At 53.5% G+C, this 69,862-nt stretch overlaps 2 protein-coding genes across 2 annotated transcripts; both read left to right on the forward strand.

Moving 5' to 3' along the window:
- Positions 1-4,508: 4,508 nt before the first annotated feature.
- On the forward strand, positions 4,509-41,771 carry MAN2B2 (mannosidase alpha class 2B member 2). The gene is made up of 19 exons (XM_058301235.1): positions 4,509-4,824; positions 7,901-8,047; positions 10,090-10,195; positions 15,695-15,867; positions 17,051-17,166; positions 19,260-19,437; positions 20,675-20,873; positions 22,914-23,104; positions 24,133-24,298; positions 25,658-25,785; positions 27,628-27,890; positions 29,725-29,916; positions 30,314-30,566; positions 32,070-32,180; positions 32,260-32,452; positions 34,132-34,269; positions 37,084-37,196; positions 39,683-39,800; positions 41,481-41,771. The coding sequence occupies exons 1-19, from the start codon at positions 4,687-4,689 to the stop codon at positions 41,576-41,578; spliced, it is 3,021 nt and encodes a 1,006-aa protein (XP_058157218.1). The 5' UTR covers positions 4,509-4,686; the 3' UTR covers positions 41,579-41,771.
- A 13,827-nt stretch (positions 41,772-55,598) lies between these two features.
- On the forward strand, positions 55,599-56,921 carry MRFAP1 (Morf4 family associated protein 1). Its single transcript, XM_004469676.5, has 2 exons — positions 55,599-56,224; positions 56,744-56,921. The coding sequence occupies exon 1, from the start codon at positions 55,829-55,831 to the stop codon at positions 56,210-56,212; it is 384 nt and encodes a 127-aa protein (XP_004469733.1). The 5' UTR covers positions 55,599-55,828; the 3' UTR covers positions 56,213-56,224; positions 56,744-56,921.
- The last annotated feature ends 12,941 nt before the right edge of the window (positions 56,922-69,862 follow it).

Raw genomic sequence — 69,862 nt, forward strand, 5'->3', positions numbered from 1 at the left:
TTGAGAATATCCAGGGTTTGTCCATGATCCTGGATGAAATTCCGTTCTAAATGGAGGATTTTCCCGAGTTCTTCCAGCAGCTTCTGGGGGCTGGGGGGTCTTTCCCTCAGAGGATTTTCAGGTGATTCCATGGTGTTTCACAGCCATGGTTTTCTGCCAGGTCCCAGATTCCTCTTTCCACTCCCTAACTAGCCGGCTTGGTGGCCGGGTGGCTGGAGAACACAGACCAGCCGATAGCCAACACGGCCTGAGGAAGAGACGCCAGGATTGCCCTGGTTGTGTAGATGAGAGGATCCAAAGGCCTAGAGAATTTGGAAAGTCAGAGTGGATTTTTCATCTAAGACCCATTTACCCACCCCCACAATGTTCAGAGGACACATCTTTCACCAGGACTGTGAGGAATAAACTTGTGAGACTAACTCCATCTTCCCTGAAGAGCTCTGCGGTTGCTCTTCTCTGTAGGTTGGATATCACTGTGGGGACCGGTGCCCCTGAACCGGGACCCGTAAGCACCGCGGGGATGACCGCGTGCGGGCCAGCAGAAGCGGCAGCGCTTAATCGCCAAAGACAAGGTGGGCCCGGCTGCCACAACAGACGGCAGAATCAAGAGTGAGTCGCGTAGACCTACGGCGCTGGCTAATAGATCATGAGGTACCTAGAAGTAAAGTAGATGGGCAGTCTACTGAATTCCTACTTGATCTGTATACGCAGAAGGTTCTAGGTCACATGAACAGAAGTCTAATTTAAATTACAAAAATAGAGCATTATGGCCCTTTAATCAATCCCCAGACTTGGGAGAGTTTGCAGACCCAGAGCCTGTTGAGTGAGGGGATGGCCAGGTCCCCATGGGGAAGGACCCTCTTACACTGCCAAAAATTTATGCTGTTAATCTTCCTCCCAGCCTTTCCCAAAGAGACCTAGAGCCTTTTATCAGGGTAACTGTGCATTAGGGAAAAGGAAACGATCAGACATTTCAGGATTGTTAGACACTGGCTCAGAAGTGACATTAATTCCAGGAGACCCAAAACGTCACTGTGGTCCACCGGTCAGAGTACAGGCTAATGGAGATCAGGTGATTGATGGAGTTAGGTCAGGTCCATCTCAAAGTGGGTCCAGTGGGTCCCCTGGCCCATTCTGTGGTTATTTCCCCAGTTGCAGAATGCATAATTGGAATAGACATACTCAGAACTGGCAGAATCCCGACATTGGATCCCTGACCTGTGGAGTGAGGGCTATAACGGTAGGAAAGGCCAAGTGGAAGCCACTAGACCTGCCCCTACCTAGCAAAATAGCAAATCAAAAGCAATACCGGATTCCTGGAGGGACTGCAGAGATTGCTGCCACCATCAAGGATGTGAAGGATGCAGGGTGGTGATTCCCACGTCCCCATTCAACTCTCCTACTTGGTCAGTGCAGAAAACAGATGGATCTTGGAGGATGAAGTAGACTGTTGTAAACTTAACCAGGTGGTGGGTGACTCCAATTGCAGCTGCTGTCCCAGATGTGGTATCAGTGCTTGAGCAAATCAACATGTCCCCTGGTACCTGGTTTGCAGCTACTGATCTGGCAAATGCTTTTTTCTCGATTGCCATTAGTAAGGACCACCAGAAACAGTTTGCTTTCAACTGGGAAGGCCAGCATTACACCTTCACTGTCCTGCCTCAGGGGTATATCAACTCTCTAACTCGATGTCATCATATTGTCCACAGGGACCTTGATCATCTCTCCCTCCCACAAGACATCACACTGGTCCATTATATTGATGATATCATGCTGATTGGACCTAGCAAGCTAGAAGCAGCAACTACTCTAGACTTATTGGTAAGGTATTTGCATATCAGAGGATGGGAGATAAATTCAACCAAAATACAGGGGCTTTCCACCTTGGTAAAATTTCTAGGTGTCGCTGCTCCCTGGTGACAGGTTGATTACATTGGACCACTTCCATCATGGAAGGGGCAGCGCTTTGTTCTAATTGGAACGACACACACTGCAGATATGGGTTTGTCTTCCCTGCGTGCAATGCTTCTGGCAAAGCTACCGTCCATGGACTTACTGAAAGCCTTGTTCACTGCCACAGCATTCCACACAGCATTGCTCCTGATCAAGGAACCCATTTCCTAGCAAATGTGTGGAAATGGACACAGGCCCATGGCATTCACTGGTCTTACCAGGTTCTCCTCACCTTGAAGCAGCTGGATTGATAGAACAGTGAACTGGCATTTTGGATGCTCATTTATGGCACCAACTAGGTGGCAATACCTGGCAGGGCTGGGGCAGTGTTCTCCAGGAGGCTGTGTAAGCTCTAAATCAGCGTCCACTCTATGGTGCTGTTTCTTCCATAGCCAGGATTCTCAGGCCCGGGAATCAAGGGGTGGAAATGGGAGTGGCCCCACTCACTATCACCCCTCGTAACCCACCTTTTGCTTCCGGTCCCTGCAACCTTAAGCTCTGCTGGCCTATAGGCCTTAGTTCCAAATGAAGGCACGCTGCCACCAGAAAACACAATTCCATTGAACTGGAAGTCAAACCTGCCCCCTGGCCATTTGGGGCTCCTCGTGCCTCTAAATCAACGAAGAATGGAATTACTGTACTGGCTGGGATGTTTGATCCTAACTCTCAAGAGGAAATAGGGCTGTATCTACATAATGGGGGTAAAGAAGAGTTTGCCTGGAATACAGGAGATCCTCTAGGGCATCTCCTAGTACCGCCATACCCTGTGATTAAAGTCAATGGAAAATTGCAAAAACCCAATCCAAGCAGGACTAACAATGACCCAGAAACTTCAGGAATGAAGGTTTGGATCACCCACCAGGCAAAGAACCACAGCCAGCTGAGGGGCTCGCTGAGGGTAACAGGAACATGAGCGGGTAGTGGAAAATGGTAGTGATAAACACAAACCATGCGACCAGTTGCAGAGATGAGGTCATGACTATGTTTTCCTGTTTTAAGTAGGTTTGTGTACGTACATAAAACGAATATCTTTGCTTTCTTCCTTATTCCTTTATCATATGACTAAGTTGTGTTAGTTTCATGTTGTAGTATGTATGGAATAGGCTATCAAGTTTAAGAGTGCATTTTACCCAAGGACTTGTACCCCATTCTGAAGAGATTTAGTGCATTTCTGGTTGTAGGCAGGACAGTTGAGTATCGTTAGGTGAAAAATCTGTTGTTGTTTTTTATTTAGAGATTAAGTGCAGTTTAAGGTGATGCGTACGGTTATCCGGTTGGCTGCTGTGGTTAGGTTCATGCGTCAAGGGGGCCAGTGGACGGTGTCCAGTTGTTTGGTCAGTCAAGCCCTGGCCTGATTGTTACTGTGGGGACATTTCATGGACTTAAATCATCAGTCAGATGATTGCATCTATGACAGATGACATCTATAATCGACTGAGGAGATTTCCTCAACAATGAGCGATGTCTCATCCAATCAACTGAAGGCTGTAAAAGGAGAAGCGATGATCTCAGCAGTCAGATGAGAGAACTTCCGTCTGCTTCAGCCAGCCGCTTCTCCCAGGGAATTCATCAGAATCCTTCATGTAGGAAAAAAAATAAAATCCTTCATTGGAGTTCCCAACTTGTGGCCCGCTCTACGGAATCTGGACTTGGGCATCCCCACAGTCGCGTGAGACCATTTTATAAAATCACCCTGCGCATTTTGCTTCCCTACCTGACTAATCCCGTGGCTTAGTAGAAGTGTCGTGCGGTTTGGAGGCCAGAAGCTGACATCGTGTCGGCAGAGCAGTGCTCCCTCTGAAACTTGCAGGCGAGGGTCCTTCCTGGCCCTCCAGCTCTGGGGTTTGCCGGTCCCCCTCCGTGCCCCCTGGTTTGCGGCCACAGGACCTCGCCGGCACTTGGACTTCTCCCTCCTGGGTGTGTCCAAGTTTCCCTCCAGAACCACGGTTCGGGCGCTGCTGGAGAGTGCCAGAGACCCAGCCAAGTGGCTCTCAGCAGTGAACCCCAAGCCCCAGATGGAGGGGGCTCCAGGCAAACGCGTGCCCTGAGAGGCTGCGCCCGAGACCGCACCCCCCACGGGTGAGCAGGAGTGCATCAAAGTGCATTTTCTCTCTTAAGTCCCAGCTCCTTATTATCAGGCCCATTTAATGGAGCTGGAGCTGCGACATACTGCCCCAGCTTCCCACCCTGCCACCCCCACCTAATTCTAGAATTTCCAGTCTTGGCTCTTCCACCAGCCGTGAAACCACGGGCAAGTCAAGTACTGTCTCCCAAAGCCGGGTTTCCCCCTAGAAAGGAGATAACTCCCATGAGGAGCCGGGTTGGGGAGCAACCAGAGGGACAGGGCACACCTGAGGATACTCCTGGAGGCCGAGCTCCTGAGCTAAGCGGTCAGTGCCGGCTTTGGAGGCCAGGAGCTGCGGAAAAGGAAACGATGTGTAGGTAAGCGGAGTGGAAAAGGCTGAGAGAGGCACAGCCATTGGCTTAGGCGGGATCTGGCAGGCTTCCAGGAGGAGGTGGCCTTTCTAATTCAGCATATAGGATGGACAGGGCAGAGGGCAAAGTGGCAACGAGCAAGGCCACCAGCCGCCGCCTCGGCACTGGCGACGGCAGCCCTGCGCGTCCCGCACCGCCCCCTGGCACCGCGGCCTCTGGGCCCGCCCCTCGGACCCGGAAGTCCGCCCGCGCCCGTCGCCGCGGAGCCGCCGGGAGCGCGTCCTCGCCGCCGCGGGGATGGGGCCGCTGCGCCCGCTGCCGCTGCTCGCGCTGCTCGCGTGGCTGCTGCCGCGGGGGGCTCGGCCCGCGGGCCCCATCCGGGCCTTCGTGGTGCCCCACAGCCACATGGACGTGGGCTGGGTCTACACGGTCCAGGTGGGTGGCCGCGCGCCCCTTCCCGAAGCTTCCCTCCCTGGCCTCTGCGCTGGCGGCCCAGCGGGGTCCCCGGTGGGGGGCTCTGCGTCCCTCCCGCCTCCCGGGGCTGGCGGCGGAGGTGGGCCTGGGTTCAAGCTCTGCCCATGGACCGGTTGAGTGGCTTGTCCTCCTGGGACTGGGCTCTTCCTGTCCCTGAGCCTCAGTTTCCCCCTCTGTGCTAGGGACAGTTGTCGGCAGCTGAGGTCAGACGGAGGGAGCCTTGGCCTTAGAGTGCTCGGCTGTCACAGTCCTGGTCTGGGGGGCCCGGGGCAAGTCCACCCCCTTTCTGGGCCTCAGTTTCCCCTTATTTGGGGTGGTACTTTGGATGGGTCCTTGTGTTCCCAACTGGGGAGGGGAGTGGAAACCCAGGAGTAGGGGTCCCCAGTGTGGGGTTGGAGAGGGGTGATCTGTTTCCCAGGAAAGCCTGGGCAGGAGGGGTGGGACTGGGGGTCACGGGGCTGCAGGGGACCCCGGGAAGTGGGCCAGGCAAGTTCATTCCACAAGCATTCCCCAAGGTTGGACCTGTGCCCCTCCAGCTTCTGCTCCGACCTTGGGCAGGGGGCGTTGCTTCCCGAGCCTCAGTTTCCCCATCTGCGAAGTGAGAACAGCAAACCCTGGGGATGCCTGGTGGCTGCAGGAGAGGTGGGATTCCAGGCCCGGCACCCGGGGGCTGCTGGGGCCCCTAGGCCTGGTCTGACCTGGCGCGGCAGGGGTTCCCAGGGTGGCCGGGAGCTGGTCTCCAAGTTCTGCAAAGCACACCCGGGCTGCGTTCTCCACCTCTCCTCTGCCCCTTCAGCATGGGGGGAAGGAGGAACCTGCATCGTCGTCATCTCTGTAAACCCCCGGAGGTGTGAGCCGAGGCCTGTAGCAACGCAGTCCCCGAAACTGAAGGAAGGAAGCAGAATTCCCTCCCCCCGCCACCTTCCCCTGCCTCGCTCCTCCCCTGGCTGCACTCCACCCTGCCAGTCTGGCCTCCCTGCTGTTCCTCCTGTGGCCTAGCCTTTGCACTGGCTGTTCCCCCGGCCGAACTGCTTTCCTCCTGGCCATTGGCGAGCCTCTGCCCTCCCTTTGGAGGCCAAAAGCCACTGTCTGGGCAAGGCCTTCCCCAGCAACCATCTCCTTCCCTCCTCTATGTTTTTCTCCTTAGCACTTGTCACCCACTTTGTACCAAGCGTAGATTTTACCTCCTAGGGTTTCCCCACTAGAACTGAAGCTCCACAGGGCACTGCCTTCGTCTGTCTTTTTCACTGCACCTGACACAGAGCAGGTGTCCCAGGAGCATGTGGCAAACAGCTGAACGACAAGATGCAAAAGCAAAAGAGAGGAAAGCCTGATTCTCTTAGGCTTCTGGGGCAGGGAAGGGGCTTTTCTTACCCCAGGCCTCCTCGAGCTCTTCTGGAACGAGGAAGGAAACTGTGGCTGGAACAACTGCGCAGAGGACCCTCGTGAGCCAGTAGCTGCATTTTATTTTATTTTTTATTTTTTTAAAGATTTATTTTTTATTTATTTCTCTCCCTTCCCCCCCCCCCCCCAGTTGTCTGCTCTCCGTGTCCATTCACTGTGTGTTCTTCTGTGTGTCTGCTTGTATTCTTGTCAGCAGCACTGGGAAACTGTGTCTCTTATTGTTGCGTCATCTTGCTGCATCAGCTCTCCATGTGTGCAGGGCCGCTCCTGGGCAGGCTGCACTTTTTTCACATGGGGCGGCTCTCCTTGCAGGGCACTCTCCTTGTGCATGGGGCTCCCTTATGCAGGGGACACCCCTGTGTAACACGGCACTCCTTATGCGCATCAGCACTGCACATGGGCCAGCTCACTACACTGGCCAAGAGGCCCTGGGTTTGAACCCTGGACCCTCCATATGGTAGATGGATGCTCTGTCAGTTGAGCTGCATTTTAAAGAGAGAGGCAGGGAAGCAGACGTGGCTCAACTGATAGAGCGTCAATCCATCATATGGAGGGTCCAGGGTTTGATTCCCAGAGCCTCCTGACCCGTGTGGTGAGCTGGCCGACGTGCAGTGCTGCCACGCACAAGGAGTGCCGTGCTATGCACGGGTGCCCCTGAATAGAAGTTCCCCACGCACAAGGAGTGCGCCACACACACGGAGACCTGATGCAGCAAGATGACGCAGCAAAAAGAGACGCAGTTTCCCAGTGCTGCCTGACAATGCAAGTGGACGCAGAAGCACACACAGCGAATGGACACAGAGCAGACAACGGCGGGGAAGGGGAGAGAAATAAATAAAATAAATCTTAAAAAAAAAAAAGGGAGAGAGAGGCAGGAAGAGGATTGGATGCTGAGTGTGAAATCCGGTCCTGGGGTGCGTTTGGTGGCTTTGGGGGTGGCGATCCCCACGGAGAGAGACAGTTTAAGGGCTGGGAAGTGAGCCTTTCCCCCAGTTTACAGAGGAGGAAGCTCAGGCCCGCAAGGGCCGGCGCCTTACCCAGGGTCGCTCTGGAAGAGCCCTCGTGCCTGCTGGCTGCCAGGACCCTTTCCATTCACTAGTGAGCATCTCCGGGCCCCCTCCGTGTGCGGGACACTGGACGTCTGGAACAGCAGCAGCAGTGGCTCAGAAGCAGCCGTGGCTCCAGCCCTGGGACTCCCGTCCGGTGGGGGAAGCGGGCAGTAAGACCCACAGGGCCTCTCACGCACCTCCCATTTCCCGCTTCATGTTTGGGCCAGTGCAGGCCTGTTTGGGATCCCCGGCTGGGCCATGCCCCCGGCTCACCCCTCGGGCCTTATGGTGCCATCCCCCGTTGTCACCTCCTCTGGAAGCCGTCCCTGGACTGCGCTGGGCCGCTGCGTCCCTCTGCTGGCGTCGTGCGCCCCTGTCCGTTTCCACCTCTCTTCTCTGTAGGGCGCGTTGGCATCAGGTGGGAGAGCCGTGCCGGCCTCTCTGTCCACAGCCCTTGCTCGTCCATGGGTGCGGGAAGTGGGAACCGCCTCCTGGGCCAGGCAGGCCCCCTGGATTTTACTCTCCGGCCCTCGGGGTGCTCCGAAGCCCTCGCTGAGGCTGGTGTGCGGTGTCCCCGTCCCCAGGAGAGCATGCGGGCGTACGCGGCCAACGTCTACAGCTCCGTGGTGGAAGAGCTGGCCCGCGGGCCGCGGCGCCGCTTCATCGCCGTCGAGCAGGAGTTCTTCCGGCTCTGGTGGGGGCGCGTCGCCTCGGACGAGCAGAAATGCCAGGTGACATGGTGGCCCGCTGGGGTGGCCTTGCCTGGGGGTGGGGGAGACGGAGGAGGGGCCGTGTGTCCCGGTGAGGACCGGGCAGGACCGACAGCGGCAGCTCTGGCTGCCACCAGGGCTGGGGCGGGAACAACGGGGCTGCGGTCAGCTGCGTGCACGAGGGGTTTGTTTTTTTTTAAATCCCGGCTTTCTGGCTCTTTCTTGGAAATGACGGCAGCTCTGGCAACACAGCCTTCCATTCCCGGGGGCCTCCTGAGATGGCACCCCAAGTGTCCCTGAGCCCCAGCGCTTTTCCCTCATTAGCCCTCATTAGCACAGGACTTGGCGACCTTCGACGAGGGGCAGCCGTCCCTGGGGTGGGGTGCAGCCTGGTTTTTGAAGGGGGCAGCAGATTCGCTTCAGACCCTGCGGAGAGGACTGGTCCCAGCTCTGCCACCGCCCAGGGGGATTGCCGTGGCAACTGGCCTCTGTGAGCTGAAGATCCACATCTACAAAATGGGGTGCCCTCCCCCTTCCCAGAGAGGTCAGGCTGAGAATGAAAGCACGCTCAGGGGCGCTTAGTTCCTCCCCCACCTTTCGTCCCGCATCAGTGACAACTCAAGGTTCAGAGAGGCCGAGCAACCTGCTCAAGGCGGCAAAGCTAAGACGGTGGAGCAGAGGACTTGACATGGGGAGAAGTCCAACATTTGATGGGTGCCGGCCACCAGTCAGGCCTGGGCGGGTGCATTTGACGCATCACCTGGTCGGATCCTCCCAGCAGCCCAGTGCAGGGGGCACTGAGGCCGGGCCACTGGCCCGTGGTCACATAGCTTATAAGCGGCAGGTGGGACTCCAAGGCAGGTGTGTCTGGCAGGGGTGTCCAGGGGCCGGTGTGTCCTGATGAGAGGTGAGCAGGAAACTCCAGGGGGCCGCTCCTGGAAGGCAGGGAATTTTCTCTGCTTTGATCCCTGCTGAATGCCCAGTACCTGGACCGGCTCATTCAATAGGGGACACAGTTGGTGCCCATTCAATATTCGTTGAGGAAATGAAATGTAAACATTGCACCTTCCAAAAGCAAGGAAATAGTGGTCTCTCAACCGCCCGGTGGTCCAGCACGCCCATTGCTTTGGCCATAATTTATCCTTCCTTCCTTCGCTGATACCAAAAGATATTTATCATCTAATCATGAGACAAACCCAAAGTGCAGGACGTTCTACAGAATAACTGGCCTGCTATCTTCAAACCTGTCGAAGCCATGAAAGAAAGAGGAGAGCTGGGTTGAAGGAGCCTAAAGAACTAAAGAGAAGGACAGTTAAATGCCATATGTGAGCCTAGATCGAAGCCCGTGCCAGGAAAAGGATATGAGTGGGGCAACTGAATAAAGGCTGTGGATTGGGTAGTAGTCTTGTATTAATGTGAATTTCCTGATTTTGATCATTATACTGTGATTATAAATATCCTCATTTTTAGGTAGTACTAACGTATGTAGGCGCAAGGGGCACAATATTGTGAAATTACTCAAGTGACAGAAAAAAATAATTTTTTTCATGGAAAAACAGTTATATATATTAAGAGAAGGAGTGTTAAGGCAAAGAGAACAAAACATTAATGAATCTGGGTACAAGATATATGGGAGCTTTGTACTGTTCTTGCAACTTTTCTATACGTTTGAAATTATTTCAAAAGTAACCATTTTAGGGGAGCAGATGTGGCTCCAGCAGTTGAGTGCCTGCCTCCCACATGGGAGTTTCCGGATTCGGTTCCCAGTGCCTCCCAAAGAAAAGTAAACATTTTGAGTATTTACAGGCACACATACGTAGACACATGTATTATTTAGTTATTTACTCATTCATTTCTGAAGAGCAGCCGTGGGCCACGTGTCCTCCTGGGTGGGAGACACAGGACAGTGTCCCGCTTTTGCAGAATTCAGGGACACTCAATGGCAGGGACTGAGCTGGGACGAGGGGCTTTGCGGGGGGCACTGTGAGGTGCCATAGGCGTGTGCCCCCGCAGACCCACCCGCGCCGGGGCCGTGACCTGGCTTTTCTCCTCGCTGTGCCCAGGTCCGCCGGCTCGTGGGTGAGGGACGCCTGGAGTTCGTCATCGGCGGTCAGGTCATGCACGACGAGGCTGTGACCCACTTGGACGACCAGATCCTGCAGCTGACAGGTGTGCCCCCTGCCCTCCACCCCGCCCTCCACCTGTGGCCCCTCGGGGCCTCCTTCTGGGCTTGGCCTGGGTGTCTGGACACGGGTTCTGGTTTCCATCTGCCTCGCTCAGTGGGGACCTCGACCAGTGAAAACAGTGACTCACTAGTGTCCCATCTGGGCCAGGGCAGGGCCAGGGGACTACGGGGTTAAGCGCGCGGGTCCTAGAGCCAGATGACCTGGTTGTCCCTGGCTCGGCCAGTCCCCAACCCCGTGACTCTGGGCAGGAAATGTGACCAGCCTGGGCCTCAGTTTCCTCTTTGATGAAATGAATGTGATGGTCGTGTCCACTGCAGTAAATTGGGTGAATTCTTCTACAGAACGTTTCGTGGAGTGTGTGGTCCCTGGCAAGTGCTCAGAAAACGTTAGCCGCCATTGCCACCTCCACCGTCCTCATTGTCACCATCCTCGCCCCCTCCACCGTCACCACCATCACTGTTGTCACACCTTTTCCCTGTGCTGACAGCAGGCTGGCGAGGGGCCATCGTGACTTCGGGCTCGTTTGGCAGATGCAGAAACCGAGACCAAAGACATGGGGGGCCTCTCGAGAGCGCATGGTCAGTGGGAGAGCCTGGCCTTGAATCTGGCCCCCGCAACTCGGCTTCTAGGCACGTGGTCACTCCCCTAGGGCTCAGCGCTCAGTGTCCCCTTTGTAAGACGTCAGGGTAGAGCTGGGTGTTGTCGGAGGGCCTTTCAGGACGGTCTCCCCTCCCCACTGTTTAGTCCAGGGCCCTGCTGATTCGGTTTCTCGCCGCCTCACTTCTATTCCTCAACCAGAGACTTGGCCACGTCCATCTGTTATTAGAAGCTGGTGGTGGAGACGCAGCCGTCTCTTCTCAGGCCCCAGTTCCATCTGTCTCTTTTGTCCACGCCGGCCCCCACAGACCACGCCCCTGCCCTGCACAGTGCACCTCGCTGCTCTCCCCCCACGCTGGCAGGTGGAGACCGTGTTCCCTAGGCAGTAGATGACAGAAGCAAGGCCCAGAGCCTGTGCCCTCATCCACCCAGCCGACCCCAACTCCAGAGCCTGTGTTTTTCTCATCCCCCCGCTTAAAATCTTAATTTTGACATCGCAGCAAGGTAACTGGGAACATGAGGTACCGGGGAGTGAACCCAGGACCTCGTCCACTGGAAGCAGGCGCTCAGCCACTGAGCTACATCCGCTCTCCAATGAGAGCTGGTTTTTTCATTGTTTTGTTTTGTTTTTAGGAGGTATCAGGGATCGAACCCGGGACCTCGTCCATGGGAAGCAGGACTCAGCCACTAAGCTACATCCTCTCCCCAATCGTCTTTTCATAGCACTGCCCAGGCTCTTGCACGCAGCCTCGAGGCCTCTCACCCTCCCTCTCCAGTCTTGCGTCTCTGTCTGCTGCCCTTTTCCTGCTCTCGCCACGACAGCCCTTTCTCCCCCTCTGCTTTCGTTGGTGACGTTGCCTCTCGTTCTCCACCTGAATAACTAACTCACGCCTCGAGTCACCTGAGGAGTTGCCTCCTCCAGGAAACATGGGCTCCCTCAGCTCCTCATGCACCTCGTCTGATTCGTCTCTAGAGGACCTAGTGCAGGGTCTGGCCCAGAAAGTGCTGGGCGGCGGACGGGGGTGGGTGCTGCCTCGGGGATGCCATCGCTGGGGCAGCCCTGCCTCTGGGCTGGCAGGACCGGGAAGAAAGGAAGGTGGAGGAGCAGGTGGGGGGAAGGGGGCCCAGCACGGGCTTCGTGTTGGACCGTCGCCTGCCCTGGGTGGTCACCCCAGCCCTGGGTGGTCCCTCCTGCCTGGTATCACCCCTGCCCTGCGTGATCACTCTTGCCTGACTGTCACCCTGCTGGGAGGTCACCTCTGCCCTGGGCCATCACCCCTGCTGGGGAGTCACCCCTGCCCTGGGTGGTCACTCCTGCCTGCTGTCACCCCTGCCCTGGGCAGTCACTCTTGCCTGTCACCCTGCTGGGTGGTCACCCCTGTCCTGGGCTAGTCAAACCCCAGCTCTCGCCCCCACCCCAAGCCCTACCTGTAACCCCTCCCTCCTGTGTCATCACTCTCTTCGCCCTCCCTTCCTGGCTGCTGCCCCTCCAGCAGTGTTTAAGATAGGCTTAGCGTTCTCTTAGAAGGAAAGCGGGCCACCAGCTCAGGTCTGAGCCTCCCTGCCTGTCCCCCTCCACCCCCGTCACTCCTTGGCCCTGCAGTCCAGCCTCTACCCCCACACGCCTGGGGGGCGTCAGGACTGGTCACTGGGCTGGTTCAGCTGCTGCAACAGAGACCAACGTCGGGGGCTCAGAAAGCCAGAAGGTTTATTTGTCTCCTAGACGAGTCAGCAGCGATGGGGTGACTGCCCCGTGGCGTGGTCCAGGGATCCTGGGTGCTTCTGTCTTTTTGCTCTGCCGCCCCTAGGGAGTCCCTCTCCACACATGGTGAAGGCGGGCGCACCCCCCCCCCCCGGAGCTGTCATTCCAGGGGGAGGTAACCGTGGAGGACAGGCAGCTTCCTTTTGATGGCAGATGCAGAGCTTGCCCACATCGCCCTGTCTGCTTAGTCACATTGGTCAGAACTTAAGTCACATGACCTCCACTGGCTGCAGGGAAGGCTGGGAAATGTAGGCCATTATTCTGCTCACATCCCATTGGCCAGAATGGAGCCATGTGATCCTTTCTAGCTGCAAAGGAGGCTGGGGAATGTCGTCTCTAGCTGGGAGGCCATGCCCCCTGCTGAAAGGGGAAGTGTGTGGATCAGTTACTGAAAGGAAAGAAGAAAGAATGTATTTTGGGAGACAGCAATTTCAGTCACTACTTACGTCCTCAGTTAGGTGTCAGTCAGTCATGCTTTATGCTGGAGGGCCAAAAAACTTGAGTAACTGTGGCTTTAGCCCTACAGACACTGCTTACTTAACAAGATGGGCACCTCCTTGCTGTGTGTGATTCTCATGTCCTTTCCCTCAAGGCCACAGAATGGCTGCCACAGCTCCAGGCATCATGCTACCACACAACCATGTTCAAGGCAGGAAAAAGGGGAAAGGGGCTTTCTTCTCGACTCTCTCTTTTTAAAAGAGATAGGAAATCTCTCCCTGAAACCTCCAAGCAGGCTTAACCCACACATCTTATCAGCCTGTCTAGCTGCAAGACAGGCTGAGAAAACAAATGAGCTTGCCATGTGCTGCTTAGATCAATCATAATCCACCCCTGGGGGCAGGGCATGCTACTCCTCAAAGTGCAAAGCAAGGGCTCTCTGAGTGAGGGTTGGCAGGCAGGGGGCCTCCCCTCCTGGGGTCACCCTCCTGAGCCTACCTGCCCCCTCCCAGCCTGGCATTGTTGCCCTCCTCTGAGCCCGCCTGCCTTGGGCACCCCACTCCCTCAGTTCTCCCCCTCTCCGTGTCCATCTCCTCTGCTTGCCGCACATCCTCCACCTGCCCCGGTGGGGTCCCTGCTCCCAGGCTGGTCCTCACGTGTCGTCTGTGCGTCTGATCCGGAATCTTCCTTAGCCCCTCCCGCCGTCGCCTTTTCCCTGTCTCAGCCTCGCTCACGGGTCTGATTGTTGCCCTGTCCCCGGAGCCCCGGGCACCATCTGGGCCTCGGGCAGTGCGGTCACCCCTCGGGCTGAAGTGTGGTTTGCTGGCCTGGCAGGGGAGCGGCCACGGTAGGCCTAATTCCGCTGCCCCCATAATAGGGTGGCTGGTCGGACTCACCGCCACCCCTGAAGGAAGCTCGGCATGGGCGCAGAGTGCCCTCGGGTCTCCCCTTCTCGGCAGCCATGCTTCCGCGGCCGCCCCTCCTCCCAGATGGCGCCACCCGATGCCTTGTGGGGCGGCACCCTTCTTCTTCCTTCTCCCTGCGCAGGCGCAGGGTGGAAAATTCCAGTCTGCCCTTTTCCCCTCCCCGGACAGCAGCAACAGCCAGGTGTGGGCGGAAAAATCCAGCCCGCCCTTTTCCCTTCCCGCGACAGCAGCAACAGCTAGGCGTGGGCGGGAAACTCAAGTCTGCCCTCCACCCCAGCAACAGCAGCCACCAATCCCTAAACCCTGCCCCTTCCCCCAGCAACAGCGACAGCCAATCCCTAACCACCACCCCTCCCCCATCCGGTACCGCCCACTGACCTTTCGCCGGCAACCAATCAGAACAGGGCGTGGCTTCGACCAGTCAGCCTTCCCCAGCCCCTATAAAACTGTTGCCTCTCCCTCAATAAAGTGGACTTGCGTGTTTACCTTGTCTCCGCGGTAGTTCTTCTGCCGTGCGCCCTCCAGTCCTGAGAGCCCCCGACAAGGGCCTGGCCTCCCTTGTCCCCAGTTCGTCGCCTGCTTCGCCGGGCGACCCCTTCGTCGCCGGCTTCACCGGGCGACCCCGTCAGCCGAACCGCGCAACCCCTTGTGAGACCGATCCCTCGTCTGCTGCCGGACCGACCCCTCGTCCCAAGTGGGACCGACCCCTCGTCCCAAGCGGGACCGACCCCTCGTCCAGAGCTGGACCGACCCCTCGTCCGCAGCCAGACCCCACCTCTACCGAACGAGCAAGCCACCGCAGGGCAGCATTTCCAGGACTGAGTTCATCAATGAAAAGCGTTTAGACTCAGGGGCAGTTATTTGAGCTCTCCACGTCTTAGGTCTACATCCTTAAAGTGCAGATTACAACACCCCTGTCCCAGGGAGTTAAGAAGATAATATGAGGGGAAAGGGCTGAGGGACGCTAACCAACAGGCTTCTTCAAGTCTGGATTCCATTCCTCCCAGCGGCCCTCGGCCTGCGCCTCTCTTTGGGACAGCCCTTAAATCACGAGGGAATAAAGGAATGGTTGGAGCATTCGGGATAGAGCCACCTGTATTCATTATCTCCTGCTGCGTAACAACTTGCCCCCAAACTTGGCTTCAAGTAACAGACATGTATTATCTGACCATCTCTGTGGGCGAGGAATTAGGGACGGGCTTGGCGGGTCGGTTCCGGCTCAGGGTTACGGTCTGGATACCGGCCAGGGCTGTGGTGACCCACGGCCCGGCTGGAGCCGCGGGAGCTGCTTCCGAGCTCATGTTGGTGTGGTGGGAGGAGGGCTTGGGGCCTCGCTGGGGGTCTCGGGTCCTCACGGCCTCTCCCTAGGACCGTTCGGGGCGGGACCACTGGCTTCTGCAGAGCCAGGGGCGCGAGAGAGGCTGAGTGGGCTCGAGAAGGAAACTGCGGACCCCCGTCCTGGTCCCAGGCGCACGCCGTCACTTCCGCCTCACTCTGTTAGAAGTGGGCCCTAAGCCCCCTTCCCGAGGGAAGACGTCCCAAAGAATTGGTGGCCATAGTTTTGGACCACCACACCTTGGCTTTGGGGCTCCCCTTCAGCCGTTTCTTGCTGGTGATGTCCACAGGGTCACTCAGAAGTCCTTCCTTCTGCCCTCCCGGGTGACCTGGGCGGGGGGGCTGGCGAGCAGGGCCACCTGGTAACGAGGGCGAGCGGGAGGCCGCGCCGCCGGCCGTCAGCCAGGGGGTGCTCTCTCTGCAGAAGGACACGGGTTTCTCTACGAGACGTTCGGGATCCGGCCGCGCTTCTCCTGGCACGTGGACCCCTTCGGCGCGTCCGCCACCACCCCCACCCTGTTTGCCCTGGCGGGCTTCGACGCCCACCTCGTCTCCCGGATCGACTACGACCTGAAGCAGGCCCTGCAGGAGGCCCAGGTGAGGGGTTCTGTCCCGCCGCTGCGGCCGCGCCCTCGCGCCTGCCTCCTCCCGCCCGTGCGCCCCGGGCACGCGGGGCCCCGCGCCACGCCGCTCCGTCCGCGCGCTTGCTTCCCGCGGGGCTTCAGGGCCTGCTGGCGCCTCCTGCTTCGAGACCCCTGCCCCGGAGCAGGGCCTGGGGCCGAGGCCTTCCTTGTGCTCGGTAAACAGAGCTTGGTGGACCAGAGGCCACGCAAGGGGGCTCCGCTGGGAGGAGGTTAGCGGGGACACTGGAACTCTTCAGGGGGCGGGCTGCGTTCTGGGAATGAAATGACAGTGACGGCAGACGGAGTGCCAGGGTTCCTCCTTCGTCGGGTTCATTCCTCACGGCAGCTCTTACAGTTATCCCCGTTCTACAGATGGGGAAACTGAGGGCCCAAGAGGTCAGGAACCTATCCAGGAGCACTCCTGGTAAGGGTGTGCTGGGATGGGAGCCTAGCAGTCTGGCCCCTGAGCTGCTTCTCTTAATCCCTCGCCCCACCCCCACGCCACCCCCCACCTCCGCTGACATCCTCAAGATCCGGAGAACAGGGGTGCCCCTGGCCGGAGGAAGTTACACAAAAGTGGATTTGGGCTCTGGGCCGGTGAGGGAAGTAACATTTTTATTATGCCGCGTTTCCTGTGTCAGCTCATTTCACCTGCAGGTGACAGCGTGAGCTCGGGGGGGGCTCTCCTTATTTATTCTGTGCAGAAATCACGTCACGGGGGCTAGGGACTCATGTGTGGTCCCAGAACTAGGGGTCAGCAGAACCAGGATCTTACCCCTGCTTTGTCATTCTGGGCTCTTTCTAACCACCAGAGCTATTGATAAATAGATTGCATACCTGGTGAAAGGGGATGAGCTCCCCATCCCTAGGGCATGCAAGCAGGTAGACCAAGCTTCCCTTGAAGACCTTGCAGAGAGTCCTGCCTTGAGGAGGGGTTGCCCCAGCCGGGCGCACAGGCCCCTGCCAGGGGGCAAATCCCAGGGCTGGCTGTATCTTTGGGGGCTCAGAGAAGAATCTTACTGAGGAATGAGCCAAGGGGGATCTGGTCTGGGCGGGTGAGGGAAAGAGTCAGAGGTGACGGCAGGCCCGACCGGCCCAGGTGGGGCTGGAGGAGACAGAGCCCCTCGGCCCTCAGCCTGTTCCCTCCGGGTTTGCAGGGGCTGCAGTTCGTGTGGCAAGGGTCTCCGTCCCTGTCGGAGCAGCAGGAAATCTTCACGCACGTCATGGACCAGTACAGCTACTGCACCCCCTCCCACATCCCTTTCTCCAACAGGTGCGTACCTTGCTCCAGGTGTGTCTGCCTGCCCGGAGCCTCTGCAGCCTGCTGGGTGTCTGAGGGTGGGGGCTTTAGCCAGCCCCCGTTTTTCTCGGCTTTGGTGACGTTTTGGGCCATAACTTGGGATGCCTTTCCAAAAAAGGTTCCTGGTCAGTTTCTCAGCAGAACAGAGGGAGCGCTCCCGTTAACCCACTTTACAGCTGAGAACACAGGGGTTCAGGATTTCACTCCAGTTCTGTGTGACTCCACACTGCCTCTTGTTAAGAGGCTCTGTCCCCAGTGCAGGATTATTTCAAGGACCGGGGGCCTTCGCGTTCGCGTTCCCAGGAACTGCGCACCCTGGCCCTGCTAGGTCCCTTCCCACTCGGCCTTCCCCCTCTGCAAGGGGAGGAACTTGAGCCAGCTGACCCCCAGGGGCCCCTCCAGCCAGCCCTCCTCCCTCACCCTTTCCACACTCTAGGTGCCCCGGGTCCCACGGCTGGCCAAAGTGGCAGAGCCAGCGCTGGACTCGGGCAGCCGGCTCCAAAGCCTCCCCGGGGGCAGCTGCCAGCCTGTGCCCCTTTGGAGTCAGACTGCCCAGGTTCCAATCCCAGTTCTGCCGCTCGGTGCCTGGGAGGGCTCAGGCAAGGCCCTCTGTGGATGGGGAAGATCAGTAAGCAAGGTGAAGGGGGAGCTGGGAGGGAGAATGCCGAGCGGGATTCGTTCAGTTATTGCCTTGCCAAGCCCCCTTGTGTGCCGGGCGTTGTCTCCAGCCATTTTCTACCAATCATTGTCATTTAATCTTCCTAACAACTCGTGAGCATTTTGCTGATGAGGAGTCTAAAGCTCAGAGCTGTTAGAAGATGGCTGAGCTGGGACGCCACCTGGAATCACGGGCCCCAGACAGTAAGTAGTCCATGGATGTCGTCCCTTTGGCCTTGGGGCATGAGACAGGGAAGACGCTTACCTGGGGGTCGTCCAGACACCTGGGGCTCACTGTTGGGGTGAGTGCCGAGCTGAGCCATATCGGAGGCTGATCCTGTCTGTATTATCAGCCAAAGGGGCGCTGATGCAAAATACCAGAAGCCTGCTGATGTTTATAAAGGGTATTCATTTGGGGTAGGAGCTTACAGAGACCAGGCCATAAAGCATAAGTTACTTCCCTCACCAAAGTCTATTTTCACGTATTGGAGCAAGATAGCTGCCAAGGGCTGTGAGAGTTCAGGCTTCCTGGGTTCCTCCCTTCTAGGGTCTTGCTTCTGTCTGGGTTCAGGGTCCTCTCTTCCTGGGGCTGGCTTCTCTTTCCTCTGTGAGCTTACTTCCTGGGGCTCCTGCTTAAGGCTTCAGCATCAAACTCCAATATCAAAACTCCAACATCAAAAACCCCCAATTCTGTCCTTTGCCATGACTTTTATCTGTGAGTCCCCACCCACCAAGGGGCAGGGACTCCACACCCTACTGGCACAAGAGTAAACCTCTGAATTCAATATAATCTAATATGCCCAGAGGAAAAGATCAGTTTACAAACATGATCCAATATTTCTTTTTGGAATTCATCAATAATATCAAACGGCTACACTATCTTTATTTAAAATGTTGTTATTTCATTCACCATGGATTTTTGCATTAAGTTTGACATCTTAACATATTGGATTAAAATATCATTAATCTTGATTGCCGAGATTTTTGGCACCCCCTTAAATTTCGCACCCAAGGCAAGTGCCTCGCTCGCCTCACCCTGTCCCAGCCCCACTTTGGGGGTCCTGACGGGCCAGGAGGTGGCCTGAACAAGCAGGTGAGCAAACGAATCTTGTTCAGTCCCAGTCCTGCCTTCCCGTGGTCATGGCGAGGCAGGGGTTCTAGAATTTGGGTTGGGGTGCAGTGGCATGGCCGAGGGTGGACCTAGGGTTGGAGCCGTCTGCCCACAGAGCTCTGGTCTTGCCACCACGAAGAGGACTGCTGCCTGCCCACCGCTGAGAGCAGGAGACGAGGCCCCGAGCGGGGTTTGGGGGACTGAGCCCTGTCGGTCCTCTGCCCCCACCTGCTCTCCTGGCCCCCACGCTGCTCCCCTTCTCGGAGTGGGGTCTCTGCTAACCCTCCGCTCTCCGCAGGTCAGGGTTTTACTGGAATGGTGTGGCCATCTTCCCGGAGCCTCCCCGGGACGGGGTGTACCCCAACATGAGTGAGCCCGTCACCCCGGCCAACGTCGACCTCTACGCGGAGGCCTGGGCGGCCAACGTGAAGCAGCGCGCCGCCTGGTTCCGCACGCCCCACGTCCTCTGGCCCTGGGTAAGGCGGGGTCCCAGTCCGGGACCGCGCAAAGCTCCCTCCAGCTCCACCTGCCCGGGCCAGGCAGCCATCGCGGCCCAGCGGCTCCGTCCCCCTCCCCTGGCCCCCTCCCCCTGGGCTCAGCCCCGCACATGCCAGCCCCCACGCCCTCCCCACTCCCACCTCACACGTCACAGCCTAGGAGGCCGAGGCCCGCGCCCATGGCCTGGCCCCTCTTCAAGGTTGCCAGTGCTGCTGTCACAAATCCCAGGTTCTCGCAGTTTTGGACACTGGAAGTTCAAAATCCAGGTGTGGGGAAGGTCAGGCTCCTCTGAAGCCTGCAGGGTGCTGGCGGCATCCGTGACTCAACCTCAGTGTCGAGGCCGGCTCTCTCCACCTGCCCCCTCCTGCTTCTGCAGCCTCCTGGAGGAAGGCCCCTTCCTGCCCAGGTTGACCACATCTTAACTAATAGGACCTTTGAAACTGCTACAGGATGACTTCATATCACAAGTCTGGGGTTTAGGACTTGAACGTGCCTTTGTGGGGGGCGTGATTCAATCCATAACCGTCCCCCTCCATCCCTTAGCACCTGTGTAACTTAGAACCCTTTGGAGCCTCAGTTTCCTCTTCTGTAAAACGGGGTAACAAAAGCACCTGCTTCATAGGCTTGATCTGAGGCTAAACAAGGAGCGGCGTCCTCATGACATGTCATCATCATCATAGCTCACCTTTATTGAGCACCTACTGTGTGCCAGGTGCTATCTATGGGCCGTCGCTGCCTCACCTGATTTACCTAGCTGAGCTAGGAGGCAAGCACTGTGGGTAGACCCATTCTGCAGATTGAGGAACTGAGGCCTGGGATGGTGAAGGAACCTTCCAGAGGCTACCCAGCTAGTTAGCTGGGAGTGGGAGGATTCGTGTTCAGACCCCGTCAGGCCGACTCCGCAGTCTGAACCTCTGACGGCAGTTTCAGAGGTTAAGTGAGCTCAGGGTCAGTAACGAGAAGCCTGGCCGTGATTGTTATTTACAATCATCCTGCTGTCATGTGTGATATTGATAAGTAGCAACACTGAAGTCATAAGAGACTTGGGGAGATGCAGCTGTGGGAGGCGAGATGCAGCCGTGCGGGCCAGTCGAGGGACGCGGCTGGCTGCGCGGAGGGCGGGAGGGCGCCAGGCGGGGGCTGGAGGAGCCACCTGCCCCGCCGTGGGCTCTGCTGCCAAAGGAACATGGGTGCCTCCCGTGCCCGCGCCCGCAGGGGTGCGACAAGCAGTTCTTCAACGCCTCGGTGCAGTTTGCCAACATGGACCCCCTGCTGGACCGCATCAACAGCCGCGCGGCCGAGCTCGGCGTCTCGGCGCAGTACGCCACGCTGGGCGACTACTTCCGCGCCCTGCACGCCCTCAGCGCCACCTGGCCCGTCCGCGACCACTGCGACTTCCTGCCCTATTCCACAGGTACGCGCCCTGGCGGCGGATGGGCCCCGGCGGGGTACAGAGCTGCCCGCGCTGCTCGCGAGCGCGGGGGAGGGGTGCCCAGGCGGGACCCCGCACAGCGGAGCCCTGCCTCCCGGCCTTCTCTCCGCCTGCTCTCTTCCTCCTGGCCCTCTGTGGCACCTCCTCCAGGAAGCCGTTCCTGCTGGCAGGGGCCTCCTCGGGGTGCCCTCCTCGGGGTGCCCTCAGCCCTGGGATTCCTTCTGTTGCTGCACAGTCGTTAGCAGGGCACCCAGGCCGCTTCATGCCTGAGTCCTCGGCCGTGGGGTCTGGGTGTGTCTCCGGGCCAGGAGAGTGAGCCTGCGTGGCTCGGGTCCCAGCGCCTCTGCCCGAGGGGGCTCCAGCCCCGGACCCGCCCTGCCTCTGGGAAACGGGGTAGTAATGGCGCACCTCGGGCTATCTGAAGACCCAAAAAACCCGGCCCGAGGTGCGTCGTTAAAAACCACGATGTCGTGCCAGGGCCTGCTCTAGATGTGACCACTTGGCCCTGCCAGGTGTCTGGCCAAACCGGGCTGCGCTGCCGGGCTGAGGCCACCGGGGGCGGCAAGTGGGCCAAACCCAGCGCGCCCTGCCCAGCCCACTCCCGGCAGCCGTTTGAAATGTCTAGTTTCTACGCCGTCCGTCGGGGGCGTGGAAGAGCCCTGGGGTCCTGCTCCAGCTTGGCGCAGCGGGGCAGGGGTGGGGGCCGGGGCCAGCTGGGGTCCCGGGCAGCCCCTGGGCGGCCAGGCGGATGCAAGAGGTCGCCTTGGAAAGAGGCGGGAGCAGAGGGGCGTCCCCAAGTGGGCACTGGGGGTCCCCACTGCACAGGTGAGGGCTGGAGCGGGGCTCGTGGGTGTGGACTCGGCCTTGCACCCCGGGCCCTCCCGCGCAGCCCCATATGGGCCTCAGTGGGGCAGGGTCTCAGAGGACCAGGCGGACGCCACGTGGAGCGCTCCGTGTCGGCCACAGCCCTCCCCAGACCCCGCCGCCCAGAGGCACGCGTGTGGGCGCTCATTGGTGCTTCCCCCCCCCCCACGCCCCACCCGGCTCTTCCCCCCCCCCCACGCGCCAGGCCATGCTCCTCCCCCGCCCCACGCCCCCCTACCGGGCCCCTCCCCCGCCCCACTCAAGCTCCCCCGCTCCTCCCCCGTCCCACGCCGGGGCGGGGCTCCATGGTCCTCGCTGCCCTTTGAGTCTGGCACAGGAGAAGGCGCGGCCATGCCCAGGAGGGCGGGGATGTCTCGGTGTGGGCGTGGCCACACCGAGAGTGGGCGTGGCGACTGGTCAGGCGTCAGGTTTGCAGATTCCCACCGCAGGGCGTGGGAGCCGGGCACGTCCACATGCTCTCGCTCGCCCGTGGGGCTGTACCCCACACTGGGTGTGTCTGGACCCTCGGCCGGTGGCATCTTCCGTGGGCCATGTGGCCGCCACTCCCGGTCTGGCCCAGGGGCCTGATGGGAAAGACCAGGGAACAGCCAAAGGCACCAGGAGACAGAAGCAACAGGGACCCCTGAACCACCATCCAAGTCGGGGACCCTCAGGCCACCGCCTCCCAGCCCTGCCTCGGTTCTCTCATCATCTGCCCTGCCTGGGGACCCTCAGCCCCATCCCTCCCTAGGCTGCCAGAATGCCGGCGTGTCCTAGAGCCCCTCAGTGTCCACACGGTGCCCACCAACGCCTCTGCCGGGCGCTCGGCCCTCTCGGCTGGACCCTGCCCGTTTTGCCGGCACCCCTCCCTCTCACTCCCCCTGGGGCTCCCCAGGCCCTTTGCTTACAAGGCTGCCGTGGTTTCCCACCTCCGCCTGGGTTTTCTGGTCTCCAGCCACCATCAGTCACCCCAGCCCAGCCTGACACACCCACACTGCTGGGTATCCCCCAAGGGCCCCTGCCCCCTGCAGCGCCGGGCCTGGCCCGGGGAGGAGCAGTGCTGGGGAGCCGGCAGCCCCAGGGTCCCCCCCCCGCAGCTCCTCTTTAGCTCTGCCCGGCTGGGGGCCAGTCTCACGCGCTGCCTGCCTTGTCCCGCAGAACCGTTCCAGGCCTGGACTGGCTTCTACACGTCCCGCAGTGCGCTCAAGGGGCTGGCGCGGCGGGCCAGTGCCCTGCTGTACGCTGGGGAGTCCATGTTCACCCGCTTCATGTGGCCGGCCCCCCGCGGCGCCCTGGACCCCTCCTGGGCCCTGCAGCAGCTGCAGCAGCTCCGCTGGGCCGTGTCCGAGGTAAGGCCACACCTCTCAGAGAAGAGAGCAAGGCTGGAAACCCTGGCTGTCCTGGCAAGTCCTCCCAGCCCCGGGGCACTCGAGACCCCCCTCGACAGAGCAGAGAGCTGAGGTCCCTGGTCACCAGGCTGGTGCGTGGTGACACTGGGCCTAAGGCTGGGACCAGGATTGACGGCATCCAGCCAAGGGCTGCGCGAGCTGTGAAGGTTTACCTGCAGCAGGTTTTCCTGGGAGGAATAACGGGTGCCTGTCTTCAAGTCTCAGCTCTGCCACTTGCCAGCTGTGTGACCTCAGGCCTGTGTTTTTCCCTCTCTGAGCCCTAATTTCCTCTCTAAAACGGAAATGTACACCCACCCCAGAGAATGCTGGGCAATTGAAAATGATAATATAAGTAGCCTACCTGGCACAGTGTCTGCCGCATGGCAAGTTGTTCATATATTTCCATCTCCATTTGCCCCCCATTGCACAGATGGGGAAACTGAGTGTTTCGTAACCTATCCTTGGTCACCTAGCAGAAAATGGCAACACCAGCCACGACTTTTTGACAGTTGCCTTAAGGGAAGTGCCGGCAGGGTTTTTCATCGTGTCAAGGCAAAATGGATTGACTTTCAAATCCATCAGAGAGGGACCAGCCGAGTGACTCCACCTCGTGGGGCCTCGGTTTCCCCTTCTGTAAAGCAGAGGGAATCCTGTGCCTCCCTCAGGGTCGTAGAGGAGTCACATTCTTACGTAGTGTGTCTGGGAAGGTGGAACTGTGCAAGTGAAGAATAGGCAGATCCTTTCCAGAAGTCTCTTTTCTGCCCAAAGTGAGGACCCTGGCTGGGGTTTTCGCAAGGTCGGGAAGAGGGGGCGGGTTCATCAGCCTCCCTGAGCCTCAGTTTCCTCTTCTGTGAAACGGGGTCAGCCCCCGCCTCCTCCTGGCTCCTGCTGGGAGGGAAGGAGAGCCGGCGCAGGTAGGGGCCGGGCATGGAGTGGGCCCGCGCAGAGGCAGGGCCTGACCCCCTTCTCCCCCGCCTCGGGGTCGGCAGGTCCAGCACCACGACGCCATCACCGGCACCGAGTCCCCCAAGGTGAGAGACATGTACGTGGAGCACCTGGCCGCGGGCATGCGCGGCGTGCGCAAGCTGATGGCCACCATCGTCCTGGACGGGCTGGGGCCCGGGGCCAGGGAGCGGCAGGAGGCGGCGGGCCCGGGTAAGCAGGAGGCCTGGCCCCCGGCCGGGGAGCGGGCCGGGGCCGTGGGGAGGGGCCCGGGGGACCTGCCCCCCGCCAGCGCTGGGAGCTTGGACGAGCGGCTCGTTTCTCTGAGCCTCCTCTCCCTCGTCAGGGCAGCGGGGAGGGCTGGCGGGACAGACCACCAAGCCCGCCGGCGCCCCCGGAGCGCTTCGTGAGCGCCCTTGGCGCAGTACCAGAGCCCCCCAGGGCCGCTCTCAGACGGGCGCCATACCGTCCTCGTTTCGTAGCCGTGGAAGCCGAGCTGGCACAGAGAGGAGGTGCACCTGCCGAAGCCACCCAGGGAGGGGCACAGCAGGGACTTGAGCCCTCGCCCGCGCTGCCCGCCCTGCAGAGGGCACGGTCAGGGGCCACCCGGCGCCCGGCCCGCAGCGCCTCCTCCCTGGCACGGCCTGGGTGCGCGTCTTTGCGGGGCGCCCGTTGGGCCAGCCTCTTTGACCGCGAGGGTTTCACGCACATAGTTGGCCTGGGAATGTGGGGATTCCCAGGACACGGGACTGTCCATTTTAGAACTGGGAGAGTCCTGGGAAAATGGGGGCAACTTGGCCACCCTCTCCGTGCATGAGAGTTTATGGGGGTGAGGCCTGCTCCGTCTCCCCACTCCACCCACGCTTAGCCCTCACTGGACGGCTTGAACTCCTCGAGGTCTCCCCTCGGCCTTGCCCGGCAGCCTCGCGGTGTCAGCACTGTCCCTTCCCCTTCCACCCCCGGCGGGAGCAGCAGTGGAGCAGCCAGGGACCCTGCCCTCCCGACGCCAGCCACGTGGGGAGGCGGTCGCAGTGACGGAGCGCGGCGGCGTGGGTGAAGCGGGCCGGCTGCCCCGCGCGGTGACTCGGTGGAGCCCGGGAGAGGGGTCCCGGGCAAAGGCGGTGGCCAGGCAGAGGCAGGGACGTCATCCAGGGCCGGGGGGGTCACAGCGTAAGGCACGTGGGACGGGACGGGGACGCCGGGCCAGGTGGCAGCGGCCTCAGAGCCGGCCGAGGCGACCGGACCCTCGGGCTCTGGCGATATCCCGTCATGCACGGCACCAAGGGCTCGGAGCCGGGTGTCACCTGGGCCTCGGCTCTGCTCCTGTGGGCCGTGGTCTCCCCGTCTGGGAAGTGGAGCTGACTGGGAGGCCGTCCCTTCCAGCCTCCTGCCCTGCCGCTGACCCAGACTGGGGCGCTGCGCAGACGGGGCGCCTGCCTGCCCCTATTCCCCGCTGCCCCCAGAGCTCCTGGAGGCTGGGTCTCACGTGCCTCGGTTTCCCTTGTACCGAGGGGTGTCCAGGGGGCTGAGCGTGGAGGCGGGAGGTAAAGCCTCCTCTCTGTGTGCACGCAGGGCCCCCCCAACACGTGGCTGTGGTCTACAACCCGCTGGCCTGGACGGTCACCTCCATCGTCACCCTCACCGTCGGCCTCCCTGGAGTCAGCGTCACGGACGAGCGGGGCCGCCCCGTGCCCGCCCAGGTATCAGCGTCCTGCTGGAGAGCGTGTGCCCCGCTGTGCACCCACAGTCTCACCCGACCCTGGCCCCAGCCCTGCCGGGGAGCAGGATTGCCCCCAGTTTGCAGGTGGGGAAACTGAGGCTTGGAGAGGCAGGGACCCTGAGGTCACACCGTCAGGAGGAGGCAGAATGGGGATTCTAACGCAGGTCAGGACGGGAGGAAGTAAACTCCCGCCTTACACACCTGCGTCGGTCAAAGCCACGTTTACAGCGAGCGTCTGCCAGCCCGGCCCCCAGCAAAAGCGCCGTGCGGGCCGCGCGTCCACTGCGCTCGGCGGGGTCCCCGCGTGGACTGACGTCGCGCTTTGGCATCTGCTCCCTCGACACTCTGAGGCTTAGGGGCTTGTCCAGCGTCCCCAGTGGGCGAGAGGTGGGCAGGATTCATTCCCAGGTCCACCGGCTGCGAGCCGTGGGCCTCCCCCTGCGTACCCCACCCCGGCGCCCTGCCCGCTCGCTTGAGAGCTCCCACTCAGGACGAGGGCCTCCCGGGCTGAGTGGAGTAGGATTCCAGCAGCAGCACCGCCTGGCCGGTCCCCTGCCCCTCTGTTCTGGGGACCCCCTTCTGTGCCCGTGGCGTGCGCTGGATGGGAAGCGTCCCCCCTCCCTCCCTCCTGCCAGCGCTAATAGTGGAATGTAAATCCCCACTCTGGCTTGTGGAAAAGCCTTCAGGGGTCTGCTGGGGCACTTTAATATAAGAAGCACTGAAGTTAGGGGCTGCCTCTCCTGCCCCATGCTTCAGGACCCCCTTCCAGAATGAGTCAGGGGTCTGTCCTCGTCCCTTTCCATGGCCTGGAAAGGACACCAGTTCCAGGAGGCCCCCTCTGGGTCACCCAGTCTCGGGGAGGTGTGAGGGGGCTGAACCATCACTCAGTCATTCAGCAAACACGCCCAGAATGCCCTCTCTGGGCCCGGCACTGGGCTGGGGGTCAAGGCCCGGGAGCCACATCCAGTGTCCTCCCTTGAGGTCACTTCATCCAGGTGGGGAGCGGACACGGAGACACACAGCTGTGATGACGACGTGGGGCCCGGGACGGGGTCCCAGCTGAGACCGAGAGCCAGGAGATCCCGTCGTCAGGGGAGGAGAGACGTTGGTGCGGGCAGACCTAGCACGCGCTGCCCCCTCCACCCCACCGTGCCACCGATGCAGGGGGAGCTCGCTCAGCACCGGCTCCCGGAGCCCCTGCTGCGGGGCGGCTCTCGTCGGGGTGCCCGGGGTACTGACGGGGCCAGCTTGCCCGACCTTGGGGGGCTTACCGTTTCCCAGGATGAGACAGGCCACAGGCTAAGAAGAAAAGCCCCGGGCTCAGTAGACGGAAGCAGCGGGGGGTTGGCGCGCGTCTCTAAATAGGGCAGGGGGTCGGCTCAGCCAGGATCGGGCGAGGAGGGCAAAATGCTTGATTTCAGAGAAAGGCTGGGCCGGAGGCTGGGTGAGCAGCAGGGGGCTTCCTGATAGGACCCCCACCGTGGGGCCCACAGACTGCATGCTTCTACAGAGTGGGGGGCTCAGCTGGGTGGGCCGGGCCCCTCCTCCAGCCCCCACCATGGGCAACTCAGGGGTGGGTTAACCTGACCAGAGTCCCACCCCTAGGGAGACTGGGGGATTGGGGAAGAGGGGGCCCTCCCAGGAAGGTAGTCGAGGTGGAGGGAACGGAGCGGGCGAGGCAGGACGCAGCCAGGAGGGCAGCGGCTCACGCTGAGCCAAAGCCAAGCCACGCGGGGCCGGGGGCAGGAGGGGGCTGCCAGGGAGACCGAGGTGCCTTCCAGCCTGAGACCCACTGTTTTGTCCCATCCCTGTGGCCTTGCAGGTCCAGAACTCAACCAGCACCCCGTCTGTGTACAGCCTGCTCTTCCTGACCACCGTCCCAGGCCTCAGCTACCGGCACTACAGCATCCGGCCCGGCCCAGGGACCCGGGAGGGTGCCGGGGAGCTGGCTGCCACCCTCCGGTTTGGCCGCAGGCCAAGGAGACCACCCAGGCGTGGGGGCCGACACCTGGTGCGCGTGGAGAACGACTGCTACACAGTACTCCTGGACCGGGACACCAATCTGATGCACAGCATCTGGGAGAGGTGGGGCAGCCAAAGCTGGCTCTGAGGCGGAGGCGTGCACGGGGGCCTGGGCTCATCACACCCCCGTCTCATACTGCCAGCACTGCTGTGGCAATACTGCGCACGGGTTGACTTATACCACGGGTTTATTGGCTCACCGTTGCAGAGGCCGAAGTCCCAAGTCAAGGTGTGGCAGGGCCGCTGTCGCATCCCCGTGATGGTGGCCTCTTGTTCTCTGGCTTCTCCTGCTTCTGGCTTCTACTGACTGCATCTGAATTTCCTCTGCCTTCTGACACCCTGGCCTTGGGGACTCAGGCCACCCTGATTCTGTTTTTGCTTTTGTTTTTTAGCTTTTTTTTTTTATTTCTTTCTCTCCCCCACTCGCCCAGTTGTCTGCTCTCTCTGTCCATTTGCTGTTTGTTCTTCTTTGTCCGCTTGCATTCTTGTCAGCAGCACTGGGAATCTGTGTCCCTTTTTGTTCTGTCACCTTGCTGCATCAGCTCTCAGTGTGTGCAGCACCATTCCTGGGCAGGCTGCACTTCTTTCATACAGGGTGGCTCTCCTTACGGGGCGCGCTCCTTGTGCATGGGGCTCCCCTATGCGGGGACACCCCTGCGTGGCACGGCCCTCCTTGCACTTGTCAGCACTTCGCATGGGCCAGCTCCACACGGGTCAGGAGGCCCTGGGTTTGGACCCTGGACCTCCCATGTGGTAGGCAGATGCCCTGTCCCTTGAGCCGCGTCTGCTTCCCCTGACTGAGTTTGGCCTCAGCTAACCAGGGTCGTGGAAGATCCTGTTCACACGAGGCCTCCCCTTAGTGATGGCTCCACCAGAGGCCCCATGACACAGGCTCACGGGGGGCTGGTTCCGTCCCCAGCACGGGGGCACATTCTTGGGCCTGCCGTGCCACCTCTTCCACAGGGAAGGAAACCAGGAAACCGCCCGTGCCAAGGCCTCTGTGGAAAGCCTCGGGTGCTCGGGACAGCCCCAGGGCAGCTTTGGTGGGGGCAGCTCTCGGGAAGGGAGACGAAGATGACACGGAAAAGGGGTCATTGGCACGCCAACGAGAAGACGCTCTTCCTTCCCTCCTCCTCCTCGGGCTCAGCGGCCCCTTCCCTGTTTCTCACCTCCTTCCCCTCCCCCACCATGGGCCCCCAAAACCCCAAAGCTGGGGCTGGGTCTCCACCTGCCCCTCGGCGAGGCCAGGTGCCAAGGCAGATGCGTCACGTGTGCATTCGCTTGGCTGTCGTATCATTTCTAATTTAAAACGTGTCCACAGCTCCAGTCCCTGCCACCCCACTCTCCACCGTTCTCAGTCCTGAGTGGGAAATCCTAACGTGGGGGCAGCCCACGTGGCCTGGAGCTGGGGCTGGGTCTGAGCCCTGGCCTGCGTGAGCCAGGCAGGCTCCTGAGACCTGCAGGAGACCCGCGCCTCCGTGGGTCTCATAGTGACACGGGCCGAGTCTCCGCCATAACACTGGCGGGGATTTGACAAGACGACGCGAAGGTTTCCAGCATGTGGTGACCGTTGGTTTCCTGCCGGACCACTCGGCGTCAGTGTCGGGGCTGCGGATGCGGGCAGGGGTCCCCGCTTCCCGGGCAGCGATTCCCTCGTCCACGGCAGCGTCGGGGCCCTCAGCTTCCGGCCCTCAGAGCGCCTGCTGGTGGCCTCTGTCCCTCTCCTGATTTGTCGTCTGCCCTGGGACACGGTTCCCCAGCTAACGTTAGGGTCAGGTGGAACCAGTTGGCTCTGGGCCCAAGGGGTCTCCGTGGGAACCACGTGCGCTAGCCTCGTCGCGTGGCCTCTGCGTTCTTGCCCATGGGGACAGCGATGTGTTCTCTCTCACCGCTCCAGGCAGAGTAACCGGACAGTACACGTGACGCAGGAGTTCCTGGAATACCACGTCAACGGCGACGTGAGACGGGGCCCCGTTTCCGACAACTACATGTTCGCGCCCCACGAGGCGGCGGAGCCAGCGTGGGCAGCCGTGGGGCTGGAGGTGGTGGCCGGCAAGCTCGTGACGGAGATCCGGCAGTACTTCTACAGGTGCGCGCGGGCCCGGCTGGCACCGAGGGCCTGCCCCGCTCGCCGGCCCTGGCTCCTGGCTCTGAGCGGGGCTGTGGCCTGGTGCAGGGGGCGGTAAGAAACGCCTGGCTCTGGCCCTGCCCGTGGGGCCGTCTGCGTCTCCTGGTGTAGGGTCTAAGCCCAGGGCTGGCAGAGACCCTCAGCAACGGTGCCTTAAAGGCGAGAGGTGTGCTCACGCTCTGGTGGGACAGGCACCGGCTGCCCGGGGCTGGGACAGCGTCCCCACAGCCTCCGGGACCCGGCTCCTGCCAGCTGGTGCTCAGAATCCAGGAGCGCCTTTTCCCACCCGCCCTGCCGACAGGAAGGAGGGAGCCCCTGGATGTCTCCTGGGGCTCCCTGATTCCGCCTCTTCCTCCAGGAACGAGACGGCCAAGGACTATGCGTACGCCATCCACTCCCGTGTCGCCCACGTGCCGCCAAGCCGCGGCGGGGAGCCGCTGTGCCGGCGGATAGAGCAGGAGTACCGGGTGGGCCCCCTGGAGCTGAACCGCGAGGCCGTGCTCAGGACCAGCACGGACCTGGACAGCCAGCAGGTCGTCCACACGGACAACAACGGGTACCAGATGCAGCGGCGGCCCTTCCGGGCCTACGGGAACAACAGCATCGCCCGGGTACGGCCCGCCGTGCCCCCGGGTACAGCGCCAGCCGGGCGCAGGAAGGCCTTCCCGAAGGCCAGCACGGGCCCGTGAGCCCAGCGGGCAGCAGCACCGGCCTCTGGAGAGAGTTCTATCCCGGCCCCGTACCCACTGCGGGCCCGAGAGCACGGGCTGCGGCCCCGACGCTGGCTGAACTCCAGGGGACCTTGGGCAAGCTCCCAAACCTGTCTGTGCCTGTTTTGGCGAGTGGCCCAGCCAACGGTGGTCCCAGGGATTTAGTGACGGGGTGCCCGACCAGTGCCTGGGCCCCCACCTGCTCTCAGCCAAGAGCACGCCAGCAGCCGGGCACAGCGGGGAGCGCACGGCCGGACCGGGCTCAGCTCCGGGTCCTTGGCCTCAGAGTCACGTGGCCCCGGCAGGTGCCGCACCTGGGCACTCTCCTGGGTCAGGGAGTGACACCTGCAGTGTGGCCAGGGGTGTGGGGGAGGACCCAGGGAAGCGCAGCGCTCCCTGCCTCTCTGTCCTGCCATGTGTTCTCCCTAAGGGCATCGGCGCCTCATGGGCGCGTCCCCAGCCTGCCCTGCTTTCCCTGGGCTCCCCTTAAGCCCGGGTTGCTCGTTCTCAGCTGCTGCACCCTGGGAAGCCTGAACATGGGTGTCTGTGAGGCCCAAGGACGTCTGCTCGCCCAGATACGAGGGCCCAGGCTGTGCAACTGCTTTTCCAGCCCACCCCAAGTCCCTTCTCCACGCAGCAGCCGAGCGCCGAGGCACGCACTCCCACCCTCCTTCCAGCGGTTGTGCAGAACGAGTCTTTTTTTCCTCTCTCTTTGTTTTTTTTTTAATGTTATATTCAAAAAATATAAGAGGTCCCCTTACACCCCCCACCCCCCTCACCCCACTCCTCCCACATCAACATCTTTCATCAAGGTGGCACATTCACTGTATTTGGTGAGTACATTTTGGAGCACTGCTGCACCTCATGGATAGTGGTTTATATTGTAGTCTACACTCTCCCCCCGTCCACCCAGTGCGCCATGGCAGGACAATGTCCAGCATCTGTCCCTGCACGACCACCCAGGACAACGCCAAGTCCTGAAAATGCCCCCACATCACATCTCTTCCCTCTCCCCACCCTCAGCAGCTACCGTGGCCACTTTCTCCACCTCAGTGCTACAGTTTCTTCCATTACTAATCACAGTAGTTCCAGAATAGGATATCAGTAAGTCCACTCTAATCCATACTCTATTCCTCCAGCCTGTGAACCCTGGGATGGTGATGTCTGTTCCACCTCTGTATTGAGAGGGGGCTTAGCAAAATGGGTCTTCTGGACCCCATTTCACAGATGGGGAAACTGAGGCTTGGCAGGCTACGCCTCCCCGGGGACACACGGCTGGAGGCAGTGGCGCTGGGACCCGCCGCAGGCGCGTGGTCTGCTGCCGTGCCTGTGCAGAGGGCTGCCTTGGGTGGGCCTGGCCCAGCGGCCCCGGCTCCCTGCTCTGATTGCCATTCATGTCTGCAGAACTACTACCCCATGGTCCAGTCGGCCTTCATCGAGGACGACCGAAGCAGGCTGGTGCTGCTGGCAGAGCGGGCTCACGGCGTCTCCAGCCAGGGCAACGGGCAGGTGGAGGTAGGAGGGGGGCGTGGCCTGGCCCCGGCGGGCAGGTGCAGGGGTGAGGCCGGGCCCCTCAGGCACCTCCTTCCTGCAGGTCATGCTCCACCGGCGGCTGTGGAACAACCTCGAGTGGGACCTGGGCTACAACCTCACCCTCAACGATACTTCGATTGTCCACCCCGTGCTCTGGCTCGTCCTGGGGCCCCGGCCGCTCACGGCCGCCCTGCGCCCGAGGAGCGGGCTGGCGCTGCAGCACGGGCCCGTGGTGCTGTTTGGCGAGCTGGCTGGTAAGAGGTCCCTTGTGGAACACACTGGCCTTGGGAGGGGCTGTGTCCCCCCAGCCCCCGGCAGCTTGTGCCCCGTCCTGTCCAAGCCCCCCATTTAGCAGATGGGTGAACTGAAGAGAGAACGGGTTCAGGGGCTCACTCCAGGTCAGACAGCAAGCACGAGTGGAGACTCACCCCAGTTTCTCCTCTGTGTGTCCTGTTCTTTCTGAATATGAGAGCATCACCGTGTTACTTCAGCATTTAAAAGACTGCTCTTGCCTGACTTTGGGTATGCCGTCACCAGGTGAGGGTGCTTCCAGTCCATGGTCGGATGTGCAGGATTTATGCTCTGCCTCCACTTAGGCTTCTGTAGATTTACAACCATGTTGTTCTATATCTTTACTAACATAGATGAAACTGAGAAACTTTAATGTTTATGTTTAAAGATAATGCTTTCAATTAGCCTTTAATGAGTTAAAGACAGATCCAGTTTGGTACCATCCTCACCCAAGACTTTGAACTGTTTTCTCTCTCTAAGACACTTGCAGAGGTTTTGGTTCACATGTGCTTGTAAGATTTGCCTGCTTCCATTTGAGCGTCAGAACCAGCGAGCATGCATTCACTGCGCTCCTGCGGTGTGCCTCCTGCAGGGGATGTGTAAGACAGTGTCTCTCAAGAAGGACCTGCTCATGCGGGGCAGGGTGCCCAGGGAGAGGCACTGTCACATGGGCTAGTTCTGTGGGTTCCCATCTGGGAAGAGACCAGGGCCGGCTCGGGGGGTGTCAGTTAAGATTCTGTTGTTTGGAAGGAACAGAAACGAAAGGGAAGGTAGCCGGGCAGAGCCCGGGGAAGCTGGCGGGGCCTGGGCAGGTGGGAGGACAGCTCTGGGCATCTCAGGAGGTCACGGCCGCCCCTCCCACGTGGGGGAGCTGACGGCCCGGTGGCATCAGGACGGCTCCCGGCTCCGTGCGCGGCTCCTTCCCGGCCTCCGGGGGCCTTTCTGATGAGGAGGATGTTGTCTTACCTGGGAAGACTCCACAGTTGTTGTCTGCTCTCCCCTGGCCCACTCTGGCCTCTGTTGGGTGTATGTGAGAGACACACCCCTTGAGCCAGCTTGGGTGCAGGAAGGGTCCATCCCCAGGTCCACAGAGCCGAGGGGACGGCAGGGGTGACGCCGGGCCCGGGGTCTGGCCCTCTGTCCACCTTTCACCTGAGCTCTCTGTCTCACACCTGCCTTCTCCTAACTGGCAAGGAAGCTGGCTGGTCCTGCCCGGCTCAGGTGGTCCAGGCCAGCACCTGTCCCTGGGCCTGGGGCATTGTGGGAGGGCGCTAGCTCCAGCCACAGCCCAGCGTCTGGAGCAGAGGGACAGAGCCAGCGTCCGAGGCCTTGGAAAACGAACGGCGTTTGTGTGACCTTGCCACGTGACCTTGAACAAGCTGTGCCCCTTCTCGGGCCTCTGTCTCATCCGTAGCCTGAAAGGGGTGGACAGATGAGGTTCAAGGCCATTCCAGCCCTTAGGCTGTGATCTCAGCAGCCGGGAGGTGGGAGGAAGGGCCTGCGGGAGCAAAGGCACGGAAGCGGGCGAAGTGGGTGGCAGGCGCCTCGCTGCAGTGTAGGGCACACGGGGTGGGCAGGAGCTGGGCTGTAAGACAGAGGGCAGGGCCCAAACCCTCCCCTTACCCTGCCCTCTGTCTTACAGGGACCGCCCCCGGGCCCCCAGGACTACAGCAGCAAGAGGCCGTGACGCTGCCCCCCAACATCCACCTGCAGCTGCTCAGCATCCCCGGCTGGAACTACAGCTCAAACCACACGGAGCACATGCGAGGGCTCCAGGCAGGTGAGGCGGGCCTGCCACCCAGGGGCGCTCCGCTCCAGGCCCGCTGGCAGGTGGGGAGACCGAGGCCACAGGAGCCCTGGCCCCGGCCCTGAGCCTGCCCACGCTCTCGGACAGAACCCAGCCCCTGGCCCCCACTCTGGACCGTTGTCCCCATCCTGCCTGACCCTCAGACCCTCCCCAGTGTCGCCTGCTCTAGGAGCCCTCCTGGAGCCCCAAAACACCCATCCCACTGGGCTCCTGACTCAGGCAGCCCTGACCATCAGGAGCCGCTGCTCATTCACACAACGTACATTCTCATGCCAGGGGCTGGGGCTAGAGCTGCAAATGTCCCTGGGCTCTCCGAGAGGAGGAAGCAGAAAAGGCAGCAGGCAAGGGGACAGAGTGGCCAGAGGCAGGTCCCCAGCAGAGGCATCGGGCAGGGCTTCCAGGAGGAGGTGGCACCCACCAGGAATCAGCTGGTCCTGTTTGGAAGCGTTTGTACCGGCTGCACCTTATCTGCCCCCGCTAGCTGGGAGCAGCTCAAAGGCGGGGGCTGACTCGTGTCCCCCCGGGGCCCGGCATGCCTGAAAGATGGGCACTCAGTAAGTCTCCAGAATTAAGGAGACAGAGGAAAAAGAGAGGCGTTAACCTTCAGGTCCTGAGCCAGCGCAAGAGAAAGTCAAGCGCAATGGCTGGCGCTGGCCACATATACCCTGTCCCCAGTGACGCTGACCTGGAGAATGTGGCCGCATCTGCAGCCCAGGAGGCTTCCTAACAGTGAACCCCAGCTGCAGACCAGCACCCCCAAAAGACGACCCAGTGGGGCAGCCACCCCGCCTGGCAGGCCTTTCCTCTCCACTCCGGGGCTGGCCAAGCACAATGGAGAACCCTGCAAGCCAGGGTTGAGCCCCCATGCTGCCAGGGGACACCCCACTTTGCAGGCCCTTGGCCTTCATGCTTTCCTTTGAGCTTTGGTCATTTCACCTCTAAAATGGTGCCCCGCAGTGAGGCTGGCCAGGCATGACGGCCAGGGGAAGGACCCAAGGTCAGGTGTGTGGAGACGAGCCCGCAGGGGAAGGACCGAAGGTCAGGTGCATGGAGACGAGCCTGCAGGGGTAGGACCCAAGGTCAGGTGCGTGGAGACAAGCCCTTGGGAAGGTTCTAAGGTCAGGTGCACAGAGACGAGCCCGCAGGGGAAGGACCGAAGGTCAGGTGTGTGGAAACAAGCCCGCAGGGGAAGGACCCAGGGTCAGGTGCATGGAGACGAGCCCGCAGGGGAAGGACCCAGGGTCAGATGCGTGGAGACGAGCCCGCAGGGGAGGGACCCAGGGTCAGGTGCGCGGAGACGAGCCCACAGGGGAAGGACCCAGGGTCAGGTGCGCCGAGACGAGCCCACAGGGGAAGGACCCAGGGTCAGGTGCGCGGAGACGAGCCCACAGGGGAAGGACCCAGGGTCAGGTGCGTGGAGACGAGCCCACAGGGGAAGGACCCAAGGTCAGGTGCATGGAGATGAGCCCACGGGAAGGAACCAAGGTCAGGTGCATGGAGACGAGCCCGCAGGGGAAGGACCCAGGGTCAGATGCACGGAGACGAGCCCGCAGGGGAGGGACCCAGGGTCAGGTGCGCGGAGACGAGCCCACGGGAAGGAACCAAGGTCAGATGCATGGAGATGAGCCCACGGGAAGGAACCAAGGTCAGGTGCATGGAGACGAGCCCGCAGGGGAAGGACCCAAGGTCAGGTGCACGGAGACGGGCCTGCAGGGGAGGGACCCAGGGTCAGGTGCGCGGAGACGAGCCCACAGGGGAAGGACCCAGGGTCAGGTGCGCCGAGACGAGCCCACAGGGGAAGGACCCAGGGTCAGGTGCGTGGAGACGAGCCCACAGGGGAAGGACCCAAGGTCAGGTGCATGGAGACGAGCCCACGGGAAGGAACCAAGGTCAGGTGCACGGAGACGGGCCTGCAGGGGAAGGACCCACGGTCAGGTGCACGGAGACGGGCCTGCAGGGGAAGGACCCAGGGTCAGATGCATGGAGATGAGCCCGCAGGGGAAGGACCCAAGGTCAGGTGCATGGAGACGAGCCCACGGGAAGGAACCAAGGTCAGGTGCATGGCAATGAGCCCACAGGGGAAGGACCCAAGGTCAGGTGCGTGGCGATGAGCCCACAGGGGAAGGACCCAAGGTCAGGTGCATGGCAATGAGCCCACAGGGGAAGGACCCACGGTCAGGTGCATGGCGACCAGGGGAAGGACCCAAGGTCAGGTGCATGGCAATGAGCCCACAGGGGAAGGACCCAAGGTCAGGTGCGTGGCGATGAGCCCACAGGGGAAGGACCCAAGGTCAGGTGCATGGCGATGAGCCCGCGGCGCTGTTCTGCTGCCGTCACCAGCAGCCCCAGCCCCTCGCTATGGTGACATGGTGTCAGTTTATTTCTCCCCACTGTTCCCTGTCCAAGGGGGAGCAGGGGCGCCCTTCTCTGCGCTCCCCAGGGACCCCGGCTGAGGGCAGCTCTGTCACTCCACGTGCATCCTCAGCCACCGGCAGGTCACTCTGCTCGCTCTTTGCGGCCCCAGCAGTTGTGGGGCAGGGAAGGGGAACGGGAGTCCCCCAGGCCAGGTGTGCTGAGGACGGGCCTGTGGCGCCGGCCCTGGTGGCCGGGCCTGGCTGGGAAGCCTCCCTCTCCTGCCCGCCGGCTGCATGGCCATGTCTCAGTGCCTCGGGTCAAGCGGGAGACCCAGTCGGCCGCCTCGCAGAGATTGGGACAAGAGTCGTGACAAAGCGTGACGCAGACTCAGCGCGCTGGGGGTTCCTGCTGCCACCTGCCCCTCCCCCACAGGCCACGGAGGGGAGGCCCAGGCAGACCTGCGCCGGGTCCTGCTGCGGCTGCACCACCTGTATGAGGCGGGGGAGGACCCGGTCCTGTCCCAGCCGGTGACCGTGGATCTGAAGGTAAGCCGCACCTGTCCCCCTCCCTGCACCCCACCCCCACCCCACGGTGCCAGGCAGACGCTGTACCCCGGGAAGGAAGCGCCAGGTGTGAGCTTCTGGTTTAGAAGCCACCTCTGCGGAAAGAGCCCCAAGGCAGTGCATCCTCCCGAGCAACTCCCACGTGGACGTGGACGTGGCCCTGGCTGGGGCAGGGGGGCGCTGGGCCTCTCCCACCCCCTGCACCTCCCACAGCCCCCCGGGCTCCTGGCCCCTTCCCACTTCCCCCTCTTGGCCCTAACGTGTCCTCTTAGCCCCCATGACAGGTGAGACTTCCGCCGCTCACCTGACCCTGTTCTTTACCCAGAAGGCAGGCTAAAACGCCCCATTTCTTCCCCGGTTAGCACTCTTTCTGGGGCCGCGAGCTCTCTCTTTCCTTCTCTGCTCACGGAGAAGCTCCGTGGCCTGTGTTGACGGCCGTGTGCTCCCCCGAGTCACAGAGAAGCCCCGTCACCCAGCGTGCAAGCTTCTCAGCGGCACTTTCCCCGCGCACCTCCGCCTCTCCTGCCAGGCCCTCGCCACCTTGAGCAGGGGTGGGCTCTTTCCTCCAGGGTCTCCCACCCTGGCGGTGGGTCCTCGGAGGGCCAGGTGCAGGCCTGAGCCTCCGGGGGCTCCCGCTGCCAGCGCGGGGCCAGGCGTCCAGTGGGCAGAGGGCAGGCAGGCGCGGGCTCGGGTGTGGTCACCTTGTGCTACCCTCTACAGGTGAAGCCCTGGGGCCAGTTCAGACCACGCATCTGTGGGTGTGGGCGATGGGGTTCACTGAGCTTTCCTGCTGTTCATTACACTGGGGAGGTTTTCAGCCACTATTTCTTCGAGTGTTCTCTCTGCCCCTTTCTCTCTTTTCCTGGGACGCCCATGACGTCAGTAGTGGCAGACTTGAAGGAGTCCCACAGCATCCTCAGGCTCTGCTCCCTTCACTTCAGCCTTTCCTTTCTGCTCTTCAGACAGAGGGTTTCACTTGTCTTATGTTCAGGTTCACTGATTCTTTCTTCTGCCAGCTCCAGTCTGCTGTTAAGTCCCTCCAGGGAGTTTTAAATTTCTGTGTCTGTGGTTTTCAGCTCTGTTTGGTTCCTTTTCAGAATTCCCATCTCTCTGTTGATATTCCCTCTGTGTTCAGCTATTGTTGCCCTGATTGCCTTTAGCTCTTTGAGCATATTTACAACCATTTTTTTAAAATGGAATGCCCAGCTCTGGTCCTCCTCACTGATGGTTTCTAGGGCTCTAACCTTCTCCTTTGCCTGGGCCATCACTTCCTTTTTTTCATATGTCTTGTAATTTTTTTCTTGAAACCTGGACGTTTTGCTATTTTAATATGTTATTGCTGGAATTAGACTCTGAGCTGTCTGTTTCTTAAGCTTGTATCCAGCTGGTGTTAGGAAAGAGCTTTCTTTGAATTTCAGGAGCTAATAAAAAAAGAAAAAAAGGAAAGAAAACACCTTTCCCAGTCTTTGCAGACTGACCTGAGCTGTGCTCTCCTTCCAGGCTTGTCCATGCAGTGGGTTTAGAGAACAGCTGCAGGCCACAGCCTAGGGCTTCTCTGGTTCCGTCTGCGCATGCGTCTTGTAAGTGGCCTTTCTCTTGAGTTCACACTTGCCCTGTTTCTACAGTCATTTAACTGTCTCTGGAGCTCTGAGAAAGGTGTTTCTGCCGGTTCTTGCTGAACACTCAAACCTCCTTTGCAGGGACCGAGCCCTCTTTGTCTCGCTCCACCGTCTTCTCGATGACGTCTTGTTGAGGGATGCAGTTCAGTCCGTAACACCCGGGAGACGCGGGTGTGTCCTCAGCTCACGAGAGCGCCCGGGGTGGCGGAGGCCGTGAGCAGTTCAGCTGCCCGACGCTGAGCTCAGAGCCGTCCCCTGCCCCTTCTCCCTAGGCCACCTGTTGGTTTTTGTCTTCCTGCTTGTTGCCTCCTGGTCACAGGCTGGCACAGGCATCCTGAGCATGTTTAAGGCAAGGCAGAAAGGGGTGACACTTTCCTTCTGTCTGCACGGGGGGGCCCTCCCAAAGCAACCCCACCCCTCCCTTCACAGACTTGTCCTTTCTCCGCAGTGGCCAGAGCTGGGCCACGTGCCTTCCTTAGCTGCAAGGGAAGCGGGGACGATGGCCATTTGACACAGGGGGGAGGATAAGTGTACCCAGCTTCATCCCTGGGGCTGGTGAGCAGCACCAGGGGGAAAGGGGGACGCAGGTGAAAGTGCCCCCCCTTCCCAGGTCTGCTCATGCAGCGGGGCCGCGAGGCGAAGCACACCTCTCCAGCTTCCGGATCCCCGTCCTTGAAGACTCAGCGTACTCCCTGGGAGAATTGAGGGGGGCGTGGCACGTGCTCAGGCAGGACCTGGTGCCCCAAGGACGCTCGGTGACAATGTGCCCCTGCTGCTGGTTCCGTTTTGCTCCTGGCTCAGGAGCCACCTCCCTGTCGTTGACCTGTGCCTCTGCTCCTGTCCCCGCAGGCTGTGCTGCAGGGGCTGGGGTCCGTGGTGGCCGTGGAGGAGCGCTCCCTCACAGGGACATGGGACGTGAGCACCCTGCACCGCTGGCATTGGAGGACGCAGACCCGCCGCCGCAGAGGTGGGACAGCCCCTGGCCGAGCCCCCACCCAGGACCCCCAGCTGCCCCTGAGCAGGCACAGGAGCTGGACAGACCCAGTTCAAATCCCAGCTCTGCTCGTAGGAGCTGTGTGACTTTGAGTGGGCTGCTTGCCCTCTCTGAGCCTCAGCCTGCCCCTGTGTGCTATAGAGTGAGCCATAAGGAATGCAGACCTCCTTCATTTGCCTGAAATTGCTGGGTTCCCACTCACGCCTGTGTGTATGTGTGTATGTGTGTGTGTGCTTGCACATATGTGCGTCCTTCCATCCCTCTGTCCCTCCACCTGCCGGGCTCCCACACAAGCCCACATACATACACGTTTGTCGAGTGTATATGTGCCTCCTGCTGTCCATCAGTTCTTTCTTGAGAACTGTCCCAGCATACACCCTCCCGTGTGCTGGGTGAGAACCCCAAGCTCGCAGCGTGCCCCCTGGGGTGTGCCCGACACCGTCTGCCGCCTGAGCCTCACATGGCACGCATGCCTGGGAGTGCCCGACTCCACAGGCAGCTTCGTGCCGCCCGCACGCTGCCCGTGCCACGCCCACTGCCCAGAGTACCCGGGGCCTGTTCACCCCAGCCAGCTCCTCCTCGCGCTCTCCTGGCAAGCCTCCCCCGGGTCCCGGGCTGGATCAGCACCTGCTCTGCTCCCCCGGCCCCCGTGGAGCTCTGTCTCGTGGATTTCTTTGTCCTGTACACATGGCATAATGCTGGGGACATAGTAGGCTCTCAGTCCATGATAAATGGAGGGGTGGGTGGACAGATGGATGGACACGTAGGTGGGTGGATGGGTGGGTGGTTAGATTTTGGATAGATGGATGGACAAGTGGGTAGATGGACAGAGGGATGGGTGGATGAATGAACAGGTGGACGGATGAATGAGCAGGCTTCCCTCCCCAAGGTGGAGCCCCAGCCCCCGGCCTGCTTCAGTGAAGCCCAGTGAGGCAAAGGCGGAGCTCACAACTCTAAGTTTGGTCTGAAACGAAGGCCTGGTCCAAGCTCCTTGAGGGCAGGACTGATGGAACAGTCCCTGGGTCCTTGGGTAGGGGTTTTGGAGTCTTCTGCTGCTCTACCCGTCTGTCCTGGCCCAGTGCCAGGTGCTGAGCTTATGGCCAAAGCCAGATGGGTGCCCTCTGCTCCCCGCCCTGTGGCGTGGAAGGGTCAGTGCCCCTTTCCTCGGAGCTCCCCCAGGCCAGCGTCAGCTGCCCAGCCCTCCATCCCTGCTCTGCCCTGGGATAGCGTGAGCTTCATTTTGCACATACGTGACTCTGGCCTGTTTTAAACTCAGTAAATGCTGTGGATGGGGGGATGGTACACAGCATTTACCAGGGAGCCCCGAGGCTGCTCCACCAGTCCTGCTCGCCAGGGGGTTGGTGGCAGGGAGAAAGCCCTTAGACGCGGAGGACAACACACTGGGGGAAGGGCCTGAGGCCACATGGGGCCAGGACTGACCTATGTATTAGCTGCTCCCTGAGCGGGGGCAAAATGCAAGAGACCCACTCGGTGCTGGGGTCCTGGGTGGAAGAGGGACAGCCGGGGACCGCCGTCCCCGTGGCAGCCACGGCAGGCTGTAGGCAGGTGGGGTTGACCGGGAGGCTGGGAGGAGACGTCCTGGGGGGCAGCGGCTCCCAGGGCCGTGCTGGATGGGCCCCTCCACCCCCACAGGTGGCTCCAGCCCTCCCTCAGGGCCGCCCAGAGGCCTCGCCGTCACGGTCCACCCGAAGGAAATCCGCACATTCTTCATCCACTTCCGGGGAGAGTGAACCCTTGGCGGCCGCTGCTGGCTCCAGGGCTGCTCAGGGAAGCGAAGAGAACCCAGGACGTGGAAAGGCCACACGGAGGGCGGGGAGGCAGAGTCCGTACTTTGGAATAAGTCACGCATCTGGCCGGCCAACTATGGTAAATGATCATGTTTGGGATTTTCTTATTTTTTTTAATAAAAATCGAATTCCAAGATCCTGTTTTGTCCTGTACCCCATTCGAGCCAGCCCTCCTCTCTCACATGTGTGATATTTTCATGCTCACTTCATTCATCTACAAAAGTCAAAACCAGGACATTCTACAAAAGGCAGCGTGCCGGGCCAGGGCGCTACCAAAACACATCTGCTGTCCAGTTCCCGCCAGGTCTCGCTAAGGTGCAGCTCCCCGGTGCCAGCAGGGAGCTGCTGGGTACAGGCACTCCCACGGGCCATGCCGGGTGGCCCTGCAAGGTGCTCAGCTGTGCCCACTGGACAGGGGTGGAACCTGGAGTGTTGATGGGGAAGAGGCTTGCCCAGGCCGCCAGGAACGATGAAGCTTCTGGACTCGAACCCAGGCCCCAGAGTGTGTGTGCCCCTCCTGTGCCACAGGAGAGCACCTGCCAGGCAGGAAAGGCCTGCAGCGGAAGTCTGGGTCCAGTAGAACCAGAAACAACAGAGTGGGTGAAAAATTAAGTTAATATAAAGAATTACTATGATGGAAGAGAATCTTCCACTCCTAGGTATATGCCCCAGGGAATAGAAACTTAGGAACACACAAAGTCCGGCATGTTCACAGCAGCAGCATTCACAACCAGCAAGAAAATGAAGTCAAAACCACAATGTAAACCACTGTCCCTGTGGTGCAGCAGTGCTCCAAATGTGTTCACCAAATGCAATGACTGTGCCATGATGATGAAAGAGGTTGTTGATGTGGGAGGAGTAGATGAGGGTGTGTGGAGTATATGGGGACCTTATATTTTTTTTAATGTAACCTTTAAAAAAAAAACCACAATGGGATTCCACTTCACATCCCCTAGAATGGCTGGAATCAAGAAGTCAGACAGAATAAAGGCTGCTTGCTTTTGTGGGGGAAAAAAAAAGTCAGACAGTAACGAGTACTGGAGAGGATGTGGAGAAATTGGAACCCTCATGCTGCTGGTGAGAATGTAAATTAGTGCAGCCACTTTGGAAGACGGTCTGGCATTTCCTCAAAGGGCGGGACATAGAGCACTTCCACCCCAGGTGTATGTTTTAGTTTCCTGGTTGCAATGGGCTTAATTAAACAAGGGGAAGTTACTGACTCACAGGTTTGAGGCCAGAAGCCCAAATTGAAGGCATGGTCAAGGCAGTGCTTTCTCCCAGGAGACAGCGACATTCTGGGGCTGGCTGCCAGAGGTCCTTGTCCTTGGCTCTCCTGTCACCTGGAAGTGCACATTGCAGTGGCTCTTTTCAGGTTCCAGAGACTTCCAGCCTCTGGCAGCTCCGTGCGGCTTGCTTTCTGTGCGTCTGAATTTCATTCTGCTCACAAAGGACCCAGCAATAGGAGTAAGCCCATCCTGATTGAAGTGGCTCAGATCTTAACCAAAGTTTAGCCTCATCAAAATGTCCTGCTTAGGATGGGTTCTTACCTACAGGAATGGGTTAAGATTAAAAACACGTTCTTCCAGGGTACATAACTCCAAGCCACCTAGTATGTGCCCCCAAAACTTGAAAGCAAGTATTGAAACAAAAACATGTCCATGGAAGCTCATAGCAGCATTCTTCAGAGTAGCCGGAAAGGAAGCAACCCAAGTGTCCACCGACAGACGAATCGATGAATGAAATGTGGCCCATACCCACAGGAGAGGTGAGTTGGCCCTAAAAAGAAACACAGCACTGGCACAGGCTCCAGCACGGATGAACCTTGACAACGGGCTAAGGAAACGAGAACCAAGACCGTATCGTGCGACTCCGTCTACATGAAACGTCCAGAACAGGCAAATCCATAGAGACAGAGAGCAGACCGGGGGCTGGCAAGGAGTGAGGGGAAAGGACTGCTAATGGGACCTGGGTTTCTTTTGGGGTGATGAAAATGTTCTGGAATTAGGTAGTGGCAATGGTCGAACCATCTTGTGACTAAAAACCCCTGAACTGTACCCCTTCAAAGAGCCCTTTTATAGCAGGTGGATTATATATCAATTAAAATTCCAAGGGTATAATTTATAAAGAAACTCTATGATACCTGTTTTAGTTTGCAAGGCTGCTGAAATCCAATATACCAGAAATGGGTTGGCTTTTACGATGGGGATTTATTAACTTATAAGCTTCCAGTTAGTTCTGAGGCCATAAAAGTGCCCAAATCAAGGCTCCGTCAGGCATTGCTTTCTCCCCGAAAACTGGCGGCCAATGATCCTGGACGCCTCTGTCAAATGGCAAGGCACGTGGCAAGGCACATGGGGGCTTCTGCTGGTCTCTCTCTTCCAGGTTTCCTTGCTGCTTGTTTCAGTGGCTTTCTCTCTCCATTTGTCTCCATATTCACCCTCTTCATAAGGGACTTCAGTAAGAAGACTAAGAGCCACCCTGGGCCACCCGTTAATTAAAGTAACCTGGGAAGCGGACTTGGCCCAGGGGTTAGGGCGTCCGTCTACCACATGGGAGGTCCACGGTTCAAACCCCGGCCTCCTTGACCCGTGTGGAGCTGGCCCATGCACGGTGCTGATGCGCACAAGGAGTGCCCTGCCACTCAGGGGTGTCCCCCGCATAGGGGAGCCCACACACAAGAAGTGCGCCCCGTAAGGAGAGCCGCCCAGTGCAGAACAAAGTGCAGCCTGCCCAGGAATGGTGCCGCACACACGGAGAGCTGACACAGGAAGATGATGCAACAAAAAGAAACACAGATTCCTGTGCCACTGACAGCAACAGAAGCAGACAAAGAAGAACATGTGGTAAAATGGACACAGAGAACAGACAACTGGGGAGGGGGGGAGGAGGGGAGAGAAGTAAATAAAAATAAATCTCTAAAAAAAAAAAGGAACCTCATCTAAAGGCACTTCATGAAGTAAACTAGTCAAAAGGTCCCTCCTACAACAGGTCCACACCCACAAGAATGAACTAACTCTTAAGAATATGATTTTCTGGGGTACGTCCCATGTAAACCATCGCCGTACCCTAGGGCTAAGGGGAGTACCCCCAAGGACAACCTTCGATAGGAGTCGGGCCTCTTTGGAGAAGGTGTGGTCCAGCCCACCAGGCAGTAGAGATCTGCCAGCTCTCGCACTGGTCTGGAGCTGCTGTCCCTGCAGTAGGCGGAGAGCAAGCGAGCAGCCACCAGAGAAGCACGGGCACACGGTGGGAGTCAGGCGGGGACAGGAGCCCTTCTGAGCAGAACAAGCTGCCCGGAGCCTTGGTTTCCATGTCGAGAGGGCTGTGGAAAGGTCATTGCCAGGTCAAGGCTGCAGAGGGACCTCATGGGTCCATGGCAGAGGCAAGCTCCACTAGGTCCTACACCCACACTGCAGAGCCAGGTCAGGGCCAGAAGCAGCACCCAAGCCTCATCCTGCAGCCCCCTCCAGCACCCTTGATGAGAAAGCCCGCCCCTGCATGGCACGGCACTCCTTGCGTGCATCAGCACTGTGCATGGGCCAGCTCACCACGCTGGGCAGGAGGCCCTGGGTTTGAACTCTGGACCTCCCATGTGGTAGGCAGACACTCTATCAGTTGAGCCAAACCCCCTTCGCCACAACTTCATTTGTTCTTACCACTGCATAATATTCCATCATGTGTATACCTCACAGTTTGTTTATCCATTTATCAGTTGATGGACATCTGGGTTGTTTCCAACTTTTGGCAATCACGAATAATGCCACTGTGAACATCAATGTGCAGATGTCTGTTCATGAAATGATATCTCATTGTAGTTTTGATTTCCCTGATTCCTAGGCATGTTGAACATTTTTACATGAGTTTCTTTGCTATTTGTACTTTTTCTTTGGACAACTGTCTTTTCAAGTCCTTTGCCCATTTTTTAATTGGGTGGTTTGTTTTTTATTGTTGAATTATATGATCTCTTTATATATCATGGATATTAAGCCTTTATCAGATATGTGATTGCCAAATACTTCTCCCATTGAGTCGACTACCTTTTCACCACTTTGACAAAGTCATTTGAGGTGCAAAAGTGTTTAATTTTGACGAGGTCCCATTTATTTTTTCTTTTGTTTCTTGTGCTTTGGGTGTAAGGTTTAAGAAACTACTGCCTACCACAAGATCCTGAAGATGTTTTCCTACATTTTCTTATAGGACTTTAATGGTTGTTGCTTTTATATTTAGGTCCTTGATCCATTTTGAGTTACTTTTTGTGTAAGGTGTGAGATAGGGATCCTCTTTCTTTCTTTTGGATATGGCTATCCAGTTCTCCCAGCACCATTTGTTAATAGACTGTTTCGTCCCAGCTTGACCACCTTGTCAAAAATCACTTGGCTGTAGATGCGAAGATCTATTTCTGAGTTCTCAATTCAGTTCCATTGGTCAATCCATCTGTCTTTATGCCAGTACCATGCTGTTTGTACCACTATAGCTAAGCAATATGCTTTAAAGTCAGGAAGTGAGAGTCCTCCAACTTCGTTCTTTTTTAAGACATTTTTGGGTGGCGGACTTGGCCCAGTGGTTAGGGCATCCATCTACCACATGGGAGGTCCGTGGTTCAAATCTTGGGCCTCCTTGACCCATGTGCAGCTGGCCCATGCGCAGTGCTGATGTGCGCAAGGAGTGCCGTGCCATGTACGGGTGTCCCCGTGTGGGGTGCGCAAGGAGTGCACCCCGTAAGGAGAGCCGCCCAGTGCGAAAGAAAGTGCAGCCTGCCCAGGAATGGTGCCGCACACACGGAGAGCTGACACAGCAAGATGACGCAACCAAAAGAAACACAGATTCCCATGCCGCTGATGCCAAACAGAAGCGGACAAAGAAGACGCAGCAAATAGACACAGAGATCAGACAACCGGGGTGGGGGGGAAGGGGAGAGAAATAAATAAATGTTTAAAAAAAATAAAAGACATTTTTGGCTATTTGGGGCCCTTTACCATTCCAAATAAATTTGGTAATTGGCTTTCCATTTCTGCAAAAACGACTGTTGGGACTTTTATTGGGGTTGTGCTGAATCTGTAAATCAGTTTGGGTAGAATTGACATCATAACGATCTTCCAATCCATGAACACAGAATGTCCTTCCATTTATTTAAGTCTTCTTCAGTTTCTTTTAGCAGTGCTTTGTTGTTTTCTAAATACAAGTCCTTTATGTCCTTGGTTAAGTTCATTCCTAAATATTTGATTTTTTTTAGTTGCTATTATAAATGGAATTTTTTTTTTGATTTCCTGCTCATTGGTAGTGTTTAGAAACACTATTGAGGGAAGTGAATTTGGTTCAATGGATAGATTGTCTGCCTACCACAGGGAGGCCCAGGGTTCAAACCCACGGCCTCCTGACCCGTGTGGTGAGCTGGCCCATGCACAGTGCTGATGCACACAAAGAATGTCGTGCCACTCAGGGATGTCCCCCATGTAGGGGAGCCCCATACACAAGGAGTGCTCTCCATAAGGAGAACTGCCCTGCGTGAAAACAGTGCAGCCTGCCCAGGAGTGGCACCGCACACATGGAGAGCTGATGCAGCAAGATGATGCAACAAAAAGACACACAGATTCCCAGTGCCGCTGACAAGAATAGAAGCAGACACAGAAGAACACACAGTGAATGGACATGGAAAACAGACAACTGGGGGAGGGGGGAAGGGGAGAGGAAAAAAAACTAAATCTTTGGGAAAAAAAGAAACGCTATTGATTTTTGCATATTAATCTTGTATCCTGCTACTTTGCTGAACTTGTCTATTTGTTCTAGTAGCTTTGTTGTGGATTTTTTAGGATTTGCTAGATATAGGATCATATTATCAGCAAATAGTGAGTTTTATTCTTTCCTTTCATATCAGCAAATAGTGAGTTTTATTTTTTCCTTTCTTTATCTAGCCTAATTGCTCTAGCTAGAATTTCTAGCATAATTTGGATAACGGTGGTGACAGTGGGCATCCTTGTCTTGCTCCTGATCTCAATGGGAAAGCTTTCAGTCTTTCACTACTGAGTACAATACTAGTAGGTTTTTCATATATGCACTTTGCCATACTGAGAAAGCGTCCTTCTATTCCTATCTTTTGGAGTGTTTTTATCAAGAAAGGGTGCTGATTTTGCCAAATGCCTTTTCTGCATCAATTGAGAGGATCATGTGATTTTTCTTCTTCAATTTATCAATGTGGTTTATTACACTAATTGATTTTTTTGCTTTGAATCACACTTGCATACCTGGGGTAAAACTGACTTGATCGGCGTGTATAATTCTTTAATGTGCTTTTGGATTCCATTTGCAAGTATTTTGTTGAGGATTTTTGCAACTATGTTCATTAGAGATATTGGTCTGAAATTTTCTTTTTTCATAGTATCTTTATCTGGTTTTGTATGAGTGTGATGTTACCCTCATAGAATGAGTTTGATAGCATTCTTTCCTGTTTTTTTGGAAGAGCTTGAGCAAGATCGGTATTAGATGGTCTTTGAATGATTAGTAGAATTCACCTTTGAAGCTCTGACCCAGAGCTTTTTATCTTTGGAAGATTTTTTTTTTTAAGATTTACTTTTTATTTATTTCCCTCCTCCTACACCCCCCGCCCCCAGCTGTCCGCTCCCTGCGTCCACCTGCCATGTGTTCCTCTGTGACCGCCTCCATCCCCATCAGCAGCACCAGGAATCTGTGTTTCTTTGTATCTTTTTGTTAAATCATCTTGCTGTGTCAGCTCTCCATGTGAGCAGCGCCATTCTTGGGCAGGCTGCTCTTTCTTTTGCTCAGGGCAGCTCCCCCCCTAAGGGGCACAATCCCTGTGCGTGGGGCCCCCCTACGTGGAGAACACCCCTGCGTGGCACGGCACTCCTTGCGCGCATCAGCACTCTGCATGGGCCAGCTCCACACAGGTCAAGGAGGCCCGGGGTTTGAACCACAGAGTAGGTAGATGCCCCACCCATTGGGCCAAGTCCGCCTTCCTGGAAGATTTTTGATGACGGTTTCAATCTCTTCATTTGTGATTGGTTTATTGTGGTCTCCTATTTCTTCTAAGGTGTAGGTGGTTGGTATGTTTGTGGTACCCTCTCATTTCTGATATTATTGGTGTTTTCTCTTTTTTTGTCAGTCTAATTGTTGATTTTGTTGATTTTCTCAAAGAACCAACTTTTGGTTTTATTGATTCAATTGTTTCTTTTGTTGTTGTTGTTGTTTTTGTTTGTGCAGGTGTGTGTTTTATTTTGTTTTCAGTGTTTTGTTTTGTTCTCGATTTCATTTATTTCTTCTCTGATCTACTATTTCTTTCCTTCAGCTTGGTTTGTGATTAGTTTGCTATTCTATTGCTAGTTTCTCCATGTGTGCAGTTAGATCTTCACTTTTAGCTCTTCTTTTTCAATGTAAGCCTTGAGGGCTATACATTTCCCTCTCAGCACTGCCTTTGCAGTATCCAATAAGTTTTGATGTATTGTGTTCTCATTTTCATTCATCTCAAGATATTTGCTGAATTCTCTTGCAGTTTCTTCTTTGACCCACTGATTGTTTGAGTGTGTTGTTTTATCTCCATATATTTATGAATTTTCCCTTTTTCTGTCCATTGTTGATTTCCAGCTTCATTTATGATTGGAGAAAGTGTTTTGTATAATTTCAATCTTCTAAAATTTATTGAGACTTGTCTTGTGACCCAATATATGGTCTATCTTAGAGAAGGATCCATGAGCATGTGAAAAGAATGTATATCCTGCTGTTTTGGGGTGCAGTGCTCTACAGTAATCTGTTAGAGCTAGTTCATTTATAATATTATTCAGTCTCTCTTTTTCTTTATTTATCCTCTGTCCAGATGTTCTATCCAATACTGAGAGCACTGTCCTGAAGTCTCCAACTATTACTGTAGTGACATCTATTTCTCCCTTCTGTTTTGCTCATGTGTATCTCAGGTGTTTTCAGGCACATGGGTTAGGAGCATAAATATCTACTACAGTTATTTCTTCTTGGTGAATTGCCCCTTTTATGAATACATAATGACCTTCTTCATCTCTTTTAACTATTTTGCATTTAAAATACATTTTGTACCACTACTACAGCTCTTTTTTTTGGTTACTATTTGCATGGACTATCTTTTGCCAACCTTTCACTTTTAACCTGGTTATGTCCTTATATCCAAGGTGAGTCTCTTGTAGACAAAATACAGATGGCTCATTTTTTTAAAAATCCATTATCTCAGTCTCTGTCTTTCAATTAGGGAGTTCTAGCCAATAACAATCAATCTTAATACTGTAAAGACATTACTTACTTAATCCATTTGGTCCTTTGGCTTTCTGTTGTCATATAGTACTATTGTCTATCTTTTACCCTTTAATTTATCCTTCCTAATAATCTCAATTTCTATACTCTTCTCCATGTCTCTCACCCTTGCTTTTTCCTTTCAGGCTGCAGCACTCCCTTTAGTATCTCTTGTAATTCTGATCTTTTGGTAACACATTCAATCAGTTTTTGTTTGTCTGTGAAGACTCTGAACTCACCATCATTTTTGAAGGACAATTTTTCTGGATATAGAATTCCTGGCTGGCCGTTTTTCTCTTTCAGTACCTTAAATATATCATACCACTTTCTTCTCACCCCCATGAGAGGTCAGCTCTTAGTCCTATCAGGGTTCCCTTGTATGTAATACTTTGCTTTTCTCTTGATGCTTTCAGAATCTTTTCTTTATCTCTGATATTTGTCATTCTTAATACTAGGTGTCTCAGAGTAGGTCTATTTGGATTTATTCTGGTTGGGGTGTATTGTCCTTCTTGGATATTAATATTTATGTCTCTCAAAAGGGTTGGGAAGTTTTCAGTCATTATTTCCTCAAATATTCTTTCTTCCCTTTTTCCATTCTCTTTCCTCTGAGACACTGATAATGCATAAGTTTGTGTACTTCATATTTTCATTCAATTCCCTGATGCCCTGTTCCATTTTTCCCATTGTCTTCTCTTTCTGTTCTCCTGTCTTTTCCAGTTTAGTTGTTCTGTCTTAAAAATCACTAATTCTGTTTCTAAGCTATTCAAATCTCTTAGGTGCCTTTTTTTTTTTTTTTTTTTTTTTTTTGTGGTACCAGGGTTGGGATTGAACCTGGGACCTTGTATGTGGAAAGCTGGCACTCAATCACTAAGCTACATCAGCTCCCCTGAGTTGGTTTTCTCTTTGGTTATTGTTTGGTTTGTTTTTAGAAGGTAGTAGGGATAGAACCCCAGACTTTGTATGTGGGAAGCAGGCACTCAATTGCTTGAGTTATATGCACTCTCTCTAATGTATTTGTTTAAAGATTTATTTCTTATTTCTCTCCCCTTCCCTGCCCTCCTCCCCAGTTGTCTGCTGTGTCTACTCACTGTGTGTTCTCCTGTGTCTGTTTGTATTCTTGTCAGTGGCACCAGGAATCTGTGTCTCTTTTTGTTGCATCATCTTGCTGCATCAGCTCTCCATGTGTGCAGTGCCACTCCTGGGCACGCTGCACTTTGTACGCATGGGGCGGCTTTCCTTACAGGTGCATTCTTTGTGCATGGGGCTCCCCTATGTGGGGGACATCCCTACTTGGCACAGCACTCCTTGTGTGCATCAGCACTGCGTGTGGTAGGTGGAAGCTCTATCAGTTGAGCCAAATCTGCTTCCCTCTCTAATGTTGGGGTTTTTTAAAATTTATCCCTCCCCCCACCTTGCCGCTTGCTTGCTGTCTGCTCTGTGTCCATTTGCTGAATATTCTTCTGTGTCTGCTTGTCTCTCTTTGTTGTGTCATCTTGCTGTGCCAGCTCTCCACAGCTTGCCTTCTCAAGGAGGCCCTGGGATGCAAACCCAGGGCCTCCCATATGGTAAAAGGGAGCCCAATCGATTGAGCCACAGCCACTTCCCACTCTAATGTATTTTTAATCTCATCCATTGTGTCTTTCACACACATAAGTTCTGTTACTTTTCTCTACAGGCTTTCAAATTGTTCTTTATGCTCACCCAGTGTCTTCTAAATATGCATTATCTTTTTTATTTTATTTTCTTTCAATTCTTTGAATTGATTTAGGAGAGTTGTCTGATTGTCATTGATTGTCTTTTTTTTTTTTTTTTTTAAGATTTATTTATTTATTTATTTTCCCCCCCTCCCCTGGTTGTCTGTTCTTGGTGTCTATTTGCTGCGTCTTGTTTCTTTGTCCGCTTCTGTTGTCGTCAGCGGCACGGGAAGTGTGGGCGGCACCATTCCTGGGCAGGCTGCACTTTCTTTTCACGCTGGGCGGCTCTCCTCACGGGCGCACTCCTTGCGCGTGGGGCTCCCGCACGCGGGGGACACCCTTGCATGGCACGGCACTCCCTGCGCGCATCAGCACTGCACATGGCCAGCTCCACACGGGTCAAGGAGGCCCGGGGTTTGAACCGCGGACCTCCCATATGGTAGACGGACGCCCTAACCACTGGGCCAAAGTCCGTTTCCCTCATTGATTGTCTTAAATCCTGTATCTCTTCAGGATATTTGGTTAGTTCTTCTGGCTAGGCCATCTCTTCCTGCTTCCTAGTATGGCTTGTAATTTTTTGCTTATGTCGGCCTCTGAATACATTGGTGAATGTACTCTGATGGCAATTTCTCTCTCTTGCCTATTGCTGTTTTTTCCCTACAGCTCTTCTTTGATATTTGGTTCAACTTACTCTAGGTCTTTAAAATTGTCCAGCTTAAGGTATCAAAATTGGACCAGAGATTCATTAATGAGGCACAGATTTTCTCCTACCAGTTAGGGTACAAAAGGACACAAAAGCTGTTTTTGTCCATGTAATTTCCACAGCCAGGAGATGGTGTTTGTCAGTGCACCTTCCACAGAGGTGTTCCAGACTCTGCTTTCCTTGTTTTGGTCTGGCCAGACCTGAGATTCAAAGCATGCTCTGCTGGCTGAATTCACTAAAGAGAAGCCCCTGACTCCCCCTCCCTTTTCCCTTGAACAGTTACAGGGAGGAAGGCATCTGTTCCCCTCAGTTGGCTGCAATGGTCTATGGGTTTTCCCCCAGCTTACTATCTTGTGGGGGGGGGAGCCCTCCTGGTCTCCGTGGGGGTTTGGTAACTCATGTTTGTTGTTTCGGGTTCACGTTTGTTGTCTCTCTGTCCCTTGCCTTCCTGACAGTTGTGTAGCACTCTCCTGCTCTGCTGACCCCCAAAGCAGGTCCCTTGGACAGCTTTTGGCTTTTTGTCTGTTGTTTTAGTGAGAGAATTGAGCTCTGCCTGCCTACTCTGATGCCATCTTGCCAGAACTCCCTCACATAACTTTTTAAATACTTAGAATAATTAAACTCAGAGACAGAAAGCAGAATCATGGTGACCAGAGGCAGGGAGGAAGGGTGAATGGGGGGGGGGGTATTGCTTAATGGGCATGAGTTTCTGTTTGGGATGGTGAAAATATTCTGGATATATTTAGTGGTGAAGGTTACTCAACATTGTCAATGTACTTAGAGTCACAACTTTGTACACCAATGGTTATCCCCCTTTCATTATCTGATCGCTCAACTATTAAGTGCTACTTCACAGCCTCCAACGACTAATGATAAAACTGAGGATACAAAAACAATGTGAATTAGACAAAATCTCAAACTTCTGCTAACCCATGAAATTGGTGATGAAACAAAAAATACTTTTAGTGTTGAATGAGAAGAACGTCTTTGTTCAAATCCTCATAATGAAAGGAATGACCTAAAGTGTATGTGGAGGGGGAGAGGGCCTGATAAAATTATACAAAAGAAAGCCCTGGGGACACCTCAGAATAAAAAAAAAAAAAAAAAACTAAAAAAAACAACTTCTGCCTCCCTCTCGGAACACCTCTCTTGAGTTTCCTCTTGGTATCTTTTGAAATTTGAAATCCCCACTGTATTAGTCCCCCAAAGGGGTGCTAATGCAAAGTACCAGAACTCTGTTGGCTTTTATAAAGGGTGCTTATTTGGGATAGAAATTCATAGCCACAAGTCCCTTAAGAGTCCAACTGAAGGTACCAGAAGAGTCAGTAGTCATGTGGTGAAGCAAAATGGTGGGAGATGTCTGCAAGTGTTCAGCCTTCCTTCTTTCCTCTTAAGGCTCCATGGTCCCAGCTTCTTCCAATCTCAGCTGTAGGCTTGCATAAGGTGGCAAAAGTCTCATCTCTCTTCCCGGGGCTCATCTCTTTCCAGGCTCAGCTGCTCTGCTCTGTCCACAAGGCCAGCGATAAACTATTAGGCAAATGGCTTGGCTCTCTCCCCAAGGCTCCAGCATGCAAACTAAACTCTGTGTTCTCTTTCTCCATGAATTTACTTCCCTGTGTTTGATTAAGCATCCGTTTATACAGCCTAGAAAGACAGGGTGGGGACTTAAATAGCCCTAATAACGTGGTCAAATAAAAGCACTAATCTTGGTTAAAGTAAAAGTGAAAACTCTAAATCTAACGCACCCAGAGGAACACACCAGTTTACAAACACAATCCAATATCTAGTTTTGGAATTCATAAACAATACCAAACTGCCACGCCCACCAACGTCACTGATCTAGCCAGCCAATCAAGTCCCTGTTCATTACCTTAATCCAATACAAAATAAAGCCCACCTGCCCTAAACCCACCCCTGTAAGACAGACAAACCCTCATCCAATCAATAGGAAGCAAGACATCTTCCTTTTTTTTTTTCCTAAAACTCCTTTGCCATTGTTAGAACCGTGAAGCTATTTCTGTTCTGCGAGTGATCTGGTTTCCTTCACCTCAGCAAAACTGGTGTCCCGAAGAAAATGCTCTAGTGTATTAAGATTAGATAGATAGATAGATAGATAGATAGATAGATAGATAGATAGACAGATAGACAGATAGATAGAGATAGATAGAGGTTTGCAGCTAAAGCCATACCCGATGGAGATTTAAGACCCTAAATGCTAATATTAGAAAAGGCAGCTAAGGATTAATGAGTTAAGAGTCCAACATAAATGAGTGGCCATTTTTTATTAAGGCAAAAAGTTTGAGCTTTATGGCTGCTTCTGGTAGATTAAAAAAGCTCAAAAATTGGCTTTTTATAATAATCAAAATATACAGAATCTGAGAAAAATCTAACAAAAGTGCACTTACGTCTATGCTTGGTGTTTACAGGTCATTTTCATGACTAGTTCCTTTTAATCCTTAGCTCTGCTACATTCAAAACTGGGGCTTGCATCCATTTAACAGATTGGAAAACAGAAGCCACAATGGTTATTGCTGTTTGGGCACTGGGTCAAGCCTAGGAAATTAACTTATTCTTCCTTATGATTTTGTGTTGCGTCAATATTAAAGCAAAGTTACTACGTGTGGCAAGCTCTGCTCAGGGCGTTAGGAACCCAAGCTGAACAAAGCGTGAGGCCCCAAAGAGCTTGGTAGAAAAGCATAAATGCTACTCAGGGACGCCTTCTTCGGTATAAATTGAGATTTGGGTTCGGCGTGGTTGGAACCTCAAGATGGAGCAGACCAATCCCTTTCCCTTTGGGGTATAGGAGAGTCGGTTTGGCCGAAAGAGACCCAGACACTTGGGACTGTAACCCAAGAAGAACCAATTAAATTTTAAAACGGTGAAGAGGAGTGGGTAAAGTTACTGCACAAAATAGGGAAAGGGCTAAGAGCTCTGGCTCGGAAGACCGGCCTTTGACTTCATTATTACGTTAGGCCCGCCTCTCCTGGCGTAGGAAAATCACGTTTACATTTTTAAACGCGCAAAGCCCACGCCCGAGAAGCACACCCGGAAAACACCCGGAAAGCCTGCGGAGTAGAGAGACAGACCACGGAGGCGGAAAAGGAGGGGAGGGGTGGGAGTGGGAAGCGCGCTGCGTGCGCGGGCGTGCCTGCGTCTGCGCGGGCGTGCCTGCGTCTGCGCGGGCGTGCCTGCGTCCGCACGGCCGCGGCGGCGCCGGCTGCGCCCTCCATTGTTTACGTGCGCGCGCCCGCCCCCAGCCCCTACCAACGGCGTGAGAGTGGAGAGGCAGGGCCGTGTCGTGAAAGGGGCCGTAACACGCAGAGCGCTGGTTGACGGCCGCGACTCCATTTTGTTCGCCGCCTCGCTGCTGGCGAGCCGCTTCACTCCGTGGCTTTTCCGAGAGGAAAAGTTTAAAAAGGCTGAAAGTTTTGAAGAATTTTCTGGAGCGGTGTTGCTCGGCGTCGTCGGTGTCCACCTGATTCTCTCCGGTAGACGTCGATCCTGCGGCTCTGAAGTAGCGGGGAAAAAATGCGGCCCTTGGACATCGTCGAGCTGGCGGAACCCGAAGAGGTCGAAGTGCTGGAACCGGAGGAAGATTTCGAGCAGTTTCTGCTTCCAGTCATCAACGAGATGCGGGAGGATATCGCGTCTCTTACCCGAGAGCACGGGAGAGCTTACATGCGGAACCGGAGCAAGTTGTGGGAGATGGACAATATGCTCATCCAGATCAAGACCCAGGTGGAGGCCTCGGAGGAGAGCGCTCTCAATCATCTCCAGAACCCGGGGGATGGAGTCGAGGGTAGAGCGACGAAAAGGTGCGAGAAGGCCGAGGAGAAGGCCAAGGAGATTGCGAAGATGGCAGAGATGCTGGTGGAGCTGGTGCGGCGAATAGAGAAGAGCGAATCGTCGTGAAGGGGAGTGGCGGTAAGGCCGGCCGCCCGCGGGGGCTGGGTTGAGGCTTTCAACTCGGTCTCGTTATCTCCGAGAAAATCATTTACTGGTGACCCACGTGAGGTGGAAGTTGAGAGGGAGGGAAGAATAAGAGCATGCTTGATTTTTACCTCGGGTCTTAGTAGATACCGTTTACATTTATTTTTAACTTTTTTACTTTGACGCTGGTAATTAGGGAAAATGAGTTAGGGTTTTAGTTTATTTGTTTTTTGTTTTTTTTTTGGCTTGGTGTATGTATTGTTAAACCAGTAGAATGTAGAGTAAGCCTAAATGTCACTACGGGCTCAGAAATAGACATAAGTCATCGAGTCAAGGGGAATAGAAATAGAGTTAAAAAGAGGCGAAGGCATTATGGGGCAATTCCAGATTTTGCTGGAAGACTGGCAGGAGTCAGGTGGCATGCCAGAAGAGGTGGCAGCCTGCATGGTTGAGGGCTTTGGGTTGGTTCTTCAGAATTAATTTCTTGATAAATTTCTCCCACTTGTGCTTTAGGTTTACAGCCAATGGATTCTGGTCAACTGTTGGAGATTGGCTGACACCCTGGAGAAGCTGAAACCAGAGAGCCTTTTGTTTTCTCTATTTTCTTTGTCTACACTCTGTCCTCAATTACACTACGTTTCTGCTATGGTCTGTGGTTGATGACCTCAATATAAGTTGATTGTTAAATGTTTTTGTTTCTGGAAATAATCTCATTTGGAAAATGCTCGCACATAAGGGAATTAGGGCCTAGATTGTTAACTCTTGCAGCAATCATATTTGTTCCTTGGCTTTGGTTGTTATTTCTGAATTTTGAGGTGCTTTGCTCTTTGTGACCTGGTAGCTCCTTGGAACTTTGGGTGTCTTTATGACACCCGAGACTCAGAGCTGGAATTCTCCGGCTCTGGAGGTACTTGAGGAGCTGCATTAATTCTAGAAGACAACTCCCTGCAGCAACTGCTGAAGAAGCTGAAGAGAAGGCGTCACACTTCAGTTGGGGATGTGAATGGGGCTGATCTGGTAGGACTAAGGTGAATCAGAAGACAGGGTGGAGGATGGTATTGTTTGTATTTGGGACTTTAATTTCTGTGAGACCAAAGGAGGAGAGATTTATTTTGTTCAAAATTTAAATTTTCTGTGGCACACTATCTGATGTAACCTGTCTGGTCAGTTTGGACAACCTAACTCAGCTTTATTTGACATGGAACTTAGAATAGAGGATGAGATCCTGTTCTATATAGGTTGATGTAATACCCCGATGTATTTCACTGTGTTCCTGGGCATAAAATGAAAAAAGCGTTTGCAAAGTCCCTGAGAGACTGGGGAAAGAAAGCATGGAACCATCTGCATTGGACCTTAAATTGGACAGGGAAGAGGCTTCTTCAAGGTTCATGAGTTGCCCTGATGTAAGTTCATCTAAGTGACAGACCTGACACAAATATTTGAGGTCAAAACCCTACCTGTTTTAAAAAAAAAAACAAAAACTTACCATGTTAATAAAAGTATCCATTTGCTTGAAAAGATAAAAGGCCTAAAAAGTTACTTACTAAGAAATTTAAGTCCTTTCAAAATGAAATCCTCTCCTTGATTGTTGGCTTTCTTAAGTGGGTGGTGAAATGCTTATATTTATGAGGCTCTCAGCAAGCTTCTAATTGTGGGGGAGATTTAATCTTTACATGGTGCTGTGGGAACTGGGTGAGGAAAGAACAGACTGTTCTTAGGGTAGGAAGGAACCTCATGATCCTGTGGTGCAGGCCCATACCTTCAGTCATCTTTCACACTACTAATGGGAGCATTTTTCTTCTCAAATCCCACTAGGAATGTAGGACTAAGACATGAGAACAGTGAGGTAAGTAGATATGGTGATGTACCACCCTTTTTCAGAATGACCATCTGCCAGAAGCATTGCTGACAGACTGCCCTTCCTGGTCAGCCTACTAATGGACTGGGAGGATAAGGACTCTACCCCTCTCTCCCCAATTTGGGACAACTTTAAAGGGTTCCTCAGTCTCCTGTGGGGTCAGCTGAGGCTTTCCTTGGGACTATGTCACAGGCCAATTTCTGCTCAATCCTGCCCCCTTTCTCTTCCACTGTTAATTCCTAATAAATTTACCTGCATTCTGATCTTTACTTCAAAGACTGCTTCCTGGGGAAGGGACCCCATTCATACAAATATAAACGGATAGAAAGCCATTTGTCAGAAGCTCAGTACAGATACATATCATGTCTTAGGAGCGTATTGAGCAGGGAGTATGGGAAAGCTTTTCAGAGCAGGTTGCTGGTGACTTTGGCCTTGAAGGGTGAATATAGATCAAGCTTCAAAGATCAAGAAGAAAATGAGAGACATCCCAGGCACAGGGAACAGTGGGAAAATGCCAGAGGTTCAAAATCTTACGTGAGTTCCAAAAATGGGGAGAAGTAACTAGGATAAAATTATGAAACAGGAAGCTAACAAAAATGCTACATTTGTCAAACTAAGAAATTAACATTGGTACAATACTGCTAACCAGACTATAGATTTTATTCAGATTTCACCATTTTCCACTAATGCCTTTTTTTCTGTTTCAGGATCCAATCCAGGATATCACACTAGAGTAGGTGACACAAATGGCAAAAAATTTAAAAAGTATAAAACAAACAGAAATGAACCTCCCTCTCCTCCCATCTTCTCAGCTAACCTTCCCAGAACTTAAGTAACTGCTTAGTTGGTCAGAATCGCAATGCAGTCACATTTCCAGTTCCCCCAGCTTACTAGCAGTTGGAGGAACCATTGAGTCTCTTGCATGTTTGAAGTAAGACCTTGTGATAAGGAGCCCTTCTGAATGGTAGGACTATATAATCATTAAATTGGGTCTGTAGGGGTTGCCAGAATGTTGATGATAGATCCATGTGTCCCTCTCAAGCCATTGACTGTCCTCCAGGGGTCAGGCTATGGATGGTTATGTAGAAGGGCCAGGGGAGGGGGATGGCTTATTAAACAGGTTCCTGATGGGACAGAGGCCATCTAAAGCTGGAACTTATCTCTGCTTAGGACTATGGTATTTTAGGTGTGACAAGCATCGTTTGATCAGAGAACTATTACAGAAGGGAGCATGGGGACATCACCTAACCCAAGCTGGGAGATGAGGAACAGCATCCAGGAGATGTGTTTTGTAGCAAGCTCTGATGAGGAATGGAGGCGGAGTATATAGAAGGGCCAAACCCCCTGGTCCCACCCTTCCTCCGAGTGAGGCCAGGGAAACCATGTAAATTACTGCAGAGCCTTCTGCATCTGTTTCCTCAGCTCAGATGACTCCTTGGATTTGAAAGCAAGTTTATTTCTAGTGGACATCATGGTAGAACTGGAACTAGCAACAGCCAAAAGCACAATCAATACTTTGGGTTGAAAAAAGCATTCACAGATGTCTGGCTCCAGGTGAAGCAAAGACGTTGGGAAGAAGTGTTCCTGACACTGATGAAGATGAGCCAGGCTGCCATGGAACGCAGGTGCTGGAGACAGGCCTGATTTCCAGGCATCCTGCCACTGGTTTCCTGTGTCATCTTGGGCAAATAACTGCCTCTCTGTGTTACTTAATTTCTTTGTCCTTAAAGCACAATGGTTGGGTGGTCTGGTCTCTGAAGTTTCTTTTCAGCCCTGGCATTCTGTATGTCTTAAGGTTCTTTAAAAAATCCCAAGTCATTTATAGAACAAAAGCTCTTCTGGGGAAAAATGCTGTGGGGGTCATTAGCGCTGTTCACCAAATAAAACCCAGTTCTCTGCCAGGCTTGTACAGGATTGCCCCTCCCTGTCCCCTTGCAGTTGGTGGGGCCATGTGACTTAATTCTGGCCAATGAGTTGTGAGGACTAATAACGTCCCCTCCAAGCCTGAGCAGCCAATGTGAGGCCTCCATCGCTCTTCCTGCTAGCACCACAGTTGGCCCATCAGCCTTGTGTTTCTGAGTGCCTTTGGTGAGCATTGTTCCCCTGCTGATTTAAGATGATCATGGAGTACAAAAAAATCTTGTTTTAAGGCACTGAGATTTGGAGATTGTTACATGAAATGACCCAGACTGAGGTGGATATTTTGATCCTTTTCCTCCTGTCTGTCAAAAGGGTTTTTCTTTCATTTGAGGCCTATACCCCAATTGTAATCACATCCTTCCCACTTATTCAGGGACATTGTACAGTAAGTTATTTCCTCTCTCACTTTTTCATTTGTAACTATTCACTTTCTTCTGCCCTCTAATGATTGCCACATAAAAACCCAAATTCAAGTTCCTGCTCCTGGACCACTCCCCACCTTCCTGATTCCAGACAGCAAATGGTCATGGAGTAAGTTTCTGTGGTCTTCCAGAGATAAGTGGGGATTTATTATCCTGGTTTAATGTAGTAGCCAAGTAAATATATTAAGTCCACCCAGTATATTCATTCATTGCCCACAATATATAAGACCTTACCCTAGTCACTTGTTTCCCTTTCTCTGATCTCCATAATGTTCCATAGTTTTTATCTCCTGACCTGTGTCCCATTCCCTCCCTCCTTCCTTCTCAAACTCTATTCCATGATTCACAGAACCCTCCATTCTGATATTCTCAAACTCATCCGTATAATTCTTTGCCTCTTCCAAGAACATTTATTACCTGTGACAGCTGAGCCCAGACTTTTCTTCAGCCATGTTGGTGATTGTTTCTACTAGCACTCAACTCCTTGGATCCAGACATAATATGGAGACTTGATGCTTGACAGAGGTTACATTGCAGACCAGAAGTAATGGAAGAGAACAACTGGCTGTACATGTGAGGGAAATGGCGGTTAGATCCTGTCTGAAAACATGATAAAAATCATTTCCACATGGATTAACCACACACAAAAAAACAGGCTAAATATTTTAGAAGAGAATGTGAAGGAAAAATTTCTATGACCTCAGGGTAGGGAGAGAATTTTAAAACAAGGTACAAACCATAAAAGAGAAACTTGATATTTTGAATTTGTAAAAAGTAAAATACCATGTTTATCAAAGGAACCATAATCAAGTGAAACAGTGAGCCAGACTCTATAGTATCTTGTCAAGTTTTCTGTAAAACTGTTATTAAAAAGTCTATTTTTTAAAAAAGTAGGGCCACAATTGTGAGCAGATATTTGTGACACACGCTGGATGGAAAAAATGAGAATCCAAATCTTTGAAAGCCCTGAGGAGAAGATGTTGATGAGACCTGAAGGATCTTGACACAGCTGCCCTGTCCTTTGCCTTATAACTAACATGGGGATGTTCTGCAGACTAAGCTTTAGGCCCCCACTGCCAAACAGACCCCTTGTATCAGTTTGCTGCTGCTGCTGTAACAAGTCACCACAAATTTAGCAGCTCAAAACAACACAAATTTTATTCTTCCCCCAGTTTTGAGGTCAGAAGTCCAGATTGGCTTAGCAGGTTTCTCTGTTCTTGAGTCTTGCAAGGCCAAAATCAAGTTTTTGGCTGGCCGGGCTCTCATTGGGTGGCTCAGGGAAGAATCCATGTCCAAGCTCATTCAGTGTGTTGTGGAATCCAGTTCCTTGGAATTATAGGATTGAGCTCCTGATTTCCTTGCTGGCTTTCAGCCCCAGGCTGCTGTTTGCCTCTCTCTTGTCCTTGCACGTGCCCACCTACATGTCATCCAACAGCACATCCAATCCTCTTCATGCTTGGAATCTGCTATTTTCATCTCCTTTCCCTGCCTCAGCCCAAGAAAGTCCTTTTGCAGTCTCGATGATTAGATTGGGCCCACCTGAATAATCCAGGATGCTCTGATTTGAAACCCTTAACTTTGGTTACATCATCAAAGTCCCTTCTGCCAGGTAACAACAAATTCATAATTATATAACATGTTACACGTTTCATACCAGTCACAGGTTCCAGGGATTGGGATGTGGATATCTTTGAGAGCCATTCTCCTACCCCACCTCCCTAGAAGTCAAGGTACCCATTCATCCTGCAGCACAGTAATTGTTCATTACCTTACTCCCAAAGTGTAACACATCTGTTTTACTGGTGTATCTGATGTCTAGTACAGTGTCTGGCACGTGCTGGGTGCTCAGTAAATACTTTTCTGATGAATAAGTGAATGGAGTGAAAGAGTTACAGAGAGACCAGCCAAGAGGCAGATGCAGCCCTGAGCAGGGTGCGAGCAGAGAGAGCAGGAGGCGAGTACAAAATGCAAAGGACTTGGAACAAAGGACAGATAAGACTTGAAGTATGCCAGAATATGGATTTAATGGGGAAGCAAGGGTGTGTGCTGATTCCAAGCCTGGGCTCCTGGACACTGGCAGTGGCCCTGCTGGGGGAAAAAAAAGGGAAGAAAGGAAAAGTTGGCCTGAGAGCAGATACGACCTTGACTTTGCCATTTTTTAGGTTGATAGAAGTAGCCCTATATGAAATTGGGGGAATACAGTACAAGATAGAGTGAGAGGTCCCGGTTGACAATGGGGATTTGGGAAGAATCAATTCAGGAACTTTCAATGGAAAGGTTCTGGGAAAAGGGCAAGCAGAAAGAGGGGTTGAGGCTGGCCAGTCAGAGGACCCAGGGAGGAGCCCCGGAACAGAGAGGAAGCAGGTGGACTGGCAAGAAGGGGACTTGGATGTGACAGTAAGACCACCATATCACATCTGGCAGTTTTGCCTCAGGCAGCCCTGGCTTTAGAGCCAACCCTTGGCTCTATCCAGACATCCTCGTTGAGACTCTGTCCTCACCCTGCCTTTCCTTGCTCTTCCTTTCCCTTCAGTGGTCATCCTAATTTTACTGTACAAAGAATATTAATAAAGTACAAGAAAAGGGCATGTTCACATGGTGTCATAAGTGTGACAATTGTTGGGACAACTTGCTCCCCTTCTTCCTGCGTGGAAGAAATGACACTGAAAGGAAAGTGATTTTTATGTCAGAACTCTAATTAGCTTAAAGCTTAGTACAAAAAGAAGTCATTTAATGCTTTTGTTTTGTTTTCCTGCAACATTTTATTACCACTGTGGCTACTACAAACATATAACTTCTCATTTCTTGATTTCCACAGTAGTAAACTAAGTAGCTTCTGGGTTCCCAAGAGAGAGAAAGCACAGAGCCATCTCTGCATGTTTCTGCCTTCCTTGGTAGGTGGAAAATCATGGAAAAGAAAACTAATGCTCATTACATGATGGTATGATGGAAACAAATTGGCTTTTGGAGTCAAAATCTTGATCATGTTTTGTGACTAAGAGGCCAAAACTTTTTTTTTTTTTCCGACCTGGCTTCCTCACTGATATACACAGCTGAGAAAAGCTCCCGCCCCAGGAGACAGTTGTGATCATGAGATGAGAGAATGGTGATAAAATACTTGCACATGTAGGGGCTCCCTAAACACCAGTTCCCAGTAGTCTTTCTGTTTCTCAAACATCCCAGGCCTAGGGTCTCTGCTGGCCCTGAGGGGAGCTGTAGAGGAGGCAAGTTGTCAGGGCCCAGCCCCAAAAGAGTTTTCAGCCAAATGATTTCAAAGACTTTTTACTTTATTCCACATTCGTTCAGGCTGCAGCCTTGTTTGACTAAAATGTGAAGAAACCACACCTACTTGGTATGACCAGAGAAGTGTGGCTTCCTAAGCTGGCCACACTCTGTGGGCCCAAGTTTAACCTCATTCCCAAACAGAAGGCCTACTTTCATAAGCCCAGGACAAGACCAAGACAGGACAAGCCCAAAGAAGAGAGGACCCTGCAATTCACTATCGCCTCTGGCTGCCGTTCTTGACAGCAGAGCTAAATTCTGAAAAAGTTGGTACAGTGGCACCAGCCAATGCATAGACAATTTGCAAAGATAGTGAAAGGTCTTTTTTGCATTGGTTAGTTTGTTTTTGTTATCTCCTGGCACTCAAGGAAATCTCTGTTGTATCACTAGTTTGATAATAACTTAAAGAACAGACAGCTCTGGGACTAAATTCCAGAGTTAACACTTTAAAATATTAAAATGTAGAGTATGCAACAAAAGGTTATAAGTCAAACAGGAAATGATGGCCCATCCAAAGGAACAAAATAGAAATCCAGAAACCATCAATGGGGGAACAGATGTGGCTCAAGCAGTTGGGTACCCACCTCCCACATGGGAGGTCCCAGGTTAAGTTCCTGGTGCCTCCTAAAGAAAAAACAATGAGCAGACAACAAGGAAAAAACCAAGCACAAACAACAAGCAAAAGCAATGAACAAATAGACAAGGGAGCCATCTCAGGGGAAGAGGGAAGCAGAAAGAAAGATCAGACATTGAACATACTAGACAAAGACATTTTTTAAAATCCTCAATATGCTCAAGTAGATAAAGGAAAACACAAAACTATAGGATATCAGGGAAAACATGACGGATCAATATTAGAAGCTCAATAAAGACATAGAAATTCTAAATAGAAACCAAACAATAATACTGGAGTAGAAGACGACAATAACTGAAATGAAAAATTCCAGGGAGTGTTTCAACAGCAGATTGGAGCTAACTGAAGCAAGAAGCAGTGAACACAAAGACGGCAATTAAAATGTTGCAGACTGAGAAGAAAGAAAAATTAATGAAAAAAGGAGTAAACAATATAAAAGACCTGTAGGACAGCATCGGGCATACACATGATGGGAGTTCCAGAAAGAGAAGAAAGAAAGTGGAAGAAGGAATAGTCACAGAAATAATGACAGAAAAATTCCCAAATATAACAAAAGACATGAATATGCACATTCAAGAATCCCAGTGAAATCCAAAGAGGATAAACTTGAAGGGAGCCATGTCAAGACATATAGAAATCAAACTGCCAAATGCCAAGGTCAAAGACAGAGTTCTGAAAGCTGAAAGAGAAAAAACATTTTATGTACAAGGGAATCCCAATAATATTAGGGGCCAATTTCTTATCAGAAACCAAGAAGGCAGTGGGCATAAATATTTAATGCTGAAAGAAAACAATTGCCAACCAAGAATTTTATATCTGACATATTTTTTTTCAGAAATGAGGGAAATATTAAGACAGTCCCAGAAAACCAAAAGCTGAGGGAGTTCATTATCACTAGACCAGCTCTACAACCAATGTTAAAGGGGATTCTTCAGATTGAAAAAAAAGGACACTAGACAGTGGGTTGAAGCACCATAAAGAAATAAATATCTACAGCAAAAGTAACACTATGGTTAATTATAAATGCCAACAATATTGTATTTGTTGGTATGTAACTCCATCTGTTGACTTCTTGCAGGTTCTAAAGTGCAAATGCATAAAAAGTAATGATAAATCAATGGTTTGGGACATACTTTGTAAAAATATATAATTTGTGTCAAGTACAAAAAGATGTGGTGAAATAGGAGTATAGGAACAGTGAACATATATTCTGTTGTAGTTAATTTGTTATCAAAGCAAGCATGATAGTTTTAGATTTAGAAGGTTAAATTTAAGCCCTAAGGTAAGCCCCCAAAGAATATATGAAATATATATACAGAAAGAAATAAGGGACCAAATGGTACTATATAAAAAATCAAATAAATATGAAAGTAGATATCAACAAAAGAATTGAGGAACAAAAAAAGGTATGACTTATGTAGACCAAGTAACAAAATGGCAGGAGGAAGTCCTTCATTATCATTATGTAAATGAATTAAATTCTCGAGTCAAAAGGCAGTGATTGTCAGAATGAAGAGAAAAGCATAACCCAACTATATTCTTTCTGAAAGAGACTCACCTTAAAGTCAAAGAAACAAGTAGGTTGAGAGTGAAAAGTTGGGGAAAACGTATGCCATGAAATAACCAAAAGAGAGCTGGTGTGGCTATACTAATATCAGAATAGACTTTGATTTAAAAAACTGTTTCAAGGGACAAAAATGGCCATTACTTACTGATAAGGGGGACAATTCAATAGGAAGATGTAATCATTATATCCACATAAGAGCAGAACCCCAAAATATATAAAGCAAATACTGACAGATTGGAAGAGAGAGATTGATGGTTCTATGTTAATAGTAGGAGAACTTTAACACACCACTATCAAAAATGGATAGAACATCTAGTCAGAAGATCAATAAGGAAGTAAAGGAGTTGAATGATATACTAAACCAACTAGACCTAACAGACATATAGAACACTGCACCCAATGAAAACAGACTACACAGTCTTCTTGAGTGCACATGGATCATTCTCCAGGATAGACCATATGATGGGTTACAAAATAAGTCTCAATAAATTTAAAAATATTGAAATTATACAATGTATAATCTGAACACAACATAATGAATATAGAAATCAATAGCATAGGGAGAAATGGAAAATTCACAAATATGTGGAAATTAAACAAAATGCTCTTAACCAATGGACTAAAGAGAAAATCAGAAGCAAAGTTAGGAAACATCTTGAGGTGAACGAAGAAGAAAATACAAAATATGAAAACATACGGGATGCAGTGAAGGCAGCACTGAGAGGGAAATGTATAGCTTTAAATGCTTGCATTAAAAAGAAGACTTTCAAATCAGAGACCTAACCTCAAAACTGGAAGAACCAGAAAAAGAAGAGCCAAGCAGAAGGAAAAAAATAAGCAAGCAAAAGGAAGGGAATAACAAAGATTAGAGTGGAGAAAAATGAAATAGAAAATAAAGGGGAAAAAATAGAGATAAAAAAACCACAAGTTGGTTCCTTGAAAAGATCAATAAAATGGACAAACCTTTAAGCTAGACTGACAAAAGAAAAAAAGTAGGAATATACAAATAACAGAAATTAGAAATAAAAAGGTGTATATTGGGAAACGGACTTTGGCCCAGTGGTTAGGGCGTCCGTCTACCATATGGGAGGTCCGCGGTTCAAACCCCGGGCCTCCTCGACCCGTGTGGAGCTGGCCATGCGCAGTGCTGATCCGCGCAAGGAGTGCCCTGCCACGCAAGGGTGTCCCCCGCGTGGGGGAGCCCCCATGCGCAAGGAGTGCGCCCGTGAGGAAAGCCGCCCAGCGTGAAAAGAAAGTGCAGCCTGCCCAGGAACGGCGCCGCCCACACTTCCCGTGCTGCTGACGACAACAGAAGCGGACAAAGAAACAAAAGCAGACAAAGAAACAAGACGCAACAAATGGACACCAAGAACAGACAACCAGGGGAGGGGGGGAAATTAAAATAAATAAATAAATCTTAAAAAAAAAAAAAAAAAGGTGTATATTATTACCAACCCAGGTGAAGTAAAAACTATAAGTGGATGCTATTAACAATTGTATGCCAATACATTAGATAACCTAGATGAAATGGACAAATCTTAGAAACACACAAACTACCTACTTTGACTCAGGAAGAAATAGAAGATCTCAACAAACCAATTACTAGTAAAGAGATTGAATCAGTCATTAAAAATCTCCCTTCAAAAAGAAAGACCCAGGACCAGATGGCTCCACGGGGAATTCTATCAAACATTCCAAGAAAACTTAATTGCACTTCTGTTCAAATGCTTCCAAAAAATTGAAGAGGAGGGAACATTCCCTAACTCATTCTACAAGACCAAATCACCCTTACACCAAAGCCTAATAAAGTTAACACAAGAAAAGAAAATAATAGACTAATATCTCTTATGAATATGGATGCAAAAATCCTCAACAAGATACTAGCAAACTGAATCCAACAGCATACTGAAAGAACTAAACACCATGATCAAGTGGGATTTATCTCTAGGGTGCAAGTCTGATTCAACTTAGAAAAATTAATGTAATATGTCACATTAACATTATGAAGGGGAAAAAAAACATGATCAGATCAATCAATGCAGAAAAGGCATCTCACAAAATAAAGTACTTTCTTGATAAAAACTCTTAGAATAGTAGATAAAAGGAAACTTCTTCAACATGATAAAGGGCAGATATGAAAAGCCCACAGCTGATATCCTACTTAATGCTTAAAGACTGAAAGCTTTCCCTCTAGAGGAACAAATGAGGATGCCCACTATCACCACCGTTATCCTACATTGTACTGGAAGTTCTTGCCAGCATGATTAGGCAATTTCTTTCCATATTGGAAAGAAAGAAGTAAAACTTTCTCTATTTGCTGATGATATGGTCCTATATATAGAAAATCCTGAAAAATCCACAACAAAGCTCTTAGACTAATCAATGAATTTAACAAATTGTCAGCATACAAGATCAACACCTAAATATCAGGGTGTCTCTATACATAAGCAATGAGCAATCTGAAGAAATCAAGAAAAATATTCCATTTACAACAGCAACTAAAATAATCAAGTATCTGGGAATAAATCTAACCAAGGATATGAAAAACTTGTACACAGAAAATTATAAAACTGCAAAAAATTAAAGACCTAAATAAATGGAAGGATATTCCATGTTCATGGATTGGAAAAGTCTAAATATCATTAAGATGTTAATACTACCCAAAGCAATTTATAGATTCAATACAATCATAATGAAAATTTCAACAGTCTTCTTTGTAGAAATGTTAGAGCCAATCATCAAAATTATATGAAGGGTAAGAGGCCCCTAATAGCTAAAGCCATCTTAAAAAAGAAATGTGAAGTGGGACTCCCACTTCCTGATTTTGTACTGCATGGTACTGGCATGAGGACAAATATATAGGCCAATGGAATAGAATTGAGAGCTCAGAAATCAATCCTCATATTTATGTCTGACTGATTTTTGAAAATGTCACAAAGACTACTCAATTGGGAAAGAATAGTCTCTTCAACAAATGGTCCTGGGAAAACTAGATCTCCATTTGCAAAAAAAAAGGAAGAAAAAAAAAAAAAAAGAGGAGGACCACTTCCTCACACTATTTACAAAATCAATGCAAAATGGATCAAAGACCAACTAGAACTATCAAACTCCTATTAAAAACGTAGAGAAACATCTTCAGGACCTTTTGTTAGGCAAAGGTTTCTTAGACCACACCCAAAATGCAAGTAACAAAAGAAAAAAATAGGTAAAAAGGACCTCCTCAAAATTAAAAAATTTTGTTCATCAAAGGACTTTACAATGAAAGTGAAATGACAGCCTCCTCAATGGGAGAAAATATTTGGAAAACTCATATCTGATAAAGGATTAATATACAGAATATATAAAGAAATCTTTCAACTTAACAACAGAAAGATAAAGAACCCAATTGAAAAAACAGACAAAAGACTTAAACAGACATTTTTCCAAAGAAGATATAAAAAAAGACCAAAAAGTACATGAAAAGATGCTCAAAATCTGTTCAGTTTGTTAAAAGCTGCCAAAAAGCGTTTATGATGGGGATTTATTAACTTATAAGCTTATAGTTCTGGGGCTGAGAAAAATGTCCAAATCAAGGCATCAGGTGAAGCTCTCTCCCTGAAGACTGGTTGCTGGTGATCCTGGATGCCTGTCACATGGCAAGGCACAATGGTGGCATCTGTCTGCGTCTCTCCCTTCTCTCTGGCTCTCATTCCTTTCAGCTTCTGTGGCTTTCTCTCTCAGGGTTCTGTTGATTTCAGCTTCTGGTTTCCAGGAGTTTCTCTCAGCTTCTGGTGGTTTCTTTCAGTCTCTCTCTGTATTCACCCCATTTACAAAGGACTCCAGTAAGAGGAGTAAGATCCACCTGGGTCATGCCCTACTGAAGTAATCTAATCAAACGGCCTTTCTGTGATCCAAAACTTTCCCAATAACAAAGCCAAAAGAAAAAAATAAAAATAAAGTAAAATAAGTA

This window comes from Dasypus novemcinctus, chromosome 1 (genome assembly GCF_030445035.2).
Source record: "Dasypus novemcinctus isolate mDasNov1 chromosome 1, mDasNov1.1.hap2, whole genome shotgun sequence".
NCBI lineage: Eukaryota > Metazoa > Chordata > Mammalia > Cingulata > Dasypodidae > Dasypus > Dasypus novemcinctus.

Coding starts and splice junctions, on each gene's coding strand:
- MAN2B2 (XM_058301235.1), top strand. CDS start 4,687: ATGGGGCCGCTGCGCCCGCTGCCGCTGCTCGCGCTGCTCGCGTGGCTG. Junction 4,825..7,900: donor GCTGGGTCTACACGGTCCAG/GTGGGTGGCCGC, acceptor CCCCGTCCCCAG/GAGAGCATGCGGGCGTACGC. Junction 34,270..37,083: donor CATGCGAGGGCTCCAGGCAG/GTGAGGCGGGCC, acceptor CCTCCCCCACAG/GCCACGGAGGGGAGGCCCAG.
- MRFAP1 (XM_004469676.5), top strand. CDS start 55,829: ATGCGGCCCTTGGACATCGTCGAGCTGGCGGAACCCGAAGAGGTCGAA.